This window comes from Polyodon spathula, chromosome 32 (assembly GCF_017654505.1).
Source record: "Polyodon spathula isolate WHYD16114869_AA chromosome 32, ASM1765450v1, whole genome shotgun sequence".
NCBI classification, from domain to species: domain Eukaryota; kingdom Metazoa; phylum Chordata; class Actinopteri; order Acipenseriformes; family Polyodontidae; genus Polyodon; species Polyodon spathula.
In genome coordinates this window covers 1,910,417-1,982,030 of record NC_054565.1, presented here as the reverse complement: position 1 = coordinate 1,982,030, position 71,614 = coordinate 1,910,417, and the positions used below count along the sequence as shown (strand labels likewise).

General features: G+C 42.2%; 4 protein-coding genes, 1 long non-coding RNA gene and 1 pseudogene across 5 annotated transcripts in view; 1 reads left to right on the top strand and 5 right to left on the bottom strand.

The window, feature by feature from the left end:
• LOC121303432 (cytochrome P450 2K1-like) overlaps positions 1-9,090 on the bottom strand; it is a 10,639-nt gene extending 1,549 nt beyond the window's left edge. The window contains exons 1-9 of the mRNA XM_041234136.1: positions 8,595-9,090; positions 5,542-5,707; positions 4,689-4,838; positions 4,135-4,295; positions 3,383-3,559; positions 2,995-3,133; positions 858-1,045; positions 456-597; positions 1-60 (exon numbers count right to left, since the gene is read on the bottom strand). The exon at positions 1-60 is cut by the window's left edge and continues 1,549 nt beyond it. Of these exons, the coding sequence (XP_041090070.1) occupies positions 1-60; positions 456-597; positions 858-1,045; positions 2,995-3,133; positions 3,383-3,559; positions 4,135-4,295; positions 4,689-4,838; positions 5,542-5,707; positions 8,595-8,795 (1,384 nt within the window). The 5' untranslated portion in view covers positions 8,796-9,090. The remainder of the gene's footprint in view (positions 61-455; positions 598-857; positions 1,046-2,994; positions 3,134-3,382; positions 3,560-4,134; positions 4,296-4,688; positions 4,839-5,541; positions 5,708-8,594) is intronic.
• A 6,576-nt stretch (positions 9,091-15,666) lies between these two features.
• On the bottom strand, positions 15,667-17,396 carry LOC121303437. Its single transcript, XR_005947792.1, has 3 exons — positions 17,329-17,396; positions 16,620-17,049; positions 15,667-16,511 (listed from the first exon to the last, which is right to left on the bottom strand). It is a non-coding gene; the product is annotated as an uncharacterized LOC121303437 (long non-coding RNA).
• Positions 17,397-19,161: 1,765 nt separating this feature from the next.
• LOC121303281 lies at positions 19,162-24,521 on the top strand (annotated as a pseudogene).
• A 3,756-nt stretch (positions 24,522-28,277) lies between these two features.
• LOC121303434 (cytochrome P450 2K1-like) lies at positions 28,278-41,360 on the bottom strand. Its single transcript, XM_041234137.1, has 9 exons — positions 41,075-41,360; positions 38,154-38,319; positions 37,437-37,586; positions 36,958-37,118; positions 32,384-32,560; positions 31,532-31,670; positions 31,210-31,397; positions 29,650-29,791; positions 28,278-29,327 (listed from the first exon to the last, which is right to left on the bottom strand). The coding sequence occupies exons 1-9, from the start codon at positions 41,273-41,275 to the stop codon at positions 29,143-29,145; spliced, it is 1,509 nt and encodes a 502-aa protein (XP_041090071.1). The 5' UTR covers positions 41,276-41,360; the 3' UTR covers positions 28,278-29,142.
• An 11,706-nt stretch (positions 41,361-53,066) lies between these two features.
• LOC121303429 (cytochrome P450 2K1-like) lies at positions 53,067-61,249 on the bottom strand. Its single transcript, XM_041234133.1, has 9 exons — positions 60,947-61,249; positions 58,715-58,880; positions 58,201-58,350; positions 57,018-57,178; positions 56,208-56,384; positions 54,881-55,022; positions 54,509-54,696; positions 53,801-53,942; positions 53,067-53,490 (listed from the first exon to the last, which is right to left on the bottom strand). The coding sequence occupies exons 1-9, from the start codon at positions 61,145-61,147 to the stop codon at positions 53,306-53,308; spliced, it is 1,512 nt and encodes a 503-aa protein (XP_041090067.1). The 5' UTR covers positions 61,148-61,249; the 3' UTR covers positions 53,067-53,305.
• A 7,867-nt stretch (positions 61,250-69,116) lies between these two features.
• LOC121303431 (cytochrome P450 2K1-like) overlaps positions 69,117-71,614 on the bottom strand; it is a 16,498-nt gene continuing 14,000 nt past the window's right edge. The window contains exons 7-9 of the mRNA XM_041234135.1: positions 71,290-71,477; positions 69,859-70,000; positions 69,117-69,535 (exon numbers count right to left, since the gene is read on the bottom strand). Coding sequence (XP_041090069.1) covers positions 69,351-69,535; positions 69,859-70,000; positions 71,290-71,477 — 515 coding nt within the window. The 3' untranslated portion in view covers positions 69,117-69,350. The remainder of the gene's footprint in view (positions 69,536-69,858; positions 70,001-71,289; positions 71,478-71,614) is intronic.

Sequence of the window (71,614 nt, the reverse complement as noted above, 5' to 3'; positions counted from 1 at the left end):
TGGTGAAGAAGAGGAAGAGCTCCACCTTGGCAAGGGTCTCTCCAAGACACACCCTCCGACCTGGGGGGGGGGGGGGGGGGGGGGGGGGGGTGGATTACTGACTCGTACTGCAACACTCACACACTGCACCACACACAGAGACTTCAGGATTAGTAAAGTAGCTAAGACAGTAACGTTGAAATGGAAAACGCTAATGAAAACAGGTTGACTTCTTGTTTTAAATAGTAAGCTTTCCGTATTGCATATATTGTATTGGTAGAATAATCTGCACCCGCATGTTTTCAGCTGAATCTGAAGGCTTCATAGCGATTGTTACCTGTTCTATATTCCATTAGGAAACTGGTTGCTGGTTGCACCTCTATTGATAGCAGTTCCCTTTGCTGTTAAAATGCTGGGGTGGAGGAGGGTTAGCCCCAATCCTGTCTAACCTGGTCCCTTCTCTCTGACACACTGACCTGCTGAGAAGGGCATGAAGGCGTCTCTCTTGACAAACTTGCCCTGCGCGTCCAGGAAGTGGTTGGGGTTGAACTGGTGAGGGGTCTCCCACTGTGTCTTATCAGAGAGCACGGAGGAGAGTAGCGGGATCACCGGGGTACCCTGGGACACACACGCACACACACACAGATAGACAGACACACATTTATAGAAAGGTGAAATACCAAAGCTAACCTAATTCAAGGAGACCTGTCTGTCAGCTATACAAATGAGGATACACTATCATCACTCCTACACTGCTGTAGTAAGAGGAGTTATTTGCTGCAAAACAGAAACGTCCAGTGCCCTTGCTGGTTTATTAGTCTCTATGTTTTCCATTTGTGGACCGGACCACCCCTATACACTCTCTGTCTCTGTCTCACCTTGGGTATCCTGTACCCCCGGAAGGTGGTGTCCCCTGTGGTCTCGTGCAGCAGGTTCATGGGCACCAAGTTGCCCACTCTCAGGATCTCATGCAGCACGGCGTCCATGTAGGGCATGCTCTTCCTGTCCTCGACCTGCGGGGGGCGGTCCCTCCCAATCACACTCTCAATCTCCTCCTGAACTTTGTCTGTTAACAGGGAAGATTTACAAACACACTGCAATTACTGATATGAAGAGGTTTGAGCACTCATGTGTCCGAGGTGCATTGACGCCAGTACTCCAGGTGACTCACTGATAAAGGAAATAGGCGCACCAGTTCCTTAGTAGACTTCTGCACCCGATGAGAGCACTGGAGTACTGGGAGCATCCAGCAATAGTGCTTTGTCACCATCTGCTATGCGTGCCATAGACAGCCAGACCTGACATCTTGCAGCTACTAAAGCAACCAGTCCTATCCACTGCCTGCCTGTTGAATTTTGCTATACGGAGCAGATTCTTCTTCACCAGCCACAGTTCCTCAAGCTGCTGTGGTGTGTGTCTGTGACTTTCTTTAAGAGACTTCAAAAAGCTCTGGTAAGCCACCAAGATGCTGTTATAATTACCCAACCGCACAGCAAAAATCACCAGACGAGCAAACCTTTTTCAGCATACTCTCAGAAACCCTGTACTGCTTATTCGGGCAGGAAGCAACTTTATTTAAGAGAGATAACAACATCTACTGGTGGAAAATCAGCCATGCCAGGTTTTTTCTGCCTCATGCAGGCTGTACAGCATTCCCAAAGAACGTGAAGCAGCAGGTGCTGTAGCCGGGTGACCCCAGGATGAATGCACCTCAAAGAGGAAATCCGGCTGTACTGGAGGAGACACCTGAAAGGAAGCAGGATCATCCTCAAAAATTGAGTGTTTCTACTTGTCATCTACAGGCCATGGAACATTCAAAACATCTGTGGCCCTCTGTGGCAAAGTGGTGCAGAGTGCAGTACAGAGCGGGTTAATCACACAGTCAATGATTCACAGGTACAAGGGTGTTTATTAATGATTATAATGCCCAGAGCCTTATGGCAAAACCTGTAAACAATAATAATGATGGAAGTGGTATAGTGGTGTATATCACTTCTGTTTGTAAATCCAACAGGTTTGACCCACAACCAAAAGTCCAGTCTTTTCTCACCCACACAAAACAGACACAGTTCCTACTGTGCGTGAATGAAGTGCTTGTGGTGCAAAGACAGTTCCTCAGTAAAGAATGAGTGGTGATATCCGGGTTTGATGCTGGCCTGCGGCTGCAGCTCCAGATCGTGTTAATAATCTTGAAACAGACAATACAAACAAACAGCGTTACAAGACAAAACTAACAAACACTCACGGTTTCTTTCACAAATAACGGGGACTCCTTCTAGGTTGTTACTAACCATATACAAAGGAAAAGATCCTTTCACTGCCCCTCCTATTTATACCCTCGCCCATGACCCCTAGGTTAACGAGCGCATCCGCTCCTCCAATCCTTGGATGCCACGTCATCTCCCGTCCGAGTCACTGAACTTGGGTGCCGTAGCTCCGCCCCCTTCCTAAATGACCGACTTCCACCTACCCTAAGGAATAAATTGTCATGCCATTTAGTTATGGTTACTCTGTTCTTTTACATAGTGCCCTCACAGGTTAGGAGGGAGATCTAACACCAAGAATCATTTGATCTCTGTCACACACTCTTAAATCAGTGGCAAAAGCTCTGCTGATAATAACACATGATTTACTGGTGTTGCTCCATCTGAGTCACCCTCCTCAGAGGGGAACTCTTGATCGACTGCCTCCTCAGAAGCAACGATAGAGAGCAGATCCTCTTGCTGCCACTCTGCTTCTTCTCCTCCCTGTGCCTGTAATGGTGCAGAGGGAGCCAGTGTAGCAATGTGGTCGTGCAACAGCTCTGCTAACACGTTTCCCTATTGGGAGACTGCCTCCCAAAGCTTATCCAGGTGCTCAGAGCTCTCCGATCTATGAGAGCGATGGCTCTTCCTCCTCTTAGGAGGGGAAACCAGAGAAGGGGGGGGGGGGGGGGGGGGGGGGGGGGGCGGAGGAGAAGATGAGGAGGAATGTGATGCCTGTCTCTCTCTCAAGTGGGGGTACCCCCTCGCTCACCCTGAATGTGGGGGTACTTCATCATGAGCAGCAGCCCCCAGCGCAGGGTGGTAGAGGTGGTCTCAGTCCCTGCAGCAAACAAGTTCCCTGCGGTGGCGGCCAAGTTATCCTGGTGGAAATACTTGGAGTTTCTGGCCTCCTGTAAAGCAATGAAGGGCATCAGTGACAACTCCTTTCCAAGGTAACTTCAAGCACTCTGTGCTAAACTGTGCAGGTAAATCTACAGCAATGACATTGTAACAAAGCACCTTCACAAGACTACTGTTACAAAAAGGGAATAAAAAGTTACATCCTACATACTAAAAAAAAAAAAGCCTTTCTTTACAAGCCTAAAATCTGTTGTTCCCTTCCAGTCCCTGATAGTGAGGCTCTGCTGTGCTGATATTACCTCTTCTCTCTGCCTGGAGATGAACGTGTCGATGAAGCTCCTCAGGTCATTGCTGTCCACAGTGTCTTCACGATCCTTATATGTGTTTATAATGTACTTCTGAAACATTATTCGATTTGCATGAAACGTCTTGTGATCAGACAGGAAGATGCCCAAGAAAGGAAACATGTTATACAGCTGAAAGACAAGGAGGAAGAGGGGGTTGGACCAGCTGTATCTGTATCAGGACGATTGTATCAGTATATACAGGGGTTCATTTGTGCCAATCGCACTGGATTCAGTACCTTTTTGTCTGACAGGCAAGAATTACAGTTTTCAAATGATGAACCGTATGTAAAAATTAAATATATACACACAAAACAAATGACAAAGTGTACTGTAATGAATATTTCAGAATGCGACATCTATGAGTAAGAATATAAAAAAATTGCACCTCAAAACATCAAAAAACCTGTCGTCACTCCGGAAGGTCTAGAAGGCGCGGGTTGCATGAATACAAGCGAGTTCACTTTCAATGGACGTGTAGGTGGGTTATTTTACTAAACTATCTGCATACAAGCAGCGAAGTGCAAAACAGCATGTTCATACAACTCTATACAGAGACACACACAGGGACAAAAACTAGTTTGATTCTCTTAATGGCTAAGATCTCTAAAATCAGTGTAAAAACAATTCTACACTGTGGTTCTGTGAGATTTCACTAATTTGACTGCACCTTTATAAAATCAGGAGGTCTAATCACTACACTGTACCTGTGTCTTGGGGCTCACAATCAGCCTGATGTTCTCATTCACAATTCTTTGCAGATTCAGGAACTGTGCATCGCTGTAGTCGAAGCGGTCTCCGAACACGATGGAGCAGATGATGTTGGAGACAGCAGAGTTGATGATGATTTGGGGGTCAAAGGGTTTTCCTTAGAGTGGGGAAAACAAGAAAAGCCATTGTTAACTTCAAACGCTTAAGAATTAAAAGGTAAAACTAAAAGAAACAAAAGAAAGAAGGAAAAATGCTTCTATTAGTGCCTTCTTCAGAAGAAAGTATTTTTATGGCACTGCAAGAAAAGTAGCCGAAACATTAGCCTACTTTCTTCAGAGGAAGGCACTAACTGAAAAGTTAGTCAACTTGACTTTCAGTTTTACTTTAAAATAAGATAAAGTCACAACAGAAGAGAGCAGAGCAGAATGTGAAACTTTCTAACTAACAGGCTTGGGAGGAAACACACAGCTGCAGAATCTGGGTCTGGTCTGTGCTTTGTGCCCATTGAGGGTCAATCCTTTATTATCTCTGCTCCTGGTTTGGTCGTCACCTTTGTGGGACTGGAAGACCTCCACCAGTCTCTGGGACTCCTCGATGATCCGGTCCTCAGTGGTCTTCTTCCCCATCCCAAAGTCCCGCAGAGTGGAGAGGGTGAATCGACGCATCACCTTCCAAGACTCCCCCTTACCGAAGAGAATACCTGTGGGAAACAGAGTTCAGGTTACTGTTTAAGAGCTGAAAAAAAAGAGTTAAAGCTAAAACAAGCAGACACAGGGGGTCCCAGGACCAGGGAGGCGAACCACTGCTCTAGTTTACAAACCCAGATGGACTTGGAGGTTAGCCATGATTCTGAGAGCTCTATTGAGCTTTGGTGTTTTAAAATAATACGTTTTAATAAAGAGTTGTGATGACTGAAAGAGAAAATGATACAAAGTGAATCTAAACAAGAAACATGCATTAGTTAAGAGAATTAAGAGAGTTAAGAGAATTGAGAGTGTCAGCTAGAACAGGACAAGCTGAAAACAACTGATTGAAGTCTTCAAATCTCATGCAGTGTTTACACATCAATGATTATTTTTCTATGAAGTAACAAAAATGTATGAAGAAATGTATTTTTTCAAACTAGACCCAGTCCAGAAACAGGTCTTATTGACCCGAGGGTCAAATGGTGTCAAACGTCTAATGCACCATTTCAATTGAAACGACTGAAGAAACCTCTGCCTGGATGATTGGTGCTCTCCACGGAGGCTAAACTGAAAGCACCAATCAGCACAAAGCCGTTTGTTTCTATTGTTTCAATTGGAATGGTAAATTAGCCCAATCAACACCACTGACTGTCACCTGTGAACCAACCATTCCTGCTGCAGTTCAGGATGAAGGGACTCTGGAGGCACGTCTCTTACCATTCCCGCCTTTAGAGAACTTTTCTGTAATTTGCGTCTGGCCTCTCTCTGAGAAGTCGTCTGCTTGGGTTACTAGAGCCTCCTTGACTGCCTCATAGCCTGTCAAAACCACATACTTCTTGGGACCCATGTGGAAGGTGAACACATTGCCGTACGTCTCTGAGAGCTGGAGAGAGAAGAGAAGGAGAGATGACTCTCAAAGCATTAGCAGGGAAGTTTTCTACTTGTTAGAACTTGGAACTCTAATAATCATTTCTCCTGAAAAAAAAAACATGACTGGTAAGTACAACTCGCAAGTGTTTTGTTTTTAATAGAGTCAATTCAGTTCTACCCTCTTGGGTCAATTAAACAAATTTATAGTGTTGAACCTCTATTTTGAAGGAGCAAAAGTATTGGGACAATTGGCTGACAGGTGTCTCTAGTTGGTCAGGTGTTTTGTTGGGTAATTAGGCACTCATAAGAGCTGTGAACATTCTATCAATGTCTCGCTTTGACATCAGTGTTTAGAGTCCGTAGTCGAAAATCAATATGAAAACCAAAGAACTTTCTGTTAAAGAAAAGCAGGCAATTTTGAAGCTGAGAGAGAAACTCAATCAGAACCATAACATGTTATTGTAATTATTATTCATATTAATCTCATGATCACAAATACAAATTGCTTGACTGTAAAGCAAAAATTACAGGTTAGACCTCGCTGTTCCAATGCTTTCGAAGGGCACTGTATATACACACATATAATTATTTTTGCTTTACTTACTCAATGTGAAACTTGTTGCTGGTGCTGAGCAACAATTCTGTCAAGATGTGAAGGTATCTTTGCCAAGCACACACACACACACACACACACACGTCATGGTCAACGTTCATTCTGGCTCGGTACTTTCAGACCTGTCAACACTCACTTATTTGCCGGATCTCTCCCGTTTTTTGGACACTTCTCCCAGACAACTCCCATGACCAATTTTCTCCCATATTTAGCTCAAAACTCTACTGACTCCCTTACTTTCAGCAAAAGTCATGTATGGTTTGTGGTTACTGCAACCTGCATATGCACCTAGCAGGGGAGCCCTGTGGCAGACGTGTGTAACATCTAGTACTTTTAGCCATTTTAGTAGTAAAATAACTGACTTTGTTGTTGTCTTGAGCTCCTTGCAAAACAAAGTCTTCCTTTATTCCACACATGCTGAACACAGGCGAGTAAATGGGACAGAAATGTCAGTGGATTCATGGAGTTGTATAGGAAAATCACGCAGCCGATCAATGCACTGTGAAACTAAAAGCGATCCGTCGTTTGACAGCGTCATTTAAAATTGGTATTTTTGTGAGGTACAACAGTGGACCTGAAGGACACGTATTTTCATGTTCTTATCCATCCAGCGCACAGGAAATATCTCCCCCTCGCCTTTCTGGGGAGCGTCTTCCAGTTCTCGAAATGAGAAATCTGGGTGTAATCTTTGACCCATATCTAAGATAACCAAAGTATCCTTTTCATTTAAGAAATACTGCTAAGGTACTTTCTCTCCATGCAAGATGCAGAGAGGTTGATGCATGCTTTTATAAGATCCAGACTAGATTACTGCAATGCTCTGTTCTCTGGTATTCCCAGATCAATCTTATCTCGACTGCAGCTTGTGCAGAACGCTGCTGCCAGGGTCTTAACAAGAAGTACGAGATATGATCACATTACCCTGGTACTGGTAGCCCTGCACTGGCTCCCTGTAAGTTCAGGATTGATATTAAGGTTATGTTTATTACATACAAAGCACTAAATGGTTTAGCTCCCTCATATTTAAATGATATTTTAATCCCATACACACCTATACGACCACTGCGATCCCAGGACGCAGGACTGCTTACTATCCCTAAGATTTTTAAAAAGAACACAGGAGCTAGAGCATTTGGCTTTAGGGCTCTCGAACTATGGAATCAACTGCCAGTTTCTGTAAGGGAGGCACCAACTGTAGTTGTTTTTAAAACCTGATTGAAGACATATTTTTATAATCTACATTCATATTTTAAATGTTATTACCTTGTACTGCATTTTACATGCATAGTTTAGCATTTTTATATTGTTGATTGTTTTTCGTGCTCACCAAACAATTGCTGTTTTATTCTGTTGTCAAGTGCCCTGTGACAATTTGTTGTGAAGGGCACATATATTAAATAAAGATTGATTGGGATCAAGCAGTTGCCAAGAAAGTTCATTACTCTGTATGCAATTCTTTGATGTTCCAGTGAAAGTACGAGTTACTGTATAAGGCAGAGAGGCAGGGGTGTGCAAAGCAAACTGCAACAGTACACAGTGCTCTGTGCCTCTGGTATTCTTTTGTCTGGGTTCCATAAACTTTACAGTAAAATACCAGTGTGCTCCTGTGTGTAATTGTATTCTTTTAAATGCATTTTATTCAAGTTTATTCAATTAATTTTGTTTCTATTTGTAATGTGTTCCTCTGCTGTGGTTTGTAAGCGTTTATTTAGTAAGTGCTGCATTTAATTGAGCTGGGGTAGGGGAAAAGACTTACATGTTTCATCACAGAGTGGCGTCATCACTACAAATCTGAGAGCGGAGTTTATTCATGGGCGTGGTAATGCAAAGTAGAACTGGATTTAATGGCAGATGTTATGGGCACTAAGACAGCTGATTTCACTGCTGAGTAGCTGCACAAAACACTTCTTTGAATAAACTACCAATTTCCCTCTAAATGAAGGCCAATAAAATAGTATTCAAGAAATACTAAAAGAAAGAAACAAACCCAACACCAAACCCGTCCATGCATGTGCTTTTTGTTAGTCTGTATGTTCTGCATTTTGCATTGTACATTTGCAATAGGGAGGGAGAGTCAGGAATCGATTGCTTTTAACAGTGCTGTAGTTAATTGCTAAGGGAACAGAAATCAGATGCCTAAAATTCTTCCAAAATATCTAAACTTAATGCCAATAAAATAGACGTGTTTCTCGTTCTACAGCCCTGATGTTAAATCTGTAAAAACATACCCACAATACCCACTTAAATCCTGATCTTAACGCCCTGCCTGGTCCACAGCGCCACTCACCTTACTCAGCGTTTTGTACGGCCGGTGCAGGTCCAGAATGTTCAGGTTCCCAATAACAGGTAGAGCCGGCGGGCCGGGGGGGAAGCTGTAATTAGACGACTTGGAGGATTTCCAGTAAAAGTATAAAAATATAAAACCAGTTAAAACTAAAGCCAGAGACACCGTGGAGGTGTGTGCTAGGAGCAGGCTAATCACAGACATGTTTGTCAGGAACACAGACACCTCGGCTCTCTGTTAATTAGCTCAGAGTTCAGAATAACGCTCCTGGGTTTGGGCAGTGTTTAAATAGAGCGGCACACACAGTGGGCGTGGCTTCAGAAGGACTTCATCAGGTTCTTGCTGAGCAAGGTAAAGGTTGTTGATTTTTTGGAATGGTTTGCAGCATTATAATATTCTGAGAATGTTGGGTAAACAGGTAAGATTTTTTTGCTGTTGATGTTCTGCTTTACTTTTCAAAACCTTGTGACATGGAGCAGGATATTATTATATACCTAATTCATCTAGGAATAATGTGTTGGTAAATACCATATTCATAAAATGAAATGTTTAGAAAATACAGCACATTTTATTATGTTTAAAAAAGAAAAGCAGAGATACATCAACACCATCAATTGCTTAGATAATAAAGCAAAAAAGACGTAATATCTTTATTCTATTTACAAAATAATGCAGTTGAGTTATAATACCCTGGGAATGCTTGCATAGTTAATGTAATGTACAGAGCTTGTAATAATACAGTTCAGTTATAATACCCTGGCAATGCTTGCATAGTTAATGTAATGTACAGAGCTTGTAATAATACAGTTCAGTTATAATACCCTGGCAATGCTTGTATAGTTAATGTAATGTACAGAGCTTGTAATAATACAGTTCAGTTATAATACCCTGGGAATGCTTGTATAGTTAATGTGATGTACAGAGCTTGTAATAACACAGCTGAGTTATAATACCCCTGGGAATGTTTAAGGAAATGTATAAGGCAGAGAGACAGGATTGTGCAAAGCAGTCCAACATTACAATTTTGTCAGACCAGGTCCGACATAACAATTTTCACTTTCCAGTCCGATGCTGGACCCTGTCCAACATCATCAAAAAGACATAAAGCACAGGTCTCGAGTCGTTTTTCCTCCGGAAAAAGCAGAGAAAACCTTTCAGTGGCAGAGTGTGACCGATCAGAGCTGAATGAAGCCGAAATAGAAGTGCATATCTGATAGCCCCATGCACCATAGAGATAACATGGACACAAACAAAGGAGGTAGCATCTTCTGAACACACATCATTGACATTTGCAAAGCTTTTTGAGATGTTATAGTAATAAAATAATGACTTGGATCGCATTATTGAGGTGATAAAACAGGTGATCAGGAGAGGATTTATCAGTATGCATGTCTATAAAGAGGTATGTGAAAAATGCAGGGAACAAGGGGTGGGGCTTGGCTGGAGATGCAGTACTGAATGTACTTTTGTGATTCAGTGCCTTTTAAACTGGTTTTACTCTGAAAAAAATATATAAATGGACCGCTAAGGTTTAAAAGGCACTAAATCACAAAAGTACATTCCGTACTGCATCTCCAGCCAAGCCCCACCCCTTGTTCGCTATATTTTTCACATACCACTTTATAGATCTGCATACTTATAAATCCTCTCCTGGTCACTTGTTTTATTACCAAACTCTTCAATAATGCAATCCAAATCATTATTTTATAATTATAACATCTCAAAAGCTCTGCAAATGTTTGCGATATTCTTTGAGCACTGGATGCAGAAGCAGCTATCTCCTTTGTGTCTGTGTTATCTCTTTGGTGCATGGGGCTATCAGCTACGCCCTTTTTTTGGCTTCATTCAGCTCCTGTCGGTTTCACTCGGCCATTGAAAGGTTTTCTCTGCTTTTTCCAGAGAAAAAACGACTAGAGACCTGTGCTTGACGTCTTTCTGATGATGTCAGACAGGATCCGACATCGGACTCAAAAACAATATTGTAATGTCGGACCTGGTCCAACAGGAACGCGAAGGGTTAACAGTGTGTGTAAAATAAACAGCTTTTATCAGTAAACTAATTGGTTAGTTTTAATATGTTGTCTGCACAATTCTTTTAAAATGTATTGCAATTTTGTTTTTTAGCCAAATTATAGCATTTTAAAATATATTTTTGAGAATGCAAGCAAAGAGGACATCGAGGAAGCCTTAAAAATGACTGGAGCTCCTAACAGGGCTGCTGAAATTCTGTTTGATGAAGGTAGACCTCACATATCTTTACAGAAAACTCTTCACATTGAGTGTGCCATGAAAATCAAGCCTAGATTCACATTTTGGTGACATTGACATGCATGTGTTTTGACTTAATTACCACTTTTCAAAAACTCCACTTCTCTATATTTATTTTTTGTTTTATTTATTATTTATTTCTTAGCAGACACCCTTACCCAAGTTACAGTCATTTTTTGTGATATGTACGCTTCTCTTTTAATGCTATGAAAAGTATTTTTTTAAATGGTAACCTCAACAAAGCTATCCTTTCGAATAGTTTTAAACTAATCATTTTGCTTGTTGTAATGCTCGTTTGTTTTTTTAAACGATGTTCTCTTACCAGCTAATTTTGGTAAATCTTTCTGTCTCCATTTGGGTTTTTAGAGTGGTGTTTAGCACCTGATCCTGTTACAGCTGCAAATCTTTTCTGCAACGTGTATGCTCAAGAAAGGGAGAAAAATGATTATCTGAAACCACGCCTTAACCTTGATGACTCAGAAAGTGAGCACAGCAGAGCCATACTGATGATCTACAAACAAAAACACGACTGGGGCAGCCCTCTCGCTGCACGCTTGCAGGGCACATACTGAAAGCAATTCCCCCCTAGTATGCTTCCTAGATACATTTGTATGTAGTCACATTTCAAAACAGACTTGCAACCGTTTATTTAAAAATCAAATCTTAATACTTGTGCAATGCATTGCAATGTCTTCCGTGAAGGGTGTCAGTTATAGTATGCGATGTCAGTTTGTGCAGAACGTTTCTGCATCACTTTATGGTCTGTATGTACCAAGTACACAAGATATCTAAGCGAGACAACCTGGTATCATTATTTTGTATCCCCTCATTTAGCTATTAAATCCAAAACAACCACTACCTGAGGTATCAGAACTAGCCCCAGCATAAGCATGTGCCTGTGACCTGCCTGCTGTGACAGAAAGTAATAGATTCTGGTTTGCAGAGAAGCTGCTTCTGCGCTTTGTAATTTGTTTCCACCCACCCTGTTCATAACATACACACATGTGTAAGACAGGAAATTAAAACTTAGAACTGTATAATCCATTGTATATTAGTAAAGCACAGTATAGACATAGTCATGCCTAAGGACTCTGGAAGATTGTATCAGCAAGATTAACAAATGCATATCGCAGTTAAAGTTTTTTTAAAGCTGGAATGTGATTTCTTTGTACAATGTAGTGTTTGATTTTAAAAATGGTAAAGTTGTGTAATATGCTTATTATTTTAATATTTTTAGCTCCTGCTAAAACAATGGCTGTAAAACTTTGGTGTCGCGGTTTATCATTACCATAACATAACCAGATAATAGAAAACTAGTTTAAACTAGTTTTCTTTTTGCACTGTGTATACTTTAGCAATTGAATAGGACACACTTCAAAGTATATTTTTACCACGTACAAACATAACAAAGAAATCCCTTTGCTTAGTTAAAAATCTATGTGTTGTATGGGGTGTTGACATAAAAAATATACACGTTAACAAGAAAAACACTTCTAACACTGTGTAATGGATACTTTTGAAAATTTTCCTTAAATACAACAACTTCTAAAAGGGCGAATAGTGCTCAAAGAAGTAGATATACTGATGAAGCCGACGGGTAAAACATCAGTTCTTTGAGTGGAGCTAATAATCCTTTTCTAAGTTGTTTGTATGGAAAATAAACATGGCAATACATATCTTTGAGTGCAGACCTTTCCTGCTAGCTTGTACTAATAGTTTTAAATGACTAACAGCCACCAGTAGATATAAATTTCACCAAACTACTAATCTTGTTCTAATTTATCATTTGCAGATTCACAAAACCAACTAGCAGACCTACTGAAGTTCTGGGTTGGCTGGGAGGTTCTACCTAAAGCAGTCTGCGAGGAACTTGATAGTGACCTACAAATGCCGGTAGCAGCTATCTGCTTTAATACGCCAAGACTTCCCAAGTATTTGTCATATGAATTGTTTCAAAGAGATCATGATGCAGTCATTGGTACCTCACACACTGGATTTGGTCAGTTGTACAATGATAGCCAGGTGCAGGGGATAATTAACAATTAACATGTTTTTTGGCAGGGACGATATTAACCCCCTCTGTTTCAGGTCCCTGACTAGCTCGCAGGATGGATAGGCTGTTTACCTGCAACGTAAAGACAAATATATACACACAGGTCTAGACTCCACTTACGTTATTTATGACTGCACCTTCTACTCAGCAGCCCCAAATAAACTGTCTGCTGACTTTACACCCTGCAACCGGTACTTATTTACAATAATCCCCAGGTGCGGGTGATAATTAAACAAACAATTTAAATGAACAACACATACATTCGCACATGTTTTTGGCAGGGAGGATATTAACCCCCTCCCTGCCGTGTTATACATCCTCCCCCATGTCTTTACAAGACACCGGCCATTTAAAGACCACCCACCCTCAAGTCCACAAATGTCAATTTTCGCCCTCTTCCACGGGCGGGCTTGAGGGTGGGCCGGTCCCTCCGGCGCTTCCAGGGAGGGACCGCGAACCGGCAACACGGGACCCCACCAGGATAATTGCAGCAACGACCGGGGAACAGGTGGCTGCAGCCCGGACAGAGGTCTTCACCTGGGGACCGGCGTAGTGATGTCCGATCACCCAGGGGGAGCGAAGCAGCTAACAGGGGGAGCACAAGCGACGTGTGGCAGCCTCCCCTTGAACTGGATTCGGGGCTGGCTTTATACAGGCAGAACCCCGCCCTAACAAGACACAGCTGTGTCCTGTTACATAATTAACTTTGACCATGGCCTCCTGGGAAACTTGGTCTTTTAGTCAGCAGCTATTTTACCCCACTACACAAGGTACTCAGTATACAGACAATTATTTATTGTGGAAACTGGATTGTTTTCTTTCTGTTACTTATGTATGCATTGTTACATACTTTTCCATACATCTCACTCTGTGACAAATATATATATAGTAAACAGGCTGGCCATAGATCGGGTTCGTGCCCCTTTAAGAATGGCACCCAGAAATAAAACTGATTTTTAAAGCGCTTTCACGTACTTTTATTAAAAAAATAAATCAAACAAACAAACAAAAACAAACAAACACCTAGCTTCCTCAGAGCAATCACTAAACAAATACCGGTCCCTGACTGGCGCGCAGGACAGCTAAGCTGTTTACCTGACATGTAACATGAAAACAAACACTAACAGAGTTTATAAAAACCAAACGTAGGCTTTTACCTCACCATAACACCCCGAGCTCCTCACTCTACAGCCACACCGTCCTGAGAAACCTGGCTGCTTTCCTTAAATACCCTGCACCTGGCTCTAATTTACAATGATAGCCAGGTGCAGGGGATAATTAACAATAAAACAAAATCAATTAAATCAAACAAAACGTACAGTTTCACATGTTTTTAGGCAGGGAGGAATCTGACCCTCCCCCTGCCATCTTACTATATATATATATATTGTAACACGGCAGTGAGGTGAAAGTCTTTTTTGTGTTTGGTTTTTGTTAACAGGTAAACAGCTTAGCTGTCCTGTTTTATAGTTTAGGTTCTGTTTATGTTTAGTTACTGCTCTACTAAGAGCTAGGTGTTTATTTTGTTTGTGTTTCTGTGTTTATTAAAAATAGCACACAAGCGCTTAAACTGCAACTCTGTGTCCTGGCTGTGTGTGTGTGTGTATATATATATATATATATATATATATATATATATATATATATATATATATATATATATTTTATTAGCAGATGCCCTTCTCCAGGGCGACTTTAAAACATTACAATGAAGCGCAACAATGTTTAAGAGCAAATTCAATAATGAGAGTACAAAAAGTACAGAACCTACATGGCACACATGCATTTAAGCAAGTACAATTATAATGTGATGCATGTACAAATAATGCAGATACAAGCAGTAATGCAGACACTGACTAAGTGCAGTATCCCTTTCCAGTGAGTAAGTATAAGAACAAGGTGAATAACAGTACAGTAAGGGTTCTACGTTGTGCTAATATCTGATATCATAAATACTCAGTACACATTGTACTCCTACAAAAATGGGGCCATTTTGTAATGAAACCAACCATTATAGTTCTGTTTTAACACAGTTTGTGAACTGAAATGCGTAGTATTCATAACATGCTGTACCTTTGATTATGTACGCTGCGTCCTGCAATGTGGCTATTGCAACATGTGCCCATTCTTGCTAATATATGACAAGCAACATCAGTATTTTCCAAACCCTTATCTGATGGTACATGTTGAAGCTGTCCATGTGTTTCAACAGCTGATAAGAAAGATTTCAGCACGGTTGCCGCACGGTTGTCAGTGGAAGCATTCAAATACACGACCATGCGGCTGGAACTGTCATTGCCACCGTGCCCCACCATGCCCCACCATGCCCCACCATGCCCCACCTGCAGAAGCAGATGCCATTCTTAATGCGTTACTCCAAATAAAACTGTTTGGGAGTGTGGCAGAGCAAAGCTCTGCTCTTTAGAAATTGGCAGGGATGGGGTTAACTTCCCCTACCTGCCTGGGTTTATTATGTTCAGGTGGCTGGGGTTGATTAGTTGATTAGGTTGATTAACGATCAATCAGCGCCCAGCCACCTGATATAAAAGGAGGCCTCTGCTTCTCATTTGGAGAGAGGGAGCTGAGGAAGCAGGTTGGTGTTTGTTTTGTGGTTTTTGAATTTTCTAAATCCAGTGAAGGCATTACCCAGCCTGGAAACTTTATTTTTGTGAGTTTTGTTTTTGCTTTATTTGTGTTTGAGTATCTGTTATTTTGCCCTTGTGCACTTTATTTTTGTTTATTTATAATAAAATAGTTATTTTTTTGAACTGCAGTCTGTCTCTGGGCCTCTATCCACTTGCCAGCCTGCCACAGGGAGATAAACCCTTTACAAGTCAGTACATTTAAAGATAAATCAAATTTTAAAAAAAAAACTTCAACTGATGCTTTCATTTGAAGTGTTACAGATATTCGCAATAATACAGATGCATCATCAGTAGCATGCATGCACAAAAAACGACTGATGGCCTAAAAATGGCATCAAATTGGCCTGACTTTGCAAGTAATCCCCTTTAAGTATTTTATCTTCACATGTCATTAAAATACGACATTAAATAACTTAATTTTAGGGAAATAACTAAATATATGAACTTATCCACAATTCTACTTCATTATTGAAAAGAAAAGATATATTGAGGGTAGATAATTAGTGTTAGCCATTAAAATTGCTTGAAAAAGATAATGTATGTGGTTGAGCTAAATACTAATTTACTTTTTAAAATGGCACAAGAGAAGCATAGATTACCTTACTAATTTGTAATTTTCATCTATGTGCCAATGGCACAGGGGACCAAGAACATCGTACACTCTTCTCTGGACTGTATGGAGAATATATAACAACCTGTTTCAGCTTAGTAGACTACTTTCTTAATGTAGCTTAATAATGTCATGACTGTTGATTACAGATTCTAAGGTATGTATACTGCCATCACAAAAAGAAAGAACTACATAAAAAATGATGCAATTTAAACCATACTTATTCCCTTTCCTCTCAGATATCCATCCATCAGTCTGCACCCTGTGTAGGGAGATCTGATCAAATCTTTCTTATCTCCTCATCCAATACCAGGTCAGAAATTATGGAGCAGAAATCTGAGACTCTGGAAAAATAATATGGTGACATATTAATAAAATAACATAAAGACTCTTATATCTAACAAACAAAAGTTTTTGGAAAAGCAATACATTAGGTAAATATATACAATTACCTCACATTATAGTCCTGCATTTTATGTCTTATTGTCCTTTGTGAAACCCTAAAGATAGAAGCAATTTTTGCGACAGAGAACCCATATCCCAGCTAGCTTTCCAATGCACACTGGGGAAGTTTGGTCTGCCTATTAAACCAGATGCCTGAGAACACAGTTGAGCACCTTCATTTTGCAAGGGCCATGGAAGCTCCATTTCAATGTTATGCTGTATACTGGTCAAAAGATGAGCTACTGATGGTAAAAATGGTATTCCATGAACAGCTTCAACTTCATAAAGACGATCAAGGATCCAATCAGTTTTGAAAGAAACATAATCCAGAGATGCTTTTATCTCCTGCAGTAAAGACTGCAAGTATGGCTTTACAGCTTGTCGTATTTCTGATGGGCACGAGCAGGCTGGATTCATACTGCAAGTGGAGAATCTGCTCTATAGAGAGAGAAAAAAACAAGTTAAAGTTTTTTTTTTCTTCTTTAATTACACAAAATATGAACATTGGTGATAGAGTTTTTGCACTTGCAATGTGTTTAAAATATATTGTGTTTTATAGTCTTGATTTTGGAGTAATGAACTGTGGTAGGCCTACTTTATAGAAATGTTTCAATAACACAGTAATCAACATAGCGCACAAACATTTTCATAACAGATGCTGTGCACGAAATTAAAATAATGTATTATCCTGTGTGCAAAGTTATTGATTAAAGTTACCTCATCGAAATGGACTCTCCTTTTTTTCCCATGCTGAAGCTACCAAGCGGTCGAGGAGAGAGAAACGCCCTGTCTAATAAACTGCAATATTATTGGCTGAAGCAGTTTTGAGTGAGGCTGGATTTTCATTGGTTAAAATATTAGTGTGTGCTCCCAGTGCGAGATTGACAGTTGGGAAGTTTTGTCTGGTTGATTGGAAATTTACAGGTCTGTACAGCCTTTCTTATTAATGAATTATTAGATGAATTAACAAATATGTTTATGAATTACTGTATGAATTGACAAATTGCTGGACAAATTGACCAATTCACAAATTGACAAACAAATTGACAGGTGGTTTACAAACACACAGTTACTAACAGACACAAACAAACAAACACAACACTCACAAATATATTTTAAACACCAGTTTCTCTGGGTATCTCATGGTCCTTCCAGTCTCTAACACAAAACCAAGCGAAGGAGTAGATTGCAATTCTCCGGCCCCTTTTATGCCATCACACATGACCCCTTGGTAAATGAGTGCAGCTGTCTCTATAATCTGCAGCTGCTACGTCGTTTCCCTTCCAGGTCAATACGTTCTTGCAACAGAGACTCGCCTTCTTCCACGCTAAACGACTTGCCGATCCTGGAAACGAACTGTTGGGCCAGCCTGTCCAAAGGACCCTACTTTTGGTGCTTTGAGCCATCACAGGTCGGGAGGGAGATTTACAACCAAGATTCATTATATTTCTGTCATAGGTTGTCATCATTTTAATCCATTTGTTTGAAAATGTAAAAAAAAAGTTGATAACATTTCCTCTTCTCAGTTTTGTCATAATAATATTGAGAATCTTCCAGAAGTTAACCCTATTCGGTCCATTTATTCAGCGCTTGTCACAATTTATTTTCACACGCGCTGTTTAAAATATTTTTTTTCAGAGTAAAACAGGTTTAAAAGGCATTGACTCGCAAAAGGACATCAGTACTGCATCTCCAGCCAAGCCCCACCCCTTGTTCGCTGTATTTTTCACATACCTCTTTATAGACGTGCATACTGATAAATCCTCTCCTGGTCACTTGTTTTATCACCAAACTCCTAAATAATGCAATTCAAGTAATTATGTGCAGTGAATGTGTGTGTGTGTGTGTGTGTCAGGGGAAGGGGAGGGGGCTGGGGAGTGCAGTGAATGTGTGTGTGTGTGTGTGTGTGTGTGCGTGTGTGTGTGTGTGCGTGTGTGTCAGAGGTAGAGGAGGAAGTATGTGTCTGTCTCCCACAGAGTCTGGTCTGGTTAACGACTGTTCCAATCTTCTCAGCAAGATTACTTGCTGAAGTAAAGCAGGCTGCATGGTAAAAATCAATGTTTACTCTTACATCTAATATGTTCGATTTAATATCCTCAATGCTGGCGCCGGCAGTAGTCCTATCCAGTGATGATCTCTGTAACTTGGTGGTGATGCCACTAGTAAAAGCTAGACATTCTCATGCCAGTGTTAGTGCCATGGTGAATTCAAAATTCATCATTGAATAGTAAAATCCATTGGCTTTAGATTTGGTCTCAGCATTCCACTTTGTCTCCACTTCCTTTGATGCAGTCCACAGTATTTAGTATGGATTCATAGAGTGTGGAAAACACTTCTATGGCATTCAGTCTATGAACCCATCTCATCTGGCTACACAAAGAACCTTATTTAGGCTTGAATTTGGAATCAATTCCTGTATTTTTGCCTACAATAGGAACTGACGCTTTGGGGAGAAGGAAAAATATCTACTTATCTCACCAATTGTATTCATCATGTGTTTTATGCTTTGAACTTTGCAAGTTTTAACTACACGAGGGTTCAGCCGATGGGATGCACAGTGAGAGTATAAAGCAAGTAGAAACTGATTCTATTAGAGTCAGTGGCTTCATCAGCCAGGACCACACTGCTGTATTTCATTGACTACTTTGAATCCATGATCCACAGATAGTAATTACTTCATTTTGAATGGTGTTCTTCTTAGCAGTTTTAAAGTGCTCCTGCAAGACTGTGTTGCTGGCATCAACTCTAAGTTTTAGCAGGGCATGGAAATTGCCAACATTGCTTGATGTGTTCTTTGCATCGCATGTTGCATCATCTGTGTGACCCCTTAAAGATACATTTTGTTTACCGCAAAGAATCATTGTTTTTATTGTAGACTTAATCGTCTGTCTGTTTTTCTTCCACTCTTTTTCTGTATGCTGAGTTTAACTGCTGATCTACAGGTGTTTTACTTTGTTGCATAACAGATATGAAATTATTACCAAACTTTACTGCTGCTTTATGGAATTCCGAAAGTCGAATTTCAGAAACTCCCAAAGCAGAAGTTGATCATTAGCTTGTCAGCTAATTTCACTTAATGACTGTTTGGCAAAAATACTTTATCCCTGACTCAAGAAAAATATATATTTCAAATAGTGCTACAGAGAAACTGCTACATCCAGGTACCTTTGCTGCAGTTGGCATGATCTGATGGCAAATTGAAGTGAGTTTGAACTACAGCACATGTGAGATTATGCAAGTGAGATGGACAGCTGTCCTCATTCTGATACTCCTGATGCCTTGAGCTCTTGGCAAGTTTCATTCCAATTGGACGAGTGCTTCTCCAGAGAGGCAAGACAAGCCACCCCACCTCCAGTTTAAACCTCTAGCTTATGCTACAACCAACAATTAGGATTCAATTCAAAGTAAGATGAGCTGTATGATTTGTGAACAACCAAGGATGATTCAGACTGGCAGGGTATGTTGCGAACGTTCTTGAGGGCACGGTCCCATTGGAGTGGCTCCGGACAGGCTGCTGTGTCAGGGGGCTGACTCTCTGTCCCTTCCTCTGCTTTCAGGCCAAGTGCAGACGTACCAGTTTGGCTTTCAGAAGCCGGCCGGCTGCAGCTACAAGCTCACCCCCGACACCAGCAAGACCGAGGTCAACGTCATCAAGTGCTTCCAGGTCAATGGCACCAAGGCTGACCCCGTGCTGCCCCAGAGCTTGTTCCCCAGCCTGGAGGGGTTCCAGGTGCGGTACTGAGTGTGTGCTCCCAGGATCGGGGATGTGACTGAAGGTTTTGCAATATTGACAGTACACTTGAGTTGTTAGGATTTGGTAACGCATGATTTTCAAGTTCCATTTGTAGGTGTTTCCAGTAGAGAAACACCTCTGAACATATCAATGAGACGGCACCATGACAAGACATGTTTAACTGCTGCATTCTAGGATTCTCTGTGTCTCTAGTACTTGAATGAAGATGTGTGTTTTTTGTAGTTGGTATGGATACATGCTTTCCCTGTCTTTTAATTTCTCTTAAGAATGGTCCATCAGATGACCATTGGCTACTTGCATGATACAGAAGATCAAATCAGACAGTTTACTTATTGTGATGCATATCTTCATGCGAGATTAACGTATCAGTCCAGCACTACAAACCATATGATCAGAGAAGCCTTTCCCATTATGGTATTACCCTGGGATGCTTTGTTTTTGTTCACAAAACCATCCACTTTCTCATTTTAAATGTCTGTCACCCAGCTGGTCAGGGAGGAGTACTTCCGTGGGCAGCTGTGCGAGGTGTGGCAGAACGTGACTCTGGAGGGCAAGAAGAAGAACACGTACACGCTGTGGGTGAGCAGCGTGACTCCTCCCACTGCTGCCTCCCTCACCCAAGGCGCAGTGACTCCTGTGAAGGACCAGGCAATCTGCCGGTCCTGCTGGAGTTATGCCACCACTGGAGCACTAGAGGGCGGTGAGGGTTAACTTGTTTTCTTTTGGGTTTTTTTTTGTGTGTAGTTGGAAAAACTTTTTTTTTTAACAACTGTTTAAAACATCAATTAAATTAATTGTGTGTTTTATTAAGATTGAATAATTTCCAACAATATGCATTTTTTTTTTATTTTAACCATGTCAGTTGAAATGGATGGTGGGGAGGGGAGTTGCTGACTATAGTAGCTAAGGTTCCTGTGTGCTCTGTCTCAGACTGGTTTGCAGGTGGTCCTGTCCCAGCAGATGCTGGTGGATTGCACCTGGGGCTTTGGGAACAATGGCTGTGATGGGGCAGAGGAGTGGAGAGCCTACGAGTGGGTGATGAAGCATGGGGGCATCGCCACCGCAGAATCCTACGGGCCGTACCTGGGACAGGTCAGAGTGGGGGGGCTGGGACAGCATGATACTACACAGGAGTAGAGCAGAGTGGGGGGGCTGGGGCAGGGTGACTTTACACAGGGGTAGAGCAGAGTGGGGGGCTGGGGCAGCATGACTCTACACAGGGGTAGAGCAGAGTGGGGGCAGCATGACTCTACACAGGGGTAGAGCAGAGTGGGGGGCTGGGGCAGCATGACTCTACACAGGGGTAGAGCAGAGTGGGGGGCTGGGGCAGCATGACTCTACACAGGGGTAGAGCAGAGTGGGGGGGCTGGGGCAGCATGACTCTACACAGGGGTAGAGCAGAGTGGGGGGCTGGGGCAGCATGACTCTACACAGGGGTAGAGCAGAGTGGGGGGGCTGGGGCAGCATGACTCTACACAGGGGTAGAGCAGAGTGGGGGGGCTGGGGCAGCATGACTCTACACAGGGGTAGAGCAGAGTGGGGGGCTGGGGCAGCATGACTCTACACAGGGGTAGAGCAGAGTGGGGGGCTGGGGCAGCATGACTCTACACAGGGGTAGAGCAGAGTGGGGGGGCTGGGGCAGCATGACTCTACACAGGGGTAGAGCAGAGTGGGGGGCTGGGGCAGCATGACTCTACACAGGGGTAGAGCAGAGTGGGGGGGCTGGGGCAGCATGACTCTACACAGGGGTAGAGCAGAGTAGGGGGGGGGGCTGGGGCCTTATTCTTGCTTCATTAGCACAGTGTTCTCAATGTATTTTACTGTTTTCAGGTTAATGCAACTTCCTCTTGCATTAGTATCTACAGCAAATCCCCTTCCTGTGCAGCACTAGGGTCCCAAAACATGATGCATAGGAAGAGAATTTATAGGGCTCTGTAAAATTCAGATTTGCTAGAAGGCAGTTTTGTGTTTTTTTTCAAAATTGCACAAAGTCCTGCACAGCGACTGGTACTGCATTTACAGGTAAAACATACAGTTGGCTACCACCACTTTAAAAGAGCGCTGGCTGAGACTGAATGGTGTTGCTTATTTATTTCTTTTGTCTCCTCTCCAGAACGGGTTTTGCCACTACAACCAGTCCCAGCTCACAGCCAAGGTGAAAGCTATACCAATGTGACCTCTGGTGACCTGGAGGCTCTCAAACTGGCCATCTTCAAGAATGGGCCGGTGGCGGTGAGCATCGATGCGGCGCACAAGTCCTTCCTGTTCTACAGCAGCGGGGTGTACTACGAGCCCCAGTGTGGTGAGTGGCGGTATCGCACGCTTCAGAGACTGGCTCTCCACATACAGGGAGCAGTGCGTGCAGGCAGCTGGGATACAGGGAACATTAACTCACAGCAGCACAGGGAACTGCAGGACTGCCTAGGATTCTCTAGCCTTGGGCATTTCTCAAATGAAATGTACATTCTGAAAATGTTTGAAATTTACAGGCACAGTGAGGTTTTTTTTAAAGTTGAATTCCATTTAAAAAATCTAATGTTAGATTTGGTAGTTGCCTGCATTCAGAATGATTTACTGTTGGGTAAACCCTTCTTTTCAGCTGGGTCCTCCTCTTTGATCCAGTTTTGATATACAGCTTCTGGTCACAGTTGGTACACTTGAGCAGTCCTAATGCATCTGCAACTATCCAATTCTAACTAGAGTTACAGAGCAGTGCCGGGTCCTGCTTGGGAATGGAAAGGATTTTCTGCAAACTCTTTTATTACTAGAGTAATATGCATGTGTAGTCTGTGTTAGTAAAGGCTCTTGTTCTGCTAATTTCTTTTGAAGCTTTTTTAGTGGTTGTTTCTGTAAGCCTGTGCAGTACCCCTGATTGCCTAAGTCAGTGTTTTAAAGAGAAACATTAGCACACTGGGGCTTTAATCATAAATCATGATCCTGATACTGGGTTAAGAATATTGCTGTAGGAGGATCCTCGAGTGGCTCGCCAGGTAAAGTGCAACCACGTTGTGTGAAGGGGGAGTCCTGCAGCGCAGGTTGGCATCCTTGGCTGTGCGAAGTGGCTTGTCATTCCGAAGGGAGCATCGCATTGGCTCTAGCACACCTGGGGGTTAGGGAGGCAAAATTGACTGTTTCTCATCGTCGTGCTACAGAGAACCCTGCCCAGGGAGCTCAAAAGCAGACACCTGCACGAATGCATATCAAGCAGTGTATCTTGGGGTGTTTTGAATATTTGTCCCTGCACTGGTTTATTTTTTTGGCAAGCATAGGTGCTTGATGTGTTGCTATTATCTCCCGACTATCAATCACATCTAGTAGTCTGAACCTACAAACGATTGCAGCACAACCTATTCTGTCTATATAGGTTGAATGAGGCTATGTTGTGACACATGGATGCTTATTTTCCCTTTACCAAGAGCACTTGTGAAATTCCATTGCTTTTTCCTCCAGAGTAGAGACTGCAGTGTTTGGTCCTTATGAAGTAGTCAAATGAACTTGCAGCTGTAGTTTCCCGCTGGGTGTTTAGTTGACAAACTACTTTTTCTACAAGTGTGTCTCCAGTTTCCTTCTGTAACTGGACTCTGTAGCTAAAGCCACGCTGAGTGAAGGAAGCTACAGTCAGATCTGTCTTGCTCGCACAAAGACTCCATGACGGCTGCAGCTGTCTGGCACAGAGTTGTGAGTCGACCTGCTTCCTGGGCACAGTGTCTTCTGATTACAGATCTCTGGTTCTGGTGTTTGCTTGTCATGATGGAATTCTCTGCCTAAGGCATTCTGTTTCGTGAGGAAGCCGTGCATGATCTGTAATAGTTTAAGCTGTTTATATAGATTGCATTGACTGATTGCCTGGCAGAGTGACACCCTACCTATCCTATCAGCAGTGTCTTGTAGAGGTGGGGCTAAATTGATTTTCTTTGAAGAAAGGAATGCAGGTTTGCATTAAGACTGGTCGTCTTCTTCTTCTGCAGGTAACACTGTGAATGACCTTGACCATGCAGTGCTTGCAGTTGGCTATGGCGTCCTGAAGGGGGAGCCCTACTGGCTGGTTAAAAACTCCTGGTCTACTTACTGGGGGAACGATGGTTATGTGCTGATGTCCATGAAGGATAACAACTGCGGTGTGGCGACTGACGCCACATACGTGACCCTGGAGTGAAACCACGCGTGCGTGTGTAGAATCAACATGTTTAATTATGGAGAAACAAGTCAAATAAATCATAACGCTTAATACCTCCTTTTTAATGTATAATTCAGAAAACTGAACTATTAAAGGGACTCCCTGCTCCTCCACAATCCTCTTTTATAATAAACACTTTACAGAAAATGCTACTGACTTTTGAACGTCCCTGTAAAGTTTAAGAATGTGCCTGTGATCCTATGATGCTGGCCCTTTCTGCAGTGTTCTGACCTTGCTAATGGTTCACCGCGGGGCTGGGTCACAGTGACTCTGGGTTTGCAGTACGGGTCCCAGCAGTGTGAAGAGAGTCTGAATCTTTAATGCTAAAATGTCTGATGGCAGTCTCTGCCCCTAATAGCTTTGTAATGAGGTTTGTGTTCTGCAGAACATAAAATTTATTTAAAGGCTTTTGTAAATGGTGGGTTTTTTCCCTGCACAGTAAAAGGTAATGTTAAATAAATGGTACCATAAAGGCAGAATAATGTCATTAATAAATTATTTCCTCCATTTTTTTTATCTATCATTTGTCACAGCAGTTTAGGACTGTCACACTGCTGGATTAAGCCAGAATACCAAACAGTAATTCTTAAATGAGCAGTCTCTGGATGTACAGGATATTTATTGGTGATCTCTTCAATCTATTCTCTTTCTGTTTGTCGATGTTGCAATAAAGAATCCAAATAGTTTTTGCTGTAAATGTTTCTCACGTTTCACTTACTTCCCAGGATAATTGTACCCTTTTAAAATGTTGAACTTCCTGTAGACTCTTGTTTCTTTTGCAAGTGAGAAATGTTTTTACAGTTTTTACTCTAAACAACGCACAGGGCAATCTGGAGGTAGTCTACCAAACACTGAAAGCAATTCAACCAGCTGTGACTGCTGTTACTAACACAGCCGTGCCTGAGTGATATCAGAGTGGAAATGCACGCCATTGAAATCACTCCTGCATACAGGGGGGTGATCATTTTGAAACTTTACTCAGACTGTAAACTTTGAGCTGCTGAACAAAAATGAAATATTTATGCCCAATAGTTTAAAGGTAATATATAATGCTATATCTATAATTTTTTTTTTTTAATTTATTTTAAAACTTGTAGTTCTTGATGTCTTTTAATGCCATTAGACATCCTTAGTTCAGGCAGGTAATGTCATTTCTGATTGTTGATTTTATAAATCCTATCAAAGCACCTTGTTATGCGTGTACAAGAGGATGCCTGGCTTTGATTAGCACAGAATTACTCTGGACAGCATGGAGTTAGTGGGGTGTGATTCCCTGTCTGAGTGTAACTCGACACTCTTAACCTTGTGTGCCGCACATGCCTTTAGAACGCAGTTTACAAACGAGAGGAGGCTGTTCAACCCGTCTTGCTCAATTTGATTGTTAGTAGGTTATTGATCCCAGAATCTCTTCAGGCAGCTTCTTGAAGGATCCCAGGGTGTCGGCTTCAACAACATTATTGGGGAGTTGGTTTCTGACTCTCACAATTCTCTGTAAAAAAAGAAAAAAAGTGCCTCCTATTTCCTTTATCTGTAGTCCAGCTAGCTGCAGTACATATATTGGTCAACGAGGCACCTCTGAAGAGGGCCCATGACGTGGCCACACCCCGCATTGAATACGCGGTCAACCACCCATGTGGGGGTAGACCAGCATTAGTATACACAGTCAAAACCTTGTCCACAATCCAATGGGACAGTAGCTGCTTAGAAAGGGCTTGACCTCGGGTCTGTTCACCATGACAGACGAAGAGCTGGTCAGACTGACACTATTCACATAGCATATGAATACCTGAACCGGGCAGAGGGAATTTAATCTCCTATACAACTCCTCTGCAAAGGGAGGGGGGGTGGAAATCTTCTAGTCCCCCCTGTTGATTCAAGTGAAACACTGTAATCACCTTAGGAAGGAAAGTAGGGTTTGTGCGCAACGATACCGTTTCCAAACACGCTTACAGGAACTGTGCACGGACAGTGCCTGTAGCTCACTGACCCACTTGGCAGAGGTGATAGCTAACAGAAAGGCTGTCTTCATAGAGAGATATTTCAGCTCTATGGTATCTATGGGCTCAAACAGGGCCTTCGTGAGAGCCTCCAGTACCACGTCTAGACTCCATTCCGGGAGGACATCCTTTATAGGAGGTCGTAACTGCCGAGCACCCTTTTGATGGGAATGTGGCAAGCAGATATGGCTGCAGAGGGGGATTTACCTGCCTCTAGTAGATCTTGCAGAAACAGTAAAACAATTGCTATAGGGCAATATACGGGATCATGGCTTCTGGCCATGCACCAGTTTGGAAAAAATCTCCATTTATAGGCACGTAAAGCTCTTCTGGAAGAAACACTTGCGTGTAGGGCAGACAGAGGGTCCCATTCAGGGGACAGACCCACAGCTGGAGTCTGCCCAGTTCTGGGTGCTAGAGGGTGCCTTTCACCTGGCTGAGGAGATCCATGCCCAGCGGGATCTCCCAGGGCTAGGCCCTTCAGCAGCTGGCAGAGGTTCGAAAACCAGGTTCTCCTGGGCCATCTGCGGGCCACCAGGAGAACAGTCGCATCCTCTCTCCTGACCTTCTCGAGGAAGGCAGGGAGCAGTGGTATAGGCGGATAAGTGTATAAAAGTGCTTTGGGCCGTTCGTATGCAAGGGCATCAACACACCTAGTAGACCTCCACAGCTGCGGAGGGAGGACCACAAGGGCAATTGGTCGTCTCTGCCATGGCAAAGAGGTCGACCTGAGCTTTCTGGAAGTGTTCCCAAATACGCTGCACCACCTGAGGGTGCAGTCACCATTCTGACGGGTGAGGACCCTCACTGGAGAGGAGGTCCGTCGTCCAGTTCATCACTCCAGGAGATGTACAGCCCAGAGGGACAAGAGGTGCCTCTGTGCCCAGATCAGCAGCCAAAAGGCTATGTGGTGTAACCCCTGGGACCGAAGCCCTCTGTGGTGGTTCACGTACGCAACCAGTGACACGTTGACACTGACGGCTCTCAGCTCTAGCACGTTTATGTGCAGGGATGTCCAGCGGCCCGACCAGGATCGCTTTTTTATTTCCAGTAATAAAAATCAGTGTCCAATTCCCTACATGCCTCTTTTGATGGTACATTCCAAAACTGCGTTTCCGTTATCAAATAAGATCCATTTTCACATAAAGCAAATATGTGTTTTTTTATTATTATTGAACTCAAAGAATGAATATCTTTATTAAAAAATTAAAACATTCATATAAGGCCATTTTCCTTTGATATCCTACTTTTTAATGTTTTTTTTTTTTTTTTTTTTTACTTTTTAACATTATAGGCCTTTTCCAGTAAGAACATGTCCTTCGGAGTCACAGTTGTGAGATATGTGCATTTTGACTCCTTTAGTGCAAGCTTCACATGCCAAAATATAGTTGATCTAATTTTGTATGGGGTCGATTGTCAGAACAATTCAATGCTGTACAGCAACTTAGTTACAAGCAAACTCTCTAATCTTATACCATTATTTTCCAAAGTGATAATAAGAAGTGGCGTGGACATCACTGACAGAGATTATTTGTATGAGAGAGGGATAATAACCAGGTGATATTGTAGAGAGAATACATGTTGAAATACCTAATAAAGGTAATTCATTAACATGGGTAATGGTTTTACTTTAATGAGCACTCTTAGTTACAACACATCTGCCAGCCGAGCTCAAGATCACAGACAATACAACACACAGCACCCTTATGTCTTTAATGAATTTTATCAAAAAGGAAAATTATACGGAACAAAAACAGAAAAGAAAATGAGTATCAATACAGTCAATACAATCAAGTCAGTATAATAATCTCAGCAAGCATAGCATTAAGATAATATCTCAGCTTCAGTGTAAATATCAATTACATGTAAAAGCAAGCATTCCTCAATTGTCTAGAATTTGTCTTTGTATAAGAAGTGATCAGATTAAATAATATGAATCTGCAAGCAGGGTAACTGTGTGAATATGAGTCAGAAAATCAGTGGCTGTAGTAAGGTCTAGCAGATGCAGTAAGGCAGGGTTGCAGTATCACAGGGTCTCAGTGTGATAGAATCCTGGCAGTTCAGTAGCTGAAGGGTCCAGTGTGAGGGGTCAGTGGCTGTAGTAAGGTCTAGCAGATGCAGTAAGGCAGGGTCGCAGTATCACAGGGTCTCAGTGTGATAGAATCCTGGCAGTTCAGTAGCTGAAGGGTCCAGTGTGAGGGGTCAGTGGCTGTAGTAAGGTCTAGCAGATGCAGTAAGGCAGGGTCGCAGTATCACAGGGTCTCAGTGTGATAGAATCCTGGCAGTTCAGTAGCTGAAGGGTCCAGTGTGAGGGGTCAGTGGCTGTAGTAAGGTCTAGCAGATGCAGTAAGGCAGGGTCGCAGTATCACAGGGTCTCAGTGTGATAGAATCCTGGCAGTTCAGTGGCTGAAGGGTCCAGTGTGAGGGGTCAGTGGCTGTAGTAAGGTCTAGCAGATGCAGTAAGGCAGGGTCGCAGTATCACAGGGTCTCAGTGTGACAGAATCCTGGCAGTTCAGTGGCTGAAGGGTCCAGTGTGAGGGGTCAGTGGCTGTAGCAATGTCTAGCAGATGCAGTAAGGCAGGGTTGCAGTATCACAGGGTCTCTCAGTGGCTCAGGGCGCACAGTTGGAAGGGCTGGGGGCCGGAGGTGAGGCCAGTGGTGGGGGTGAGGTCCAGTTGCTCAGGGCTGACCTCCTGGGGCGGGCGGAAGTGAAACTTCTGCAGGAGCATGGTGAAGAAGAGGAAGAGCTCCATCTTGGCAAGGGTCTCTCCAAGACACACCCTCCGACCTGGGGAGGGTCAGAGGATTATTGACTCAGGATTAGTAAAGCAGCACATCCTGAAATGGAAGTTTGAATGAAAACAGGTTGTCTTCAATAATAAGCTTTCCGTATTGCATATATTGTATTGGTAGAATAATCTGCACCCGCATGTTTTCAGCTGAATCTGAAGGCTTCGTAGCGATTGTTACCTGTTCTATATTCCATTAGGAAACTGGTTGCTGGTTGCACCTCTATTGATAGCAGTTCCCTTTGCTGTTAAAATGCCAGCGTGGATGGGGGGTTAGCCCCAATCCTGTCTAACCTGGCCCCTTCTCTCTGACACACTGACCTGCTGAGAAGGGCATGAAGGCGTCTCTCTTGACAAACTTGCCCTGCGCATCCAGGAAGTGGTTGGGGTTGAACTGGTGAGGGGTCTCCCACTGTGTCTTATCAGAGAGCACGGAGGAGAGCAGAGGGATCACCGGGGTACCCTGGGACACACACACATACACACACACACACACACACACACACACACACACACAGACGGACAGACACACATTTACAGAAAGGTGAAATAACAAAGCTAACTTAATTTAATGAGACATACTTGTACTGTCAGCTATACTGATGAGTATACATTACTGTGCATTAATATCACTCATACTTTACTTGATATTGCTGTATTAAGAGGAATTAATTGATAATAAAAAAGACAGAGCATTTGTTAAAACAAGTGTCAATCTTGCTTTTGGCAAAATCTCATTCCAGAAGGAGTACTACTCTAGGAATGAACCCACTGTACTTATGAATTAACCTCTTCAAAATGCAGAACACACTGCATCCCCTGTCTAATCTGAACCCTAACCCTCCCTTATCTAATCTCCAGTCTATCTAACCCAAACCCTTCCCTATCTATCTCCAATCTATCTAACCCTAACCCTCCCCTATCTATCTCTAATCTACCTAACCCTAACCCTCCCCTATGTATCTCCAATCTACCTAACCCTAACCCTCCCCTATCTATCTCCACCCTTGAAGCTATCACTTGGTCAACTTTCCAAACAAAGGGGGCTGGGGGTGAAGATGGGAAGGGCAGAACTTTCAATATGAAAGTTTATTTCAAGCACTTCGGTATACACATCGTGCTCCCATGAGAATACACAAACTCAGTTGATAAACAGTGATGCCATGTTGACAGTACAGTCCTATATCTTGCTGTATAAGAGCTCTTCACTATTCTTGTAACATTTCTATGCTGATGAAGCTCCGTTAATCCTCCCCCCCCCCCGACTCCCACATCTCCTCCTGTGTCTCTCGGCCATCTCCTCCTGGATGCACTCACATCATCTCAAACTCAACCTCTAATGAGCTCTCCTTTTCTCCCGCCCTCTTCCTCCGCCACTGGTGATCTCTCTATCTTCCTCTTGAATCCACCACCCTCTCTCCCTCCTCATCCACCAAGAACCTCAGTGTCTTTTGTCTGTAATTTAGTACAATAATGGAATTTACTCTTAATAATATTTGTAAGTATAACAGCTCTTAGTTGAAATCGCTCTTACTAACATAATACTGATTTTATTTAATTTCTACTGAGTTATTCTATACCTGCTATTAATCTGTAATGTGACACTTTGTAATCTGATACTTTGTAACAACTGTAGGTCATCCTGCTAAGAAATCAATAATATGAATATTCACCGTTTTCAATATTTCATGATTTTCATTTGATAGTGAAATAAAGAGCCAGCCTTGCATTATATGATGAGTGTTTGAAGTTGTACATGGAGGAACTGCAATGCCTTCAAACAGTCCTTGTTGGTTTATTAGTCTGTATGTTTTCCATTTGAACAGGAATATGCAGGATGAAGTTGTGGACCGGACCACCCCTATACACTCTCTGTCTCACCTTGGGTATCCTGTACCCCCGGAAGGTGGTGTCCCCTGTGGTCTCGTGCAGCAGGTTCATGGGCACCACGTTGCCCACTCTCTGGATCTCATGCAACACGGCGTCCATGTAGGGCATGCTCTTCCTGTCCTCGGCCCGCGGGGGGCGCTCCCTCCCAATCACACTCTCAATCTCCTTCTGGACTTTGTCTGTCAATGGGGAGGATTTACAAACTCACTGCAATTACTGATATGAAGAGGTGCATCTGTTTCAGAGGACCCAGAATTCATTCAGTCAATCAATCACACACTCTCCCTGAAAGTGGGGGTACCCCCTCGCTCACCCTGAATGTGCGGGTACTTCATCATGAGCAGCAGCCCCCAGCGCAGGGTGGTAGAGGTGGTCTCAGTCCCTGCAGCGAACAGCTCCGACGCTGTGACTGCCATGTTATCCTCGTGGAAATATTTGGAGTTTCTGGCCTCCTGTAAAGCAATGAAGGGCAAAAAGATACAATCTATTGCAGGGGCAGTTCTATCAGTATATGTGTGACGTACAGGCAGAAACCTGTAATATCAGCAAAACTGATCAGCAGAGTTACTGGAGCTCAATAACCTGGCAAAATGAGCATTAAAACACTGAAGTGTTGATACAACAAATGTGTGTGTTTTGTAGTGGAGTTTGTAAAATTCATCACAGTAGTGTTGCTATTCTACCATGCTTCCTCCATGGTTATACTGTGCATTATGTTTATTAGCACGCTTTACCTTACTTTGCTATTCTTTACAATGCTTCTCTATGCTTTGCCATGCTATATTGCACTTTGCTATGCTTTTACTATGGGAACCCTTTATAAGGGCAGCATTGCTGGCAGTAGTGTTGGTTACTGTATAAGCTGTACTGTATATGTAGATGGTAACACACACACACTGCAGTGTCCAGGCTATAGTGTGATACTTTCTATATCTGAACTCTTCAGTTCTGTACAGCACCTTGTAAACTCTCTAGTCTTGATAATGATCAAAGTGATATTATCAGGAGCTCATCCTCATTCACTACCATTATATTCTGAGCTGGTTTCACTGTGTGAAGGCTTTTCCGCTAGATATGCAGTAAAACTGCACTTTTAATGCACTAAGGCCACAGTGTTTGTCCCTTGGCAGTCCCTGATATCGAGGCTCTGCTGTGCTAATATTACCTCTTCTCTCTGCCTGGAGATGAACGTGTCGATGAAGCTCCTCAGGTCATTGCTATCCACAGTGTCTTTAAGATCCTTATATGTGTTTCTAAAGTACCCCTGAAACAATGTGATGTTTGTATATGCCTTCTTGTGATCAGACAGGAAGAAGCCCAGGAAAGGAAACATGTCAAACAGCTGAAAGACAAGGAGGAAGAGGGGGAGTTTAATGGTGGAAATGGCTGTAATGATCCTTGTAAACGATTACTGTATTTCTCTACACAATGTCACATTGAAAAAGATCTGGTCTCTTACTTTTCGTAACATAACACAAAAATAACTAATGCAAATGTAGCCACATAAGTGGTACAAGTCATTGTCTTACAAACTTCAGTGGACGATTGTATCAGTATTTACAGCTTATAAAGTGGTTCACATGATTTTAGATGAAATACATCTGTCTCTGTAAGGTCCCACAGTTGGGTGGTGCATTCAAAGCAAAGATACTACCATGAAAACCAAGAGCTTTCAAAACAACTTCAGGATAAAGTTGTGGAAAGGCACAGATCAGGGGAGGGGTTAAAAACATTTCAAAGGCACTGAATATCCCTTGGAGCACAGTCAAGTTGATCTTTAAGAAGTGGAAGGCATACGGCACCACCCAGAATCTGCTTAGAGCAGGCCGTCCTCCCAAACTGAGCAGCCGGGTAAGAAGGGCATTGGTCAGAAAAGCAACCAAGAGGCCAATGACAACTCTAAAAGACGTACATCGTTCTATGGCTGAGATGGGAGAAACTGTCCTTGTGTCAACAACTCCTCAAATCTGGTCTGTATGAAAGAGAGGCAAGAAGGAAGCCATTTCTGAAAAAAAGCCCATGTAAAATCTTGCTTGGAATTTGCAAAAAGGCATGTGGGAGACTCTGAAAAGATATGGCAAAAGATTTGGTGGTCCGATGAAACAAAAATTGAAATATTTGGCCTAAATGCAAAGCGTTATGTCTGGTGCAAACCCAACACAGCACAACATCCAGGTAACACCATCCCTACTGTGAAGCATCGTGGTGGCAGCATCATGTTATGGGGATGCTTTTCTTCGACAGGGACTGGGAAGCTTGTCAGGGTAGCGGGCAAAAATGGATAGAGCTAAATACAGGCAAATCCTTGAGGAAAACCTGTTTCAGTCTGCAAAAGACCTAAGACTGAGGACGGAAATTCACCTTTCAGCAGGACAATGAACCTAAGCACACAGCCAAAGCGACACTGGAGTGGCTTAAAAACAAGAAAGTGAAAGTCCTAGAGTTGCCCAGTCAAAGCCCGGACTTGTATCCAATTGAGAATCTGTGGCAAGACTTGAAGATTGCTGTCCACCAACGATCCCCATCCAACTTGACAGAGCTTGAACAATTTTGCCAAGAAGAATCGGCGAATACTGCACGATTCAGATGTGCAAACCTGGTAGAGACCTACCTCAAAATACTCACAGCTGTAATTAATGCCAAAGGTGGTTCTACCAAGTATTGACTCAGGGGGTGAATACTTATCTAACCAAGACATTTCAGTTTTTTTGTATTTTTCATTACTGTTTCAGAATAAAAATTCTCTTGCCTCTTCAAAGTGTTGAGAAGGTTGTGTAAATCAAAGGAAAAAAAATCCTATTTAAATGCATTAAGATTTCAGACTGTAACACGACAAACTGTGAAAACGTCCAAGGGGGTGAATACTTACTATAGGCACCATACCTTTTTATTTGACAGGCAAGAATTATAGAATTAAATAAAATTGCTATTCTTTTGTCATCGAGTTGGCCTCCTTGATAGTTACCTCAGGGTCCAGCAGCCAGTCTTATCTTTCCCTCGATGGCGCGGGACACTCCCCCACCCCACCCCCCCACCCATGGGTGCTGGATTCATGACCTCCCCCCTCATGGGCACTGGATGCTCTCCCCTTCCGCCCCTCATGGGTGCTGAATGCACTACTTCCCCCCTCATGGGCGCTGGACGCTCGACCTCCCCCCTCATGGCGTTGGATGCTAGCCCCCCCTCATGGGTACTAGATGCACAGCCTCCCCCCTCAAGGGCGCTGGATGCACGGCCTCCCCCCTCAAGGGCGCTGGATGATCGCCTCCCCCCCTCATGGGCGCTGGACGTTCGAGTTCCCCCCTCATGGGTACTGGACGTTCAGGCTCCCCTCTCATGGGTTCTGGACCCTCAGGCTCCCCTCTCATGGGTGCTGGACCCTCGGGCTCCCCCCTCATGGGTGCTGGATGCTCGGGCTCCCCCCTCATGGGCGCTGGACGCTCAGGCTGCCCCTCATGGGCGCTGGTCACTTGGACTCCCCCATCATGGGTGCTGGCGCTTACACCACCCCAGCAGGAACTCACCCTAACCAGGTCGGGCTCTGCATCTGCGAGGCACCAACCTTGGTCCTTGAGGCAGGTAAGGAAGTTGTTCTGGTCCATCTGCAACGGTGGTAATCCATTCCTTCATGGTCTCCACCTCACCCTGATTGAAGGCCTTCATGAAGAGGGGGTCTTCTCAGGGACACACATCTGGGAGGTGCCCATGCTCTAGACATACAAGGCACCACAGAGCCCCTGCTTCCTTTAACCGGCATTGATGGTCATGCCATTTCTCCATGTATTCCTCCAATACCATTTTTTTCTCCAAAAAAACACATACAACAAAAAAAAATTATTCTTCAAAAAAACTTACTTGCAGTACTTTCCTGGCCTGAGTATGCGCTGTTTCCCATATCTGAACAACATGGCTTTGGGTGATGTCAGACTAAAGAGACTGACACCAATACTGCGGGACGAAGCAATATAACGAAATAACATTTTTAAACAAAACAAAATAAAACACTTTACACCAAACAAAAAGGCACATTGGCCAAAACAAATAATGAACAGAGACAAACAAGCATCATGCTGGTCCTAATCCAGCACGAGTAGCAATTGTTTATATATTTATATTTTCACTCACATCTCTCTCTCTTACTCCCTGAACACCCAATCCAGACTGAGAGGTTCCTGTCTGGTATGCAGCTGTGCCCGTGTTCGATTGCTTGTCAATCATTCAGTCGGGCTCAGGCACATTCTATACGTGAATTGATTTGGCAGGGAAGCAATTAACCCTTCCCTGCCGACCTAAAACAGTGCAAAAATCCATATGTGTTGCACAGGGGGGGGGGGGGGGGGGGGGGGGGGGTGGATATGTAATAGGGCGAGCAGCCCTGTTCAGTATTTATTTTAGAATGGGATTTCCCCTCCGCCCCTGTGTTATTTTGTATTTGTTTTTTTTTTTATGTATGTATTTGTATATATGACGGTGTGGCCGTGCATTTTGTTGTTATTGTTTTGTATATGTTTTGCAGTGTGGATGGGAAGCCCCACCCACATTAAAAACCCGTGCAGAAGGTGGCCATCTCCCAAATGAATTAAGTGATTAATTTGTTGCTAATCGGGAGATGGTCATCTGTATAAAAACCCTGCAGTTTTCCCTGCTCGGGGTGGTGTGTTCAGAGGAACTGGAGAGCAAGAGGAGAGGAATTTAAAAACGAAAGTGAAACTTAAAGGATCAGTGAAGGCGGCCCACAAAGTTGAGACAAAGCACTAGGTATGACGTCACCACAACGCCATTTCCGGCCACATGGGTCAAAAAACCAGGGAATGCCCACAAAGCACTGAGACTTTGCAAGGCTTTTCAACACAACTCTGAAATTTAAAATAGGACGTCTGTTTTGGGCTACTCTTGTGATAATAAAAACTTGTGCAAGTCTCCCTACGCCGTTGCATCTCTTTTGAAAATGAGGCCCTGTAGCAGGGCGGTAGGAAAGCCCTGCTGTTTAAATGTATTTTGTTTGTTTATTTTTAGAACGGGGTCTCCCCCTCCGCCCCTGTGTTATTTATGTATTATGATTTATTGTATTTGTTATAAATGACGGCATAGCCGTTTGTTTTGTTTATTGTTTTGTATATGATTTGCAGCGTGGATGGGAAGCCCCATGCACGTTGATTAAAAAACCTTGTGTTAATGTGTGGCTGTCGGCTAGTGCATTGGTAAACTAGCTGGCAGGCAGACATATTAATAAACTCGTGCAGATTATGGCCGAGGGGTAATAGAATAATTACAAACTAGTTAAACCCCTCGGCCACGGTATTTAAGGCTGCAGCTCTCCCTGTGGGTATGCCGGAGGAGAGAGAGAGAGAGAGAGAGAGAGAGAGAGAGAGAGAGAGATGTTAATTTATAGTAAGTATAGGACCAGTGAAGGCGAATGCCCAGCACTGTAGTCATAGTTATTATTATTTTGTGTTCACGATTTGTTTTTGTTCAAAATGGCGCACGCCGCATCTTTTTGAAACTGCAGATTCCTTGGTTGTTGTTCGTCCTTCTTCTGGTCTGACGTCACTGCTCAGCCATTTCCTGCCACAGGCCCTTAATCTACAAGTTTGTTGCAACTGACCCTTGGTTTCTTCAGTTTTAACAATTTGTTGTAATAATTAAATAATAACTCCAGCTTTATAAATCTGATCTGAATGCAGCAGACATTAGCAGAGATGATCAATTTGAGCAGGAGATCTAATCACTACACTGTACCTGTGTCTTGGGGCTCATAACCAGCCTGGTTGTCTCATTCACAATTCTTTGCAAATTCAGGAACTGTGTGTCGCTGTAGTCGAAGCGGTCTCCGAACACGATGGAGCAGATGATGTTGGAGACAGCAGAGTTGATGATGATTTGGGGGTCAAAGGGTTTTCCTTATAGTGGGGGAACAAGAAAAGCCATCTGTAACTTGTAAACCTTAATAAGAATCATAAGATAAAACTTTTACTCAAAACATTTTAGCCAAAACATTACTCTACTTTCTTTAGAGGAAGGCACTAGGTAAAATGTTAGTCTACAAAGTCACAACAGAAAGAGCAGAGCAGAATCTGAAACACAAACCAGAAACAGATTTGTCAAATCTTTAACAAGCTTGGGGGGAAACACACAGCTGCAGAATCTGAGACTGGTCTGCGTTTCATGCCCATTGAGGGTCAACCCTTTGTTATCTCTGCTCTTGGTTTGGTCATCACCTTTGTGGGACTGGAAGACCTCCACCAGTCTCTGGGACTCCTCGATGATCCGGTCCTCAATGGTCTTCTTCCCCATCCCAAAGTCCCGCAGAGTGGAGAGGGTGAATCGACGCATCACCTTCCAGGACTCCCCCTTACCGAAGACAATACCTGCAGGAAACATAAACCCAGCACCATTGTTACAGTAATACACCATGAAACCAGCCTGAAACTCAAACTCATTCCAGTATCAACCTGGAGCTGCCTGCAGCCTGGTCCAAGACTACAATATGTAAACTAATCAGTGATCACCTATCATACATACTAGACTACTGGTCCGTCAGCAACATTCTGCCTGTAGTGGATGTAGAAATACAACAGTAAAGACCACCACATAAAACAATGAGGTATTTCCTACATCCTCTAGGGGCAGAGTGGTGCAGGGGGGGCAGATGAACCAGATGATCTTGGAGGTTAGACAGGATTCTGAGAGCTCTATTTAGGGATAAATGATACAGCATGAATCTGAACAAGAAGAAAAATTAATAAGTTAGAAAATGGATGGAGTGTCACTGACAAAAAGCTCATGAAATCTTCAATTTCATGTTTCTTTCCCCAAAGAACTGATATTTAGGCATCAATGATTTTTTTCCCCTATTAACATAAAAATGTATTCAAGAAATTTTTTTTTTTCAAACTAGACCCAGTCCAGCAACAGGCCTTGTAGACTTCTCTTACCATTCCCGCCTTTAGAGAAATGATCCGTGGTGTGCGTCTGGCCTCTCTCTGAGAAGTCATCTGCTTGGGTTACTAGAGCCTCCTTGACCGCCTCATAGCCTGTCAAAACCACGTACTTCTTGGGACCCATGTGGAAGGTGAACGCATTGCCGTACGTCTCCGAGAGCTGGAGAGAGGAGGACTTTCATCAAAGCATTAGCAGGGAAGTTTGTCTACTTGTTAGAACTTTGAATTTAAGTGGCATGTTCCACTCATTACAGTGGCGTAGCGTCAGTAGTGCACCACCAACTTTAAGAAAATATGTGCCGTGCACTACCAACATTTCTGTGCTGCTCCTAAAACTCTTCCTCTGTTTGGATGTTGCGCTGCCTAAACGTTTGTAAAGCGCTTGTAAGATATCTTCCTGGCATTCCAGTGAGGATGACTGGGATTATCCTCTCTGCCAGCCTGTTGCTCTCATGTCAGTCATGTGTCAGTCAGTCTATCCTTTGGCTAGAGCTACAAATTCTTGTGTTTTTCTGAAGTCAGCAGCTGGTATGAGCCGTGAGGCAGAGGTACCTTCAGTTTTTATAATTTTTTGTTTGATCCATCATGAAATAATTGCCAGGTAGCCAAGCTTTTTAAAAATGTATTCTGCATTCGCATTTTGTGACATTTGTGTTATATTTGTCAGTACCAATTATCAATGTGACAGTTCACAATCTAACATGAAATACTGTACTACTATTATGGCTTCCAGTAGACTTTTGCAATATAATTTTGTAGTTTCTTTGATTACATGATGTTAAATAAAAGTCTTTAATTATGCTCATATAGTGTATTTTTTATTATGTCTCAATTGTAAAATTGTAGGTGATGCAAAACTTTTGGTCATAGCTGTATTTTACTACAGTACAGGTTTGCCTACTGTTTTGTAGTTTGGAAATTTGACATATGCACCCTGTGTGCGCGTATATTATATATAAAATACACCCTCGCTAGAATGCCCTTCGCTATAACGAACCTGGCCCCTGGATCCCAAATTAATAAAACCCAAAAACCATGTCTTAATAAGAAGCACGCTGTGTAAGTGCCTCAAAACGAAAACTGAAGAGTGACACTGGCCCGATTTTGGGGATGGAACCTTATAATTGTGATCAGACAGAGAGCGAGAGATCTGCTTCCACAACCTTTCAATTAAAATATAATGTGGTATTTTTCTGTACTAATATAACAACCTATGGGTGACTATTCCTTTATATGAATGATCACATGTTATGCACGAATGTAAGAATTGGCTTTCTGTGGTGGTGTACTTTTTTGCTTTCAAATAACATATATAGTGTGATATATTTTAATATCAAATATATATCGTGCCTTGAAAAGTATTTGGCCCCCATCCCGTTTTTCACTCTGCCTGTGGCCTCGTGCCTCACAACGCACCCAGGGCGTGCTGTAGAGTTGTCTTACCACACACCCTGTAGTGGGTTATTTCTTACATCTTCCACACTATTGCAGTTTTGTTACAGGATACATTAGTTTATCTCTAATGTAATCACAGTTTTACATATAGACTGCCGAGAGGGCAGTTTTTGTATATTTGCTCGGAGATTGCCAGTCAGAGAGGCTCTTCCCATTCGGTAATGGTTGTCATTCGAATTGAAAGGGAACTTGTATTCTGTGTCGTTGACCGTTTCCTTCAAAACCGTTATCAAAATACAGCATCAGTTCACAAAAAGATCTTTCTCAGACAGTTTGCTAAGGCTGCAAGTAACATCGCTTGATTTAGAAGAAGCATGTTTGCAGTTGAAAAAATGTGTTAACTGGTGTATAAGTGAATTATGATAATTGCGGTTTAGGATAAAATAAATGGTATTAATACTGTAATGTACCTAAATCGCGGTAAACCGAAAAACCGCTAAACCGACCCCTCCCTACCTGTAAGCTTTCCCACTCGTGTGACGACTTTTCATGTAACAGACATGGACCAATCAAAAAGCGAGACTGTTATGTGGTTCCATCCCAAAAAAAAGGGCAAGTGTCATGCCTCCGAAAATCATTTTATGTTGCAACAAAGCTGGAAAATATATTGATTGTTTGAAAAAAAGGAGTAACGCAGGCATCTCTCTCGTGAATATAGTCTGTCAAAAAGTTTTTTCATGTCAGATTGAGTTTGAATACAAGTTTAACTTCAATTCGGTATTTCTTGCTTTCTGTACTGTGTTTTAATTCTTTAACGGATTGGATAAAGCAAAGGCAGAATAGTGCATACAGAAACAAACAGTACACGTGTAATTCTACTTTTAACCACAATGTCACCTCATTTACTTACTCCAGCAGTTTGTCGTTAGTTTTGACTGTCCTTTTGCTACGAACCCCTCGATATAACGAACAAAATGCTTGGAAGCCAGCAGGTTTGTTATAGCTGTCCCTTTTGCTCCCACCTCTGTCTCTCTCTCTCTCTCTCTCTCTCTCTCTCTCTCTCTCTCTCTCTCTCTCTCTCTCTATTATACATGAATCATTGCAGCATATAAAGAAATCAAGTTATTCAAGTCAAGTGTCTTCATGAATGTAATTGATGGCGTTTATTAAAGAGAGGACACTGAGCGGAGGGTCTGGGCTGCACAGGAGAGAAGAAAGGCGAGAGCAGTTTTGCTATGACAGCCTATGCTTTCACTGTACTTCACTACACATGTCTATGTTTTTGCCATTGTAACAGTTGTATGAAGGAATTGCTATATTACACATTAATATTTCAGACCAGATTTGGGCATGATTTACCTCCTCCTGCCTGCATGTTATATTTATTGGCAGATGTCATTAAGACAGCTGATTTCACTGCTGAGCAGCTGCACAAAACACTTCTTAAAATACAATACCAATCCCCCTCTAAATGCTAAAAGAAACTAAACAGTTTCTGCCTGGTCCACAGCGCCACTCACCTTACTCAGCGTTTTGTACGGCCGGTGCAGGTCCAGAATGTTCAGGTTCCCAATAACAGGTAGAGCCGGCGGGCCGGGGGGGAAGCTGTAATTAGACGACTTGGAGGATTTCCAGTAAAAGTATAAAAATATAAAACCAGTTAAAACTAAAGCCAGAGACACCGTGGAGGTGTGTGCTAGGAGCAGGCTAATCACAGACATGTTTGTCAGGAACACAGACACCTCGGCTCTCTGTTAATTAGCTCAGAGTTCAGAATAACGCTCCTGGGTTTGGGCAGTGTTTAAATAGAGTGGCACACACAGTGGGCGTGGCTTCAGAAGGGCTTCATCAGGTTCTTGCTGAGCAAGGTAAAGGTTGTTGATTTTTTGGAATGGTTTGCAGCATTATAATATTCTGAGAATGTTGGGTAAACAGGTAAGATTTTTTTGCTGTTGATGTTCTGCTTTACTTTTCAAAACCTTGTGACATGGAGCAGGATATTATTATATACCTAATTCATCTAGGAATAATGTGTTGGTAAATACCATATTCATAAAATGAAATGTTTAGAAAATACAGCACATTTTATTATGTTTGAAAAAGAAAAGCGCAGATGCATCGACACCATCAATTGCTTAGACAAAAAAGCAAAAAAAGATATCTTATGAGACATGATATATTTAATGTATTTACAAAATAATACAGTTATAATATAGTTAATGTAATGTACAGAGCTTGTAATAATACAGTTGAGTTATAATACCCTGGGAATGCTTGTATAGTTAATATAATGTACATAGCTTGTTATCCAAAGAGATGGGAATCCTCTTATTATTGTATACTATGTGCTTATGTTTTCTCTAGCAATACAGTTTTTTAAAAGTTTCCATGCGCTATTTTGCATTTTGCCCAAACTAATACATCTTCGGTGTGTTAAATATGGAATATGCTGTAGTTCCATTGCTGTAGTTAACATTGAGCGTCTTCCAGGAGTTAATATATATATTTGTTTTTTTTTTTATTGAGTTTATTATTATTATTATTATTATTATTATTATTATTATTATTATTATTATTATTATTGTACTCTTTGTGGACTCTGTAAAGTATGAAAAGCTGCCATGCCAAGAAAAAAGCAAAAATCTGCATATAAAACACAGGAGAGCATAGATACTGAGGAGACTTATTCATTAGGTCCCATTCTACACACAGAGGCAGGGAGGACTTGCATCAACAAGATGAATTATTGTGTGAGTAAAAACCTGATGGAAGTGGATTGAAATCAATTAGATTAATCACTGATTTGAATCATTAAACTACTGTAACTCTACAGTCTGTATCCTTTCACCTAGTGCAGTGGGCGGGATCATAGAGACCTGACACAATAAGCACACCCACTGTCTCCTAACCTACCTTTCACACAGTCAATAACCCCACTGATAAACCTCATAAACCTTGAATGAAAGGAAACTGCTGAATAAGTTGCTATGAATACTGTCATAGAGGCCCTACACTGCAGTTAGGAATGAGCAGCTTTGCTGATTTTTCCTTTTATTCATCTGTTTTTTAATTCAGTCTTTCAGTCAGTGCTGGATCAAATACTACCATGTCTTCATAATGTAGAATGTTTCCTAGATGGATGACATCTTGCTCACCGCCAGCACCACAGAGCAGAGTGATGAAGTGTGAAACAGACTGGGACATTACAGAATCAGAGTAACATTGTCTGAATACGGGTTCATGCACAAAAGCGTACAATAATTGGGACATTAGGGAGATGTTGAGAGCCTGCACCCCGCCCTAGAGAAGATAAATCACAAAGCAGAGAACTGCTAGATAATCTCCATGAAAAGCATCCTGGAATGTGTCGTATGAAGATTTAACCCAAAGCTGTTTCTGGTGCCCATGGTTGGATAAGGAAAGAGGAAATTGAATGTTTGCATGGCAGTACGGATCATGCTTCACCTGCAGCGTCCTTACATCCCTGGAAATGGCCCACTCCAGTATGGCAAAGAATTCATATCCATTTTGCCAAAAAGAACTGGAACTATTTTCTGGTGTTGGTGGACAGCCACTTAAAATGGCTAGCAGTTTTCCACATGACACAAATTACAATGACAAAAAACATGGAAATTCTTCTAAACCTGTTCTCTTCTTACAGATTTCCAGAGGAACTTGTCTCTGACAACAGTCCTCAATTCACTGCTGTTGAATTTACCTAATTCCTGAAAATGAATGCAATCAAACCCACTTTGGTACCCCCATACCATCCATCCTCCAATGGTGCAGTTGGATGCTCTGTACAGATGCTGAAGCAGGTGCTGGACTCATTTTGCAAAGGTTGTGGAAACAAAGCAAGATTATCAGAAGCTCCAGCATGACAAAGAATAAAACGAGGCAGTCTTCCCAGCGACAGCGAGTGGAAGCGACAGCGAGTGGGAGAAGTACAGGCGTGGAAAAGTACAGAGCAGTTTCGAAGCAGAAAGGAGAAATTGCATCTTGAATTGCTTTAATCAGAAAACAGAGGACATTGGGGAAACACAGCCGCGTGTGTTTTTCTGATAACAAACAAGCTGAAACTCGGAGCAGCTGATTCAAATTCAGCGCCGTTTTGAGACACGGGCGAGGGGAGGAGCCGACAGCACAGCAGAACAACGCAGTTAAACGAGGCAGTCTTCCCAGCGACAGCGAGTGGAAGCGACAGCGAGTGGGAGAAGTACAGCGTGGAAAAGTACAGAGCAGTTTCGAAGCAGTTTGAAAGCAGGTTGACGGCTGCAGAAGAAACTAAACTTCAAAAAAAAAAAAAACCCTCAACATGGTCTTCAAGCCAGTAATCTGTGACACCTGCTTGATGTGGGAAATCCGAGAAAACCCAGCGGAGCTAAACCAAGTGTGCGTAAAGTGCCGCGCGATCCAGGATTTGCATAAACTAGTAAGCATGCTAGAAATGGAGCTGGAAGAAGTGAGACAGCAACAGGATCTTGAGGAACTGGCACACCCACAATTCATGGAAGTCTGCATCACCCCTAACAGACTGAAAGCCACCAGGGAGATAGAAGGTCAGAACAGCTGGGTTCAGGTAGGCATAAGCAGGGAAAAAAAGAAACTTCGTCAAACACAACCACCAGAAATCAAAACAACCAACACATTTGAGTCACTTCAGAATTTTGATGAGCAGAACCAACAAGAGAACGAAAGGAACAACATCCAGGACCCTATTGACAGTGGTGACCAGAGAGCAAAAAGAAGGGAGGTCATGATTGTTGGGGACTCCATATTGAGAAACACAGCAAGTTCAGTTCGCAGTTTGGACCCCCTTACTACAACAGTGTGCTGCCTTCCGGGAGCCTCTGTCAAGCACATCACTGAAAACGTGGACAGGCTCCTAGAACGAACAGGAGACGACCCGGTAGTAGTCGTCCACATCGGTACAAACAACATTGGAAGAGACAGACCAAAATCCCTGCAAAACAAATTCAGAGAGCTAGGAAGGAAATTAAAAGACAAGACCAAAACTGTGGTATTTTCTGGTATACTACTCGCAACTTGCAAAGGACCATATGGACAGCTGGAAATAATAAATCAAAACCAATGGTTGAAGACGTGGTGCACACGGGAAGGCTTCACCTATCTTGATCATTGGACCACATTCTACAACGAGGACTATCTGTATAGACGGGATGGACTGCACTTAAATAACAAGGGAACCAGTCTACTTGGAGAAAAGATCCTCGAGCAGGTTCGGAAGCATTTAAACTAGAAAGGAAGGGGGGAGAAATCAACAAAAAAACAGAAGGGTGACCGCATCAAAACAAGAACAACAACTCAGGTAAGACAACCATTTAAATGTATTTATCTAAATGCTAGAAGTATCAGAAACAAAATTCTAGAACTTGAAGCTACTGCACTAACAGGTAACTATGATGTGATAGGTGTTACAGAAACGTGGTTATCTGAGAGTGATGGGGACGAATATAATATTTGTGGGTATACACTGTATAGGAAAGACAGGCAGGGCAGAAGAGGAGGAGGGGTAGCGCTATACATAAGAAAACAGTCTTGAAGCCCAGGTGTTAAACCTGGACAAAGAAAATAAAGCCGAATCAATATGGGTCAGAATAACAGACAAAAATTCAAAGGGCATAATAATAGGAGCATGCTATAGACCGCCAGATTCAGACGGTGAGCACAATAATCTGTTATACAATGACATTAGAAATGCGTGTAGCAAAGGAGAAGCCATACTAATGGGGGATTTCAACTTCCCCCAAATAAAATGGGAAAACCCGGTGGGTAGCGCGAAGGATGAAATAGAAATGGTGGAAATGACAAATGACTGCTTCCTAACACAATTTGTGAAGGCACCAACTAGAGGGGAGGCATGCCTTGATTTAGTCTTTTCAAATAACGAAGACAGAATAACTAAAACAGAGGTCAGAGAACCACTGGCAAACTCAGACCACAACATGGTCTCATTTGAAGTGTTTTTTAAATCCTCAAAAGTAATGACTAAAGCTAAGGTTTACAATTTTAGAAAAGCAAACTATGAAGGTATGAAACAGAGACTAACAGAAGTAGATTGGAGTAAAATAGAGAAAACACCCACAGAAGAAGGATGGTTGTTCTTCAAAAATGTAGTACTAGAGGCGCAAAACAATTATATCCCTAAAGTAGACAAATCTAAATGTAAAACTAAATTGCCAAAATGGTTTAATAGATCAATTAAAAAAATATTCAGCGAAAAAAGACACTTTACAGAGCATTAAAAAAGGACCAAAAAGAAAGTACACAGAAAGAGTACACAGAACTGCAAATGCAAGTCAAAAAGGAAGTTAGAAAGGCCAAGAGAGAAATAGAAATGAACATTGCTAAGGGAGCTAAAACCAATTCCAAAATGTTTTTCCAATATTACAACAGCAAGAGAACATTCAAAGAGGAGATTAAATGTTTAAGAGATACAAATGGCAAAATCGTAGAGGAAAGAAAAAAAATAGCAAATATGTTAAATGATTACTTTTCACAAGTTTTTACAAAGGAAGATACTGACAACATGCCCCACATGTCATCCAGTTCCTATCCAGTTTTAAATAACTTTAGCATAACTGAGGCAGAAGTGTTAAAGGGACTAGGAGCTCTTAAAATAAACAAATCCCCTGGGCAGGATGAGATCCTCCCAGTAGTACTCAAAGAAATGAAAGAAGTAATTTACAAACCGCTAACCAAGATCATGCAGCAGTCTCTTGACACAGGGGTGGTACCGACAGACTGGAAAATTGCAAACGTAATACCGATCCACAAAAAGGGAAAACAAAACTGAACCAGGTAACTACAGACCAGTAAGCCTGACTTCTATTATATGCAAACTTATGGAAACTATAATAAGATCCAAAATGGAAAATTACCTATATGGTAACAGGGTACTGGGAGACAGTCAACATGGTTTTAGGAAAGGGAGATCGTGCCTAACTAACTTGCTTGATTTTTTTGAGGATGCAACATCGATAATGGATAATTGCAAAGCATATGACATGGTTTATTTAGATTTCCAGAAAGCTTTTGACAAAGTCCCGCACAAAAGATTAATTCTCAAACTGAACGCAGTTGGGATTCAAGGAAACACATGTACATGGATTAGGGAGTGGTTAACATGTAGAAAACAGAAAGTACTGATTAGAGGAAAAACCTCAGAATGGAGTGTGGTAACCAGCGGTGTACCACAGGGATCAGTATTAGGTCCTCTGCTATTCCTAATCTACATTAATGATTTAGATTCTGGTATAGTAAGCAAACTTGTTAAATTTGCAGACGACACAAAAATAGGAGGAGTGGCAAACACTGTTGCAGCAGCAAAGGTCATTCAAAATGATCTAGACAAGATTCAGAACTGGGCAGATACATGGCAAATGACATTTAATAGAGAAAAGTGTAAGGTACTGCACGCAGGAAATAAAAATGTACATTATAAATATCATATGGGAGATATTGAAATTGGAGAAGGAATCTATGAAAAAGACCTAGGAGTTTTTGTTGACTCAGAAATGTCTTCATCTAGGCAATGTGGGGAAGCTATAAAAAAGGCTAACAAGATGCTCGGATACATTGTGAAAAGTGTTGAATTTAAATCAAGGGAAGTAATGTTAAAACTGTACAATGCACTTGTAAGACCTCATCTTGAATATTGTGTGCAGTTCTGGTCACCTCGCTATAAAAAAAGATATTGCTGCTCTAGAAAGAGTGCAAAGAAGAGCGACCAGAATTATTCCGGGCTTAAAAGGCATGTCATATGCAGACAGGCTAAAAGAATTGAATCTGTTCAGTCTTGAACAAAGAAGACTACGTGGCGACCTAATTCAAGCATTCAAAATTCTAAAAGGTATTGACAGTGTCGACGCAAGGGACTTTTTCAGCCTGAAAAAAGAAACAAGGACCAGGGGTCACAAATGGAGATTAGAAAAAGGGGCATTCAGAACAGAAAATAGGAGACACTTTTTTACACAGAGAATTGTGGTCGGGAATCAACTCCCCAGTAATGTTGTTGAAGCTGACACCCTGGGATCCTTCAAGAAGCTGCTTGATGAGATTTTGGGATCAATAAGCTACTAACAACCAAACGAGCAAGATGGGCCGAATGGCCTCCTCTAGTTTGTAAACTTTCTTATGTTCTTATGTTCTTAAAGGAAGAATAAGCAGCTGTGACTTCAATGTCTAGGACAGTCCATGTCAGAATGTGGAGGAGGGGGTGGGGGGGTGGGGGTGGGTGTAATTGTGGAAAAGCATGGACAGTTGAAAAGCATGGACAGTTGAAAAGCATGGACAGTTGACTTGACAGTTGACAGTTGAGACGAGTCCCAAAGAGCTTTGAGTGAAGATACTGAATGGTGTCATTTTGAAATTGAAATTTGAAATGGACTGAACCATGCCATTCCAGCACTTTAAACAGCAAACCAGTTCTTTTCAAACTGTTCACGTGGACTCTCTACAGTACGAAAAGCTGCCCTGTCAAGAAAAAAACAAAACAAAATATGTGTATATAACACAGTGAAGCATAGATACTGAGGAGATTTAACATGGTCCCATTCTACACACAGGGGCAGGGAGGACTTGCATCAACAAGATGAATTACTGTGTGAGCAAAAACCTGATGGAAGTGGATTGAAATCAATTAGATTAATCACTGATTTGAATCATTAAACTACTGTAACTCTACAGTCTGTTTCCTTTCACCTAGTGCAGTGGGTGGGATCATAGAGACCTGACACAAAAAGCAAACCCACTGTCTCCTAACCTACCTTTCACACAGTCAATAACCCCACTGATAAACTTCATAAACCTTGAACGAAAGGAAACTGTTGAATAAGTTGCTATAAATACTGTAATAGAGACCCTATACTGTAGTTAGGAATGAGAAGCTTTGCTAATTCGTATGTTTATTCAGCTGTTTTTGAATGCAAGTTATTAACAGGAGGAAGGATTGAGTACTAAAGCTACCTCTATTCAAAAATGGAATGGCCTTCCCTTCTATGTGAAAAAACATATTTTACAATATGGGTCCCCCTTATAAAAGATTACTACAGTAAATCCTGGCAGAGATGCAGCTGGTATATATTGCTGAATGCATTTTATTTGCATACCAAACTGTTGTTCGAGGGACAGCTCCTAACACTGAAGTGTGGGCAGCATATGGCAGGTGCTTCAAGCCACTGTGTTTAGATCATTAAACACTGACTCCAGTGAGTTTGTTCAGTTAGGTCAGTGCTGGTTCCTTTGCCCCAGCGCAGCGTGAATGTGACTGTCACATGCAGGTAGAGTTCACCTGTCACACAGAGCCCTGGCACTGCTCTCAGGAATGTTCCACTGAGACCTTCACTCACAGGGACCGCTGCTAGCTGCACTCATACCAACAGCAAAGAGAGGCTGTGTAATACCAGACCCAGCAGCTGCAACACTGACAGCGTATTATCACCACACCCTGGTGAAACACATTGGGAGTATCAGATTGTGGGCTGTAGGGACGTGACTCTGTCTGTACATCCGTCCTGCTGTCTGTCACAATTACATTGTTACATGTATCTTGAGATCACAAGTTATTCCACATACTTCAAATCAGTCATTTTATTATACCCTGATACTAACATCTCATTTGCTTACCTAATGAAGGTCTTAAATACCACTTATCCAATTTCAATGAACTGTTCCTTGCTAGTGTATTTCCTAATCTGCACTATATTATACATTATAGGTCATGGGCATCAACTTTTCATCATATAGTTTGCTCAAATCCTTTTCTATTGTTTACTTGCTTCAGAAAATCTGGTTGAACTCCAGTCTGTGTTGATAAGCCTGTGCCAATACACTGGTATAGGTGCTCAGGAGCTGCTCTTGAGTTCTAGCTGACTGTTATTACCATGAAGGTTTATCACAGTCTGCAATGACTCCTGGGACCTGACAGACACTGAGGTGCTGCTCTGACTCCATGGGCCTGGCAGCTCCAGTGCATGACGCCCTCAGAGCCACAGCCTGATTTGGACAGGGAAGCGGACGACCTGCGCTTTTAGGAGAACGAGCCGGCTCTGCGGGAGTGTGCCTCGGAAGGATGGGCACAATATGACTGCAGAAACAACAAGGATGAGGGGGGTCATGTGTTCATGTAGACTGCAGTAACGCACTATCACTACGGGGTCATGTGTTCATGTAGACTGCAGTAACACACTATCACTATGGGGTCATGTGTTCAGGTAGTCTGCAGTAACACACTATCACTATGGGGTCATGTGTTCATGTAGTCTGCAGTAACACACTATCACTATGGGGTCATGTGTTCATGTAGACTGCAGTAACACACTATCACTATGGGGTCATGTGTTCATGTAGACTGCAGTAACACACTATCACTATGGGGTCATGTGTTCAGGTAGTCTGCAGTAACACACAATGTTGTGTTATGGAGAAGTATTGCAGATCGTGGTCTCTATATTGAGTGTGACTCAACATTGGTGTCAACAGGAGAAAAAAAAACCACAAGGTTGTACTGTCTAGTGCGGTAGCATGGTCTGTGTAGGTGGTAAAAGTTCACAGTTCAAACAAACAGGCTTTGAATTATGGTTCTTCCAACACACAAAACACTTAACTTCAGTTACTTACTACACCCTAGCTAACAACAGGAAAGTTGTAATTATCAGTTACTGGTTTTTCCCTGTCTCCTGTCTCCTGTCTCTGCGATTATACACTGAACAAGAATATAAACGCAACATGTAAAGTGTTGGTCCCATGTTTCATGAGCTGAAATAAAAGATCCCAGAAATTTTCCATACGCACAAAAAGCTTATTTCTCTCAAATTTTGTGCACAAATTTGTTTACATCCCTGTTAGTGAGCATTTCTCATTTGCCAAGATAATCCATACACCTGACAGGTGTGCCACATCAAGAAGCTGGTTAAACAGCATGATCATTACACAGGTGCACCTTGTGCTGGGGACAAAAAGGCCACTCTAAAATGTGCAGACAGATTTCTCAAGTTCTGAGGTTGTGTGGAATTGGCATGCTGACTGCAGGAATGTCCACCAGAGCTGTTGCCAGAGAATTTCTCTACCATAAGCCGCCTCCAATGTCGTTTTAGAGAATTTGGCAGTACGTCTAATTGGCCTCACAACCGCAGACCACGTGTAACCACGCCAGCTCAGGACCGCCACATCCGTCTTCTTCACCTGCGGGATCGTCTGAGACCAGCCACTCGGACAGCTGATGAAACTGTGGGTTTGCACACCGAAGAATTTCTGCACAAACTGTCAGAACCATCTCAGGGAAGCTCATCTGCGTGCTTGTCATCCTCACCAGGGGCTTGACCTGACTGCAGTTCGGCGTCGTAACCGACCTCAGTGGGCAAATGCTCACCTTCGATGGCCACTGGCACGCTGGAGAAGTGTGCTCTTCATGGATGAATGCCGGTTTCAACTGTACTGGGCAAATGGCAGACAGCGTGTACGGCGTGGTGTGGGCGAGCGGTTTGTGAACAGCATGCCCCATGGTGGCGGTGGGGTTATGGTGTGGGCAGGCATAAGCTACGGATAACAAACACAATTGCATTTTATCGATGGCAATTTGAATTCACAGAGATACCGTGACGAGATCCTGAGGCCCATCATCGTGCCATTCATCCACCACCATCACCGACCAACATGCATTTCTGTATTCCCAGTCATGTGAAATCCATAGATTAGGGCCTAATGAATTTATTTCAATTGACTGATTTCCTTATATGAACTGTAACTCAGTAAAATCTTTGAAATTGTTGCATGTTGCGTTTATATTTTTGTTCTGGTTTGATCACGTCAACTCTGTCATTATATAGTGAAGTGCACAAAAGCAATTATTCTGCTGGAGCTCTCCTCAGTGAGCACCCATGTGAGTCAATTTGCCATCACAATTGAAATAAAGAAACTGCTGCTTGCTGTTGTGCTGTATTGCTGCTTTCCACAAAGCTGTCAGCTTGTCTTAGCCTGTGTGCAGAGCAGCTCCAAACACAAAGCCAGGCAGCTCTTCTGCTGTTTCGATTGATTCTGCTGACCGTGACCTGGACACCATCACTAAAACCTGCACACCAGGGGAAAAGGTGTGGATTTACCAGAGGATGAAGACAGTGTGGGAGTGAGTATGTGGGTGGCTGGGCTTACTGTGACTGCACTATCACAGGTTTGTTTCTGGACATTTTACTATTACGTTCATCTGGGGTCTACATGAAGTTTCTGGATTACAGAATAGGTCTCTTCATCGGGACAAATGTACTTTAAGAAGAAACAAAGGCATTTTGCATGGACGATAGCAGAAAAGCGTGCTGTTCCAACGGTAACAGTATACCACTACCTGATAGTTTGCATACATATTGTGTCTCCCTTTGGTCCAATAAAGATGCGCTGTATTGGGCTCGTTGAGTGCCTCAGAGGGGAAGCCGGCCCCAGGGGTGGGGGTGGGGTTCAGGGGGGTGGTGGGTAGGACAGAGGCCGGGGTCAGGTCCACGTCAGGGGCAACTATCACACAGTAGAACCATCATCAAAAATGCACTACACAACACCTTAAAATCAAGATTAATGTTGAACTTTACGTGGAATAAAGATGTTCCAAGATAGTGTTTTACTTAGTGTAAAAGATGACATACATATAAAAGAGAAAAACTGAGTTTTCATTTAGTTTAATCATAGCATTGCCTGAGGAATGAACAGAACAATTACTGAACAGCCCGTGTACAATGGAGTCTGAACTACCCATACAATCTCTCATTAAACACAGTCTGAACTACCAACACAATCTCTCATTAAACACAGTCTGAACTACCAACACAATCTCTCATTAAACACAGTCTGAACTACCAACACAATCTCTCATTAAACACAGTCTGAACTACCAATACAATCTCTCATTAAACACAGTCTAAACTACCAACACAATCTCTCATTAAACACAGTCTGAACTACCAACACAATCTCTCATTAAACACAGTCTAAACACAGTCTAAACTACCAACACAATCTCTCATTAAACACAGTCTAAACTACCAACACAATCTCTCATTAAACACAGTCTGAACTACCAACACAATCTCTCATTAAACACAGTCTAAACTACCAATACAATCTCTCATTAAACACAGTCTGAACTACCAATACAATCTCTCATTAAATACCACTCTAAAAAGCCTCCCAACTCACCATGTTTCTACCTTCAGCTAAAGCCTTTCTCTGCTGAATCTATATATGAATGGAGCAATATTACTGAACTGTCCGCATCTCGCTTTGTTGTTGTTGAAAGATGCTGTGATTGGCTCTCTGCAGTTGCAGGTCCAAGATTGGTTGCTTTTGTCAATACAAAGTATTGATTGGCTGGTTTTGATGGATAATAAAATTAATTTTGACCAATTACGTCTTTGTTTAGTATTTACTGTCCAATAGATGTTTACTACACTTAAAAATACAGCGTCAAAAAGAAAAAAGCCACCACTTGCGTCGATTGATTTTAAATTTGATTCTGAGTTGGCGTTGAGACGTTCCAGCGGGCATCTACTGTCTATTAGAGCCCGCTAGAACTAGAAGCTGATTGGCCGACGGTACTGAACCGTTTTCTAATGCCAATAAATTAACCAATCAAAAATTGTAATGAATTGACGCCCTCATTTCAATAGCGTCCAGGGTGAGGGGTCAGTGGCTGCAGTAAGGTCTAGCAGATGCAGTAAGGCAGGGTCGCAGTGTCACAGGGTCTCTCAGTGGCTCAGGGCGCACAGTTGGAAGGGCTGGGGACTGGAGGTGATTCCAGGGGTGGGGGTGAGGTCCAGTTGCTCAGGGCTGACCTCCTGGGGCGGGCGGAAGTGAAACTTCTGCAGGAGCATGGTGAAGAAGAGGAAGAGCTCCATCTTGGCAAGGGTCTCTCCAAGACACACCCTCCGACCTGGGGGGGGGTTAGAGGATTACTGACTCATACTGCAACACTCACACACTGCATCACACACAGAGACTTCAGGATTAGTAAAGTAGCTGTAGGCCAGTAACATACTGTTTTGTATCCTGAAATGGAAAACATGTTTTCATCTGAATCTGAAGGCTTCGTAGCGATTGTTACCTGTTCTATATTCCATTAGGAAACTGGTTGCTTGTTGCACCTCTATTGATAGCAGTTCCCTTTGCTGTTAAAATGCCGGGGTGGAGGAGGGTTAGCCCCAGTCCTGTCTAACCTGGCCCCTTCTCTCTGACACACTGACCTGCTGAGAAGGGCATGAAGGCGTCTCTCTTGACAAACTTGCCCTGCGCGTCCAGGAAGTGGTTGGGGTTGAACTGGTGAGGGGTCTCCCACTGTGTCTTATCAGAGAGCACGGAGGAGAGCAGCGGGATCACCGGGGTACCCTGGGGGACACACAGAAATAAGCGGCAACCTTGCTTTTGTCAAAAGCTCATTCCAGAAGGAGTAATACTCTAGGAATGAAACCACTGTACTTATGAATTAGCCTCTTCAAAATGCAGAACACACTGCCTCCCCTATCTATCTCCAGTCTATCTAACCCTAACCCTCTCCTATCTAACTCCAATCTATCTAACCCTAACCCTCCCCTATCTATCTCCAATCTATCTAACCCTAACCCTCCCCTATCTAACTCCACCCTTGAAGCTATCACTTTGTCAACTTTACAAACAAATAAAGGACAGGGGGTGGGGGGGGGTGAAGATGGGAATGACAGAGGGTTATGTTTAGCTCTTCACTAATTCACCGTTTTCAATATTTCATGATTTTCTGATGTGCAAGTCAGATAGCGAAATAAAGAGGGTTGAATGTTTGAAGTTGGACATTAAGGAACCAATGCCCTCAAACAGTCCTTGTTTGTTTGTTAGTCTGTATGTTTTCCATTTGAACAGGAATTTGCATGTTGAAGCTGTAGACAGGACCACTCCTATAAGCTCTGTCTCTGTCTCACCTTGGGTATCCTGTACCCCCGGAAGGTGGTGTCCCCTGTGGTCTCGTGCAGCAGGTTCATGGGCACCACGTTGCCCACTCTCTGGATCTCATGCAGCACGGCATCCATGTAGGGCATGCTCTTCCTGTCTTCGGCCTGCGGGGGGCGTTCCCTCCCAATCACACTCTCAATCTCCTCCTGAACTTTGTCTATTAACAGGGAGCATTCACAAACACACTGCAATTGTTGATATGAACAGGTTTATCTGATTGAGAGCACCTAGGACTGAATAGCAAGCAGGGGGTGTTCAGTTCAGGATTTAGGTGTTTATTCTCTCTCTCTCTCAAGAAAAACATGTTTCCCTCCTGAAAGTGGGGGTACCCCCTCACTTACCCTGAATGTGGGGGTACTTCATCATGAGCAGCAGCCCCCAGCGCAGGGTGGTAGAGGTGGTCTCAGTCCCTGCAGCGAACAGGTTCCCAGATGTGATGGCCATGTTATCCTCGTGGAAATACTTGTTGGAGTTTCTGGACTCCTGCAAAACAATGAAGGGCATCAGTGACAACTCCTTTCCAAGGTGATCCATCAACAGCTTCAAACATTCAGTGATAAACTGTGCAGGTAAATCTACAACTACAACAGCACCTTCACAAAACTACTGTTAGAAACACAGGCCAAAACAGTTGGGGAATGAAAAGCTTAATCCTACACACGAAAAGAAAGAAAAAAACCTACCTACACTAATAAAATAAATCTACACAGGTCTAAACATTGCTACTGCCCTCCTATAACCCTAACCTTATACTAATACAATGAATACACACAGGTCTAAACAGTGCTACTGCCCTCCTATAACCCTAACCTTATACTAATACAATGAATACACACAGGTCTAAACAGTGCTACTGCCCTCCTCTAACCCTAACCCTAACCCTACACTAATACAATGAATACACACAGGTCTAAACAGTGCTACTGCCCTCCTCTAACCCTAACTCTAACCCTACACTAATACAATGATAAGTTTTGAGATAAACCTTAAAGCCCTTTTCACAGTGGAGCAGTTCTCCGGTCATTCCTTCAGAATCGTAGCAGCTTCTTGCCACAGAGTTCCAGGCTCCCTTATGAAATGGTTAGGTTGTTGGTCGTTCAGTGCTTACCAAGTTTACATTCAAACAAATATTACGGATCCTAAAAATGCTTTTACAAAAATGTGCTCTTAAGCGTTAGTAGCCTGCCCGGAGGAAGGGCAGTCAGACCAGCCACAGATTCTCAGAGGTTTATTTCCCAAAAATGGGTTTTGTTTTCCTCTCCTGTGTGCTGATGATCATTTGTTAAAGGTTGGCTAAACCTTCAAGTGGGCTATATTCAATACTAATCATGGCATTGAGACCAGCTTGTTCTTTTTGGGGGTCTCCGCCTCATCCATTCGGCCAGGCAGCGAGCCCTCAAACCAAGTTAGGTTTGATGCCAAATGAAAGTGTATATACAACATAATTCTCTGTAAAATCACATAGTCTGCATTCTCCACAATAGTTGTACTAAAACATTTTGTGAATTAACTGTCTATTACCAAGCAACAGACAAAAAGAAACAAACTATAGGAGGGGCATAAAAATGATGTGATGAAAAAAAGATCTTTTAATAGCACTCCCCATTAGGCCACAGTGTTGGTCCCTTGCCAGTCCCTGATATCGAGGCTCTGCTGTGCTGATATTACCTCTTCTCTCTGCCTGGAGATGAACGTGTCGATGAAGCTCCTCAGGTCATTGCTGTCCACAGTGTCTTTAAGATCCTTATATATGTTTCTAAAGTACCCCTGGAACATTGTTCCGTTTGTATGAACCTTCTTGTGATCAGACAGGAAGAAGCCCAGGAAAGGAAACATGTTATACAGCTGAAAGACAAGGAGGAAGAAGAGGGGGAGTTTAATGGTGGAAATGGCTGTAATGATCCTCGATTAAAGGATTACTGTATTACTCTACACAATGTCACATTGAAAAAAACAAAAGATCTATATTTATTATGTGTGCGTGAATAAATTAATAGACTTGTTCATACACAAAGAATTTCTGCATGCATAATTAAATCATTTCTAATTTGTTCGACAGAGATGGACATCAGATACAACCTGCACATTAATTGAACGCAGCTGTTTTCTATTCACAAAATTAAATGAATTAACTCTTGATGCTTTAATTGCCACATGAGTACAATCCATAGCACTTGGATTGGGGAACCCAGCAATTGAATGGAAATCCCTTTTTACTTCAGCCTGCATTTGTTCCCTGTATTGAAATTGAATTGAGTGAAATGACCGAGTCCCAAACCCCAGGCATCAATGTGCTAAAAGAGGCTCATGAAATGCCAGCTATGTCTCCGATCAGCCAAAAAGCCAATAGTAGCCAGAATCTGAATACGTGCAGCAATATGCTCATCTGATCTGACTCCAGCTTTATAAATCAGACCTGAATGCAGCAGACGCTAAAAGAGCAAATCTAATTGAGCAGGTCTAATCACTACACTGTACCTGTGTCTTGGGGCTCACACCCAGCCTGACGGCCTCGTTCACAATTCTTTGCAGATTCAGGAACTGTGCGTCGCTGTAGTCGAAGCGGTCTCCGAACACGATGGAGCAGATGATGTTGGAGACAGCAGAGTTGATGATGATTTGGGGGTCAAAGGGTTTTCCTTAGAGTGGGGGAACAAGAAAAGCCACCCATAACTTCAAACACTTAATAAGAATCATAAGATAAAACTATGGAGGGCAATAGCTGAAAAGTTACAGTTTTATTTTAAAATAAGAAAAGTCACAACAGAAAATAGCAGAGCAGAATGTGAACCTACTTTCTATGCAATGATTTTAAATAACAAACTACTAACTGGAGATGTGCTAACCAGAAGGAAGTGTCTCAGAAGCGGTGGATATGAAACACAGACCGGACACCGATTTGTCAAAACAGGCTTGGGGAGGACAGCTGCAGAATCTTATGCAAATTATATATATTTATAATTATATATATATATATATATATATATATATATATATATATATATATATATATATATATATATATATATATAATATATATATATATATATATATATATATATATATATATATATATATATATTGTATTAATGTTTAAAGTCTTAAGTATACAAAAGTAATTAGAGAATAAATAATACAGAATCACTACAACAATTCAACATCTTACACTCTGATGTGAAAGTGTTAAATACCATCGCTCGCCTTCCTCCTCCCTGCATAAAAACTGTGCACCCAATCACAGCATCTGCAGCCTCTCAGTTTACATCCAATCATAGAAGTCTCTCAGTTTGTATCCAATCACAGCAGACTTGGTTGAAAAAAATTATGAGGATGGAACACATTAACTAGAGACAGTTAAAAATGAAGCGATCACTTTTTTAAATTTGTAAGTGCTATATGCTGTCTCTAAGATATACATATCAATTTTAATAGAACACTACTGGAAAAAACAAATTGGCTTTGTGTTTTTTGGGCCCAGGTTCATTGCACCTCTTAAACTTCCACCTCTTAAACTTGCCCCCAAAGAAATAAAAAAATTCTCTACTCCTCTTTGCCCTCCCAGTGTACATAATATAATTACAGCACTGTCTGGGTCTGGTCTGTGTTTTGTGTCCATTGAGGGTCAACCCTTTGTTATCTCTGCTCTTGGTTTGGTCGTCACCTTTGTGGGATTGGAAGACCTCCACCAGTCTCTGGGACTCCTCGATGATCCGGTCCTCAATGGTCTTCTTCCCCATCCCAAAGTCCCGCAGAGTGGAGAGGGTGAATCGACGCATCACCTTCCAGGACTCCCCCTTACCGAAGATAATACCTGCGGGAATTATGAACACATCACCATTGCTACAGTGATACACCATGAAACCAGCCTGAAACTCAGACTCATTCCAGTATCAACCTGGAGCTGACTGCAGCCTCGTCCAAGACTACAGTATGTAATTTTATTACACAGCGATCAATGATCACCTATCATACATACTAGACTACTGGTCCCTCTGCAACATTCTGCCTGTAGTGGATGTAGAAACACAGCAGAAAGAACCACCACATAAAACAACGAGGTACTTCCTACATCCTCTAGGGGAAGGGTGTTGCAAGGAGACAGGTTAATGGTTAATGAACCAGCCATTCCTGCTGCTGTTCAAGATGAAGGGACTCTGGAGGCACGTCTCTCTTACCATTCCCGCCTTTAGAGCCAGTGTTTGTGGTGTGCGTCTGGCCTCTCCCTGAGAAGTCATCTGCTTGGGTTACTAGAGCCTCCTTGACCGCCTCATAGCCTGTCAAAACCACGTACTTCTTGGGACCCATGTGGAAGGTGAACACATTGCCGTACGTCTCTGAGAGCTGGAGAGAGAAGAGGAGGAGAGATGACTCTCAAAGCATTAGCAGGGAAGTTTGTCTACTTGTTAGAACTTCGAATTAAGTGGCAAGATCTGCTCATTACAGTCGCATCAGCACAGTTTTAAAAGATGTGTGCCGTGCACTACCAACATGTCTGAGTATTGCATTATACCTCTACTGTACTATTACAAGCTCTGTACATTACATCAACTATACAAGCATTGCCAGGGTATTATAACTGAACTGTATTATTACAAGCTCTGTACTGAAATTACATTGCCAGGGTATTATAACTGAACTGTATTATTACAAGCTCTGTACATTACATTAACTATACAAGGCCAGGGTATTATAACTGAACTGTATTATTACAAGCTCTGTACATTACATTAACTATACAAGCATTGCCAGGGTATTATAACTGAACTGTATTATTACAAGCTCTGTACATTACATTAACTATACAAGCATTGCCAGGGTATTATAACTGAACTGTATTATTACAAGCTCTGTACATTACATTAACTATACAAGCATTGCCAGGGTATTATAACTGAACTGTATTATTACAAGCTCTGTACACTATACAAGCACATTAACTATACAAGCATTACATTAACTATACAAGCATTGCCAGGGTATTATAACTGAACTGTATTATTACAAGCTCTGTACATTACATTAACTATACAAGCATTGCCAGGGTATTATAACTGAACTGTATTATTACAAGCTCTGTACATTACATTAACTATACAAGCATTGCCAGGGTATTATAACTGAACTGTATTATTACAAGCTCTGTACATTACATTAACTATACAAGCATTGCCAGGGTATTATAACTGAACTGTATTATTACAAGCTCTGTACATTACATTAACTATACAAGCATTGCCAGGGTATTATAACTGAACTGTATTATTACAAGCTCTGTACATTACATTAACTATACAAGCATTGCCAGGGTATTATAACTGAACTGTATTATTACAAGCTCTGTACATTACATTAACTATACAAGCATTGCCAGGGTATTATAACTCAAGTGTGTAATTTTGTTATTTGACAAGTCATACCTGTGTTTTTTTTTTTTTTTTTTTTTTTTTAAACTATAGTAAATAATGAATACCGGTGTTTTTTTTTTGTTTTTTTAAACTATAGTAAATAATGAATAATTTTTGTTTTCTACACAATTCAGAATTAAAGAATATTTGCCAATGCATTTAGCAGTTTATATATATATTCTCTGTTTTGCTATGACTAACTTAGAAAATTACTGTATTCTCTAATTTTCCCCTTACTTGAATTTGATCTGATTGTACCTTCATATCTGCTCTTACCTGTATTGTGAAACTCTGTAATGTGATATTTTGTAATGTGATACTTTGTACTGTGATATTTTGTAACAATTGTAAGTCACCCTGGATAAGGAACATCTGCTAAGAAATAAATAAATAAATAATATTATTATTAACAACAACAGCAGCCTATGCTTTCACTGTACTTCACTACACATGTCTATGTTTTTACCATTGTAACAGTGGTATGAAGGAATTGCTATATTACACATTCATATTTCAGATCAGATTTAGGCAGGATTTTCCTCCTCCTGCCTGCATGTTATATTTATTGTCAGATGTCATTAAGACAGCTGATTTCACTGCTGAGCAGCTGCACAAAACACTTCTTCAAATACAATACCAATCCCCCTCTAAATGAAGGCCAATACAATATTATTCAAGAAATACTAAAAGAAAAGCAAACCCAGCACCAAACCCGTCCATGCATGTGCTTTTTGTCAGACTGTATGTTCTGCATTTTTCATTGTTCATTTACAGTAGGGAGGGAGAGTCAGGGATCGATTGTTTTTAACACAGTGCTGTAGTTAATTGCTAAGGGAACCAGAGTCAGATGCCTAAAATACTTCTAAAATATCTAAACTTAATGCCAATAAAATAGACGTGTTTCTCGTTCTACAGCCCTGATGTTAAATCTGTAAAAACCTACCCACAATACCCACTTAAATCCTGATCTTAACGCCCTGCCTGGTCCACAGCGCCACTCACCTTACTCAGCGTTTTGTACGGCCGGTGCAGGTCCAGAATGTTCAGGTTCCCAATAACAGGTAGAGCCGGCGGGCCGGGGGGGAAGCTGTAATTAGACGACTTGGAGGATTTCGAGTAAAAGTATAAAAATATAAAACCAGTTAAAACTAAAGCCAGAGACACCGTGGAGGTGTGTGCTAGGAGCAGGCTAATCACAGACATGTTTGTCAGGAACACAGACACCTCGGCTCTCTGTTAATTAGCTCAGAGTTCAGAATAACGCTCCTGGGTTTGGGCAGTGTTTAAATAGAGCGGCACACACAGTGGGCGTGGCTTCAGAAGGACTTCATCAGGTTCATGCTGAGCAAGGTAAAGGTTGTTGATTTTTTGGAATGGTTTGCAGAATGTTGAATAAGCAGGTAAGATTTTTTGCTGTTGATGTTCTGCTTTACTTTTCAAAACCTTATCACATGGAGCAGGATATTATTATATACCTAATTCATATAGGAATAATGTGTTGGTAAATACCATATTCATAAAATGAAATGTTTAGAAAATACAGCACATTTTATTATGTTTAAAAAAGAAATGGAGAGATACATCGACACCATCAATTGCTTAGAAAAAAAAGCAAAAAATACATGATCCCTTTAATGTATTCACAATGTAATACAGTTCAGTTATAATACCCTGGCAATGCTTGTATAGTTAATGTAATGTACAGAGCTTGTAATAATACAGTTCAGTTATAATACCCTGGCAATGCTTGTATAGTTAATGTAATGTACAGAGCTTGTAATAATACAGTTCAGTTATAATACCCTGGCAATGCTTGTATAGTTAATGTAATGTACAGAGCTTGTAATAATACAGTTCAGTTATAATACCCTGGCAATGCTTGTATAGTTAATGTAATGTACAGAGCTTGTAATAATACAGTTCAGTTATAATACCCTGGCAATGCTTGTATAGTTATTGTAATGTACAGAGCTTGTAATAATACAGTTCAGTTATAATACCCTGGCAATGCTTGTATAGTTAATGTAATGTACAGAGCTTTGTTATCCAAAGAGATGGGAATCCTCTTATTATTGTATACTATGTGCTTATGTTTTCTTAAGCAATAAAGTTTTTTAAAAGTTTCCATGCGCTACTTTGCATTTTGCCAAAACTAATACACCTTCGGTGTGTTAAATAAGGAATATGCTGTAGTTCCATTGCTGTAGTTAACATTGAGCGTCTTCCAGGAGTTACTATCACATATTTGTGTTTTTTTTTTATTATTATTATTATTATTATTATTATTATTATTATTATTATTATTATTATTATTGTACTCTTTGTGGACTCTGTAAAGTATGAAAAGCTGCCATGCCAAGAAAAAAGCAAAATTCTGCATATAGAACACAGGAGAGCATAGATACTGAGGAGACTTATTCATTAGGTCCCATTCTACACACAGAGGCAGGGAGGACTTGCATCAATAAGATGAATTACTGTGTGAGCAAAAACCTGATGAAAGTGGATTGAAATCAATTAGATTAATCACTGATTTGAATCATTAAACTACTGTAACTCTACAGTCTGTATCCTTTCACCTAGTGCAGTGGGCAGGATCATAGAGACCTGACACAATAAGCACACCCACTGTCTCCTAACCTACCTTTCACACAGTCAATAACCCCACTGATAAACCTCATAAACCTTGAATGAAAGGAAACTGCTGAATAAGTTGCTATGAATACTGTCATAGAGGCCCTACACTGCAGTTAGGAATGAGCAGCTTTGCTGATTTTTCCTTTTATTCATCTGTTTTTTAATTCAGTCTTTCAGTCAGTGCTGGATCAAATACTACCATGTCTTCATAATGTAGAATGTTTCCTAGATAGATGACATCTTGCTCACCGCCAGCACCACATAGCAGCGTGATGAAGTGTGAAACAGACTGGGACATTACAGAATCAGAGTAACATTGTCTGAATACAGGTTCATGCACAATAATTGGGACATTAGGGAGATGTTGAGAGCCTGCACCCCGCCCTAGAGAAGATAAATCACAAAGCAGAGAACTGCTAGATAATCTCCATGAAAAGCATCCTGGAATGTGTCGTATGAAGATTTAGCCCAAAGCTGTTTCTGGTGCCCGTGGTTGGATAAGGACAGAGGAAATTGAATGTTTGCATGGCAGTACGAATCATGCTTCACCTGCAGCGCCCTTACATCCCTGGAAATGGCCCATTCGAGTATGGCAAAGAATTCATATCCATTTTGCCAAAAAGAACTGGAACTATTTTCTGGTGTTGGTGGACAGCCACTTAAAATGGCTAGCAGTTTTCCACATGATACAAATTACAATGACAAAAAACATGGAAATTCTTCTAAACCTGTTCTCTTCTTACAGATTTCCGGAGGAACTTGTCTCTGACAACAGTCCTCAATTCACTGCTGTTGAATTTACCTAATTCCTGAAAATGAATGCAATCAAACCCACTTTGGTACCCCCATACCATCCATCCTCCAATGGTGCAGTTGGATGCTCTGTACAGATGCTGAAGCAGGTGCTGGACTCATTTTGCAAAGGTTGTGGAAACAGAGCAAGATTATCAGAAGCTCCAGCATGACAAAGGAAGAATAAGCAGCTGTGATTTCAATGTCTAGGACAGTCCATGTCAGAATGTGGAGGAGGGGGTGGGGGGGTGGGGGTGGGTGTAATTGTGGAAAAGCATGGACAGTTGAAAAGCATGGACAGTTGAAAAGCATGGACAGTTGTAAAGCATGGACAGTTGACTTATTCAGTTCGGAGGCGAGTCCCAAAGAGCTTTGAGTGAAGATACTGAATGGTGTCATTTTGAAATTGAAATTTGAAATGGACTGAACCATGCCATTCCAGCACGTTAAACAGCAAACCGGTTCTTTTCAAACTGTTCACGTGGACTCTCTACAGTACGAAAAGCTGCCCTGTCAAGAAAGAAACAAAACAAAATATGTGTATATAACACAGTGAAGCATAGATACTGAGGAGATTTAACATGGTCCCATTCTACACACAGGGGCAGGGAGGACTTGCATCAACAAGATGAATTACTGTGTGAGCAAAAACCTGATGGAAGTGGATTGAAATCAATTAGATTAATCACTGATTTGAATCATTAAACTACTGTAACTCTACAGTCTGTATCCTTTCACCTAGTGCAGTGGGCGGGATCATAGAGACCTGACACAATAAGCACACCCACTGTCTCCTAACCTACCTTTCACACAGTCAATAACCCCACTGATAAACTTTATAACAAAGGCTGCTGTTAACTTTACCACAGGTAGGGCACAGGTAGGGCACTAAGCCCTTTATAAACCTTGAATGAAAGGAATCTGCTGAATACGTTCCTATAAATACTGTAATAGAGACCCTATACTGTAGTTAGGAATGAGAAGCTTTGCTAATTCTTATGTTTATTCAGCTGTTTTTGAATCAAGTTATTAACAGGATGAAGGGCTGAGTACTAAAGCTACCTCTATTCAAAAATGGAATGGCCTTCCTTTCTGTGTGAGAAAACAGAACATATTTTACAATATGGGTCCCCCTTATAAAAGATTACCACAGTAAATCCTGGCAGAGATGCAGCTGGTATATATTGCTGAATGCATTTTATTTGCATACCAAACTGTTGTTCGAGGGACAGCTCCTAACACAGAAGTGTGGGCAGCATATGGCAGGTGCTTCAAGCCACTGTGTTTAGATCATTAAACACTGACTCCAGTGAGTTTGTTCAGTTAGGTCAGTGCTGGTTCCTTTGCCCCAGTGCAGTGTGAGTGTGACTGTCACATGCAGGTAGAGTTCACGTGTCACACATAGCCCTGGCACTGCTCCCAGGAATGTTCCACTGAGACCTTCACTCACAGGGACCGCTGCTAGCTGCACTCATACCAACAGCAAAGAGAGGCTGTGTAATACCAGACCCAGCAGCTGCAACACTGACAGCGTATTATCACCCCACCATTTTATTATACCCTGATACTAACATCTCATTTGCTTGCCTAATGAAGGTCTTAAATACCACTTACCCAATTTCAATGAACTGTTCCTTGCTAGTGTATTTCCTAATCTGCACTATATTTACTTGCTTGCTATATGTTTACTTGCTTCAGAAAATCTGGTTGAACTCCAGTCTGTGTTGATAAGCCTGTGTCAATTCACTATTATATGAGCTCAGAAGCCTCTTAATCAAGTCTGTGTTGATAAGCCTGTGTCAATTCACTATTATTTGAGCTCAGAAGCCTCTTAATCCAGTCTGTGTTGATAAGCCTGTGCCAATACACTAGTATAAGTGCTCAGGAGCTGCTCTTGAGTTCTAGCTGCCTGTCATTACCATGAAGGTTTATCACAGTCTGCAATGACTCCTGGGACCTGACATACACTGAGGTGCTGCTCTGACTCCATGGGCCTGGCAGCTCCAGTGCATGACGCCCTCAGAGCCACAGCCTGATTTGGACAGGGAAGCGGACGACCTGTGCTTTTAGGAGAACGAGCCGGCGTGGGAGTGTGCCTCGGAAGGATGGGCACAATATGACTGCAGAAGCAACGAGGATGAGGGGGGTCATGTGTTCATGTAGTCTGCAGTAACACACTATCACTATGGGGTCATGTGTTCATGTAGACTGCAGTAACACACTATCACTATGGGGTCATGTGTTCAGGTAGACTGCAGTAACACACTATCACTATGGGTCATGTGTTCATGTAGACAGCAGTAACACACTATCACTATGGGGTCATGTGTTCATGTAGACTGCAGTAACACACTATCTCTATGGGTTCATGTGTTCAGGTAGTCTGCAGTAACACACAATGTTGTGTTATAGAGAATTATTGCAAATTGTGGTCTCTATATTGAGTGTGACTCAACATTGGTGTCAACAGGAGAAAAAAAAACCACAAGGTTGTACTGTCTAGTGCGGTAGCATGGTCTGTGTAGGTGGTAAAAGTTCACAGTTCAAACAAACAGGCTTTGAATTATGGTTCTTCCAACACACAAAACATTTAACTTCAATTACTTACTACACCCTAGCTAACAACAGGAAAGTTGTAATTTTCAGTTACTGGTTTTTCCCTGTCTCCTGTCTCCTGTCTCTGCGATTATACACTGAACAAGAATATAAACGCAACATGCAAAGTGTTGGTCTCATGTTTCATGAGCTGAAATAAAAGATCCCAGAAATTTTCCATACGCACAAAAAGCTTATTTCTCTCAAATTTTGTGCACAAATTTGTTTACATCCCTGTTAGTGAGCATTTCTCCTTTGCCAAGATAATCCATACACCTGACAGGTGTGGCAAATCAAGAAGCTGATTAAACAGCATGATCATTACACAGGTGCACCTTGAGCTGGGGACAAAAAGGCCACTCTGAAATGTGCAGTTTTGTCACACAACACAATCCCAAAGATGTCTCAAGTTTTGAGGGAGCGTGCAATTGGCATGCTGACTGCAGGAATGTCTAACAGAGCTGTTGCCATAGAATTTCTCTACCATAAGCCGCCTCCAATGTCGTTTTAGAGAATTTGGCAGTACGTCTAACCGGTCTCACAACCGCAGACCACGTGTAACCACACCAGCTCAGGACCTCCACATCCGTCTTCTTCACCTGCGGGATCGTCTGAGACCAGCCACTCGGACAGCTGATGAAACTGTGGGTTTGCACACCGAAGAATTTCTGCACAAACTGTCAGAAACCATCTCAGGGAAGCTCATCTGCGTGCTTGTCATCCTCACCAGGGTCTTGACCTGACTGCAGTTTGGCGTCGTAACCGACCTCAGTGGGCAAATGCTCACCTTCGATGGCCACTGTCACGCTGGAGAAGCGTGCTCTTCACGGATGAATCCCGGTTTCAACTATACCGGGCAAATGGCAGACAGCGTGTACGGCGTGGTGTGGGCGAGCGGTTTGTGAACAGCATGCCCCATGGTGGCGGTGGGGTTATGGTGTGGGCAGGCATAAGCTACGGATAACAAACACAATTGCATTTTATCGATGGCAATTTGAATTCACAGAGATACCGTGACGAGATCCTGAGGCCCATCATCGTGCCATTCATCCACCACCATCACCGACCAACAGATGCATTTCTGTATTCCCAGTCATGTGAAATCCATAGATTAGGGCCTAATGAATTTATTTCAATTGACTGATTTCCTTATATGAACTGTAACTCAGTAAAATCTTTGAAATTGTTGCATGTTGCGTTTATATTTTTGTTCTGGTTTGATCACGTCAACTCTGTCGTTATATAGTGAATTGCACAAAAGCAATTATTCTGCTGGAGTTCTCCTCAGTGAGCACCCATGTGAGTCAATTTGCCATCACAATTGAAATAAAGAAACCGCTGCTTGCTGTTGTGCTGTATTGCTGCTTTCCACAAAGCTGTCAGCTTGTCTTAGCCTGTGTGCAGAGCAGCTCCAAACACAACGCCAAGCAGCTCTTCTGCTGTTTCGATTGATTCTGCTGACCGTGACCTGGACACCATCACTAAACCCTGCACACCAGGGGAAAAGGTGTGGATTTACCAGAGGATGAAGACAGTGTGGGAGTGAGTATGTGGGTGGCTGGGCTTTCTGTGACTGCACTATCACAGGTTTGTTTCTGGACATTTTATTATTGCGTTCATCTGGGGTCTACATGAAGTTTCTGGATTACAGAATAGGTCTCTTCATCGGGACAAATGTACTTTAAGAAGAAACAAAGGCATTTTGCATGGACGATAGCAGAAAAGCGTGCTGTTCCAACGGTAACAGTATACCACTACCTGATAGTTTGCATACATATTGTGTCTCCCTTTGGTCCAATAAAGATGCGCTGTATTAAAAAAAACAAAACAAAACAACCGAACCACGTTGTGTTGTGTAGGGTGTAGCTTCTTCTTGGGCTCGTTGAGTGCCTCAGAGGGGAAGCCGGCCCCGGGGGTGGGGGTGGGGTTCAGGGGGGTGGTGGGTAGGACAGAGGCCGGGGTCAGGTCCACGTCAGGGGCAACTATCACACAGTAGAACCATCAACGAAAGTGCACTATCACTATTAGAACATTATTTATCCCATAGTTTATTTTTTAAAAGAAAACAAACACCTTAAAACCAAGATTAATGTTGAACTTGTACTGATTCATCAGGTACCTTTACGCGGAGTAAAGACATTCCAAGATAATAGTGTCAAACATTTAAAATAAAAAAACAAAAGATGACATACATATAAAAGAGAAAAACTGAGTTTTCATTTAGTTAAATCATAGCATTGCCTGAGGAATGAACAGAACAATTACTGAACAGCCCGTGTACAATGGAGTCTGAACTACCAATACAATCTCTCATTAAACAGAGTCTGAACTACCAACACAATCTCTCATTAAACAGAGTCTGAACTACCAATACAATCTCTCATTAAACAGAGTCTGAACTACCAATACAATCTCTCATTAAACAGAGTCTGAACTACCAACACAATCTCTCATTAAACAGAGTCTGAACTACCAACACAATCTCTCATTAAACAGAGTCTGAACTACCAATACAATCTCTCATTAAACAGAGTCTGAACTACCAACACAATCTCTCATTAAACACAGTCTGAACTACCAACACAATCTCTCATTAAACACAGTCTGAACTACCAACACAATCTCTCATTAAACACAGTCTGAACTACCAATACAATCTCTCATTAAACAGAGTCTGAACTACCAATACAATCTCTCATTAAACACAGTCTAAACTACCAATACAATCTCTCATTAAACAGAGTCTACCAACAACAATCTCTCATTAAACAGAGTCTGAACTACCAACACAATCTCTCATTAAATACCACTCTAAAAAGCCTCCCAACTCACCATGTTTCTACCTTCAGCTAAAGCCTTTCTCTGCTGAATCTATATACGAATGGAGCGATATTACTGAACTGTCCGCATCTCGCTTTGTTGTTGTTGAAAGATGCTGTGATTGGCTCTCTGCAGTTGCAGGTCCAAGATTGGTTGCTTTTGTCAATACAAAGTATTGATTGGCTGGTTTTGATGGATAATAAAATTCATTTTGACCAATTACGTCTTTGTTTAGTATTTACTGTCCAATAGATGTTTACTACACTTAAAAATACAGCAAGTCAAAAAGAAAAAAGCCACCACTTGCGTCGATTCATTTTAAATTTGATTCTGAGTTGGCGTCGAGACGTTCCAGCGGGCATCTACTGTCTATTAGAGCCCGCTAGAACTGGAAGCTGATTGGCCGACGGTACTGAACCGTTTTCTAATGCCAATAAATTAACCGATCAAAAATTGTAATGAATTGACTCCCTCATTTCAATAGCGTCCAGTGTGAGGGGTCAGTGGCTGTAGTAAGGTCTAGCAGATGCAGTAAGGCAGGGTCGCAGTGTCACAGGGTCTCTCAGTGGCTCAGGGCGCACAGTTGGAAGGGCTGGGGGCCGGAGGTGATTCCAGGGGTGGGGGTGAGGTCCAGTTGCTCCGGGCTGACCTCCTGGGGCGGGCGGAAGTGAAACTTCTGCAGGAGCATGGTGAAGAAGAGGAAGAGCTCCATCTTGGCAAGGGTCTCTCCAAGACACACCCTCCGACCTGGGGGGGGGGGGGGGGGGGGGGGGGGGTTAGAGGATTACTGACTCGTACTGCAACACTCACACACTGCACCGCACACAGAGACTTCAGGATTAGTAAACACAGATCAGTAACATACTGGTTTGTATCCTGAAATGGAAAACATGTTTTCCTCTGAATCTGAAGACTTTGTAGCGATTGTTACCTGTTCTATATTCCATTTGGAAACTGGTTGCTTGTTGCACCTCTATTGATACCAGTTCCCTTTGCTCTTAAAATGCCGGGGTGGAGGGGGGTTAGCCCCAATCCTGTCTAACCTGGTCCCTTCTCTCTGACACACTGACCTGCTGAGAAGGGCATGAAGGCGTCTCTCTTGACAAACTTGCCATGCTCATCCAGGAAGTGGTTGGGGTTGAACTGGTGAGGGGTCTCCCACTGTGTCTTATCAGAGAGCACGGAGGAGAGCAGCGGGATCACTGGGGTACCCTGGGGGACACACAGAAATAAGCGGCAACCTTGCTTTTGTCAAAAGCTCATTCCAGAAGGAGTAATACTCTAGGAATTAACCCACTGTACTTATGAATTAGCCTCTTCAAAATGCAAAACACACTGCCTCCCCTGTCTATCTCCAATCTACCTAACCCTAACCCTCCACTATCTATCTCCAGTCTATCTAACTCTAACCCTCCCCTATCTATCTCCAATCTATCTAACCCTACCCTACCTATCTCCAATCCATCTAACCCTAACCCTCCCCTATCTATCTCCAATCTAACTAACCCTAACCCTGCCCTATTTATCTCCAATCTATCTAACCCTAACCCTCCCCTATCTATCTCCAATCTAACTAACCCTAACCCTGCCCTATTTATCTCCAATCTATCTAACCCTAACCCTACCCTATCTCTCTCCACCCTTGAAGCTATCATTTGGTCAACTTTCCAAAAAAACAAAGGGGGGGGTGAGGGGGTGGGTGAAGATAGGCATGGCAGAGGGTTTGGGTTACAAAGAGGATTGTTGGTTTGAGATGGGAATGGCGAGGGTTAGGGTTACAAAGAGGATTGTTGGTTTGAGATGGGAATGGCGAGGGTTTGGGTTACAAAGAGGCTTGCTGGTTTGACATGGGAATGGCAGAGTGCTAGGGTTACAAAGAGGATTGTTGGTTTGAGATGGGAATGGCAGAGGGTTTGGTTTACAAAGAGGATTGTTGGTTTGAGATGGGAATGGCAGAGGGTTTGGGTTACAAAGAGGATTGTTGGTTTGAGATGGGAATGGCAAGCGTTAGTGTTACAAAGAGGCTTGCTGGTTTGAGATGGGAATGGCAGAGGGCTAGGGTTACAAAGAAGATTGCTGGTTTGAGATGGGAATGGCAGAGGGTTAGGGTTACAAAGAGGATTGTTGGTTTGAGATGGGAATGGCAGAGGGTTAGGGTTACAAAGAGGATTGTTGGTTTGAGATGGGAATGGCAAGTGTTAGGGTTACAAAGAGGCCTGTTGGTTTGAGATGGGAATGGCAGAGGGTTATGTTTAGCTCTTCACTAATTCACTGTTTTCAATAATTCATGTTTTTCTACATGTGTAAATAAGTCATTTAGTGAAATAAAGAGGGAGCATAGTATTATATGATGAGTGTTTGAAGTTGGACATGGAGGAACTGCAATGTCTTCAAACAGTCCTTGTTGGTTTATTAGTCTGTATGTTTTCCATTTGAACAGGAATGTGCGGGATGAAGTTGTGGACCAGACCACCCCTATACACTCTCTGTCTCTGTCTCACCTTGGGTATCCTGTACCCCCGGAAGGTGGTGTCCCCTGTTGTCTCGTGCAGCAGGTTCATGGGCACCACGTTGCCCACTCTCTGGATCTCATGCAGCACGGCGTCCATGTAGGGCATGCTCTTCCTGTCCTCGGCCTGTGGGGGGCGTTCCCTCCCAATCACACTCTCAATCTCCTCCTGAACTTTGTCTGTCAATGGGGAGGATTTACAAACACACTGCAATTACTGATGTTAAGAGGTGCATCTGATTGAGAGGACCCAGGACTGAATGACAAGCAGGGGGTGTTCAGTTCAGGATTTCTCTCTCTCTCTCTCTCTCTCTCTC

Excerpts from the sequence above, each read along its gene's own strand:
- LOC121303434 (XM_041234137.1), bottom strand. The coding sequence starts at position 41,275 with ATGTCTGTGATTAGCCTGCTCCTAGCACACACCTCCACGGTGTCTCTG. Across the intron at positions 37,119-37,436 it reads GGTCTTCCAGTCCCACAAAG|GAAAACCCTTTGACCCCCAA; the intron begins GTGATGACCAAA and ends CCCCACTATAAG. Across the intron at positions 29,328-29,649 it reads CTTCATGCCCTTCTCAGCAG|GTCGGAGGGTGTGTCTTGGA; the intron begins GTCAGTGTGTCA and ends GACCCTCCCCAG.
- LOC121303429 (XM_041234133.1), bottom strand. The coding sequence starts at position 61,147 with ATGTCTGTGATTAGCCTGCTCCTAGCACACACCTCCACGGTGTCTCTG. Across the intron at positions 58,881-60,946 it reads CGTACAAAACGCTGAGTAAG|CTCTCAGAGACGTACGGCAA; the intron begins GTGAGTGGCGCT and ends TTCTCTCTCCAG. Across the intron at positions 53,943-54,508 it reads GGGGGTACAGGATACCCAAG|GGTACCCCGGTGATCCCGCT; the intron begins GTGAGACAGAGA and ends TGTGTCCCCCAG.